Source organism: Melozone crissalis, unplaced genomic scaffold, assembly GCF_028551555.1.
Source record: "Melozone crissalis strain CALT ecotype California unplaced genomic scaffold, PUWL_Pcris_2 ptg000068l_1, whole genome shotgun sequence".
Taxonomy (NCBI): domain Eukaryota; kingdom Metazoa; phylum Chordata; class Aves; order Passeriformes; family Passerellidae; genus Melozone; species Melozone crissalis.
The window spans coordinates 8,926,614-8,998,702 of record NW_026535846.1 but is presented as its reverse complement, the minus strand read 5'-3'; positions in this window follow the sequence as shown (position 1 = coordinate 8,998,702).

The following is a 72,089-nucleotide window of genomic DNA, read 5'->3' as shown; positions in this document are numbered from 1 at the left end:
TAAAACAGGGAACTGAGTTTGTGGAAGTCCTCTTGGGGCCTGTTTTTATAGTACAAATGCTGCTTACAAGGAGACACTGTTGACTGAACAAAAAGTTGCAGCAAGTATATGATTATCTTGGGTGCATAATTAATATGACTGGAAACTACTGCACTGTAATGAACAGTTATAGTTCCCACACTGCAAATATTTTTGAAGTGAATTTTTGTACTTTATCCACAAGCAGGATACTATGGTAAAAAATAAGCAACTAACTCTAAATTTGTGTAAATTTAAATGTGAATGAACCAAAGATTGGCACATCATAACCAAAATATATTTAAATTTTTCCCCCTAGGAAGGTTGAAAATACATTTTTGTAAAGGGTGTTTTATTAGGGTTTTGGAGGGTTTTTATTATTATTTATATTTCTGGCTAAAGATTTCAGTGGAGATCTGTTACAGTTTGGGCTACTCTGGAGACAAGTAGTGTTCTAAGAAACCAACCAACTATTTAGAAATTAGCAGCTCTCTGCATCTTCATCTCAAAACTATGACTGTCTACAAAGCAGTGGTTTATTATTAATTAAAATTTGATGATGTTAAAAAATACCACTAAGTGCCACAGAAACTTAATTCCTCCTCAGAAAGACTGATTCTGTTAGAGGAGATAAGATGAAGAACTCGGGGGCAGGCATTCTCCCAAGCAAACATGCTCTTGACAATTCAGTAACAAGATTTCTTCTCTGTTAAAAGAAGGAAAAAAGAACAAGGCAGACAGGAGGGAAAGGGGCATAGGAGCTGTGTAAATAAACTAAGATTGGGTGTTTATTTGCATACTGCAAAGGTTTGTAAGAAGCATTGATCAGCTCTCCTGGAAAAATAAAAGGCATAAAATGTAAAGTAGTCTTTCTAGGGGAATATGCTTTCACAAAACACCTGGAATTAAGCTCAAGATGAAAAATAATCTTCAAAATGCTGCAGTTAACAGTTATGGAAATGGCACAGGGAGAAGATTTTTGTGCTGTAAAAGAGGAAAGTCTTGAATGGCTCTTACTTTAGCCTAAATTAATTTATTAAAAGTTTTCCTTTGGTTATATTTTTATTTTAATTATACTTTTCATTTTTTAAAATATGTTTTATCACTGAATCTCAGGGCATTTGCCTGCATTAATGGAGTCTCAAGACAGCCTTAAAGCTGATATTTTCTCTTTCAGCAGGAATCCCTGTTGCTGTGTTTGTGCATGTTACAGCATAACTGAGCTCTCATTTTTGGACCCCACACCAACAGTACTGTACTGCAAATCATTGTCATCAGTAGCATCCAGAACAATGCTTTGTAAATCACTCTGAAATAAATATTTTAGATTACCATTTTGGCACAGATAAAATGAATTACCTTCCTCTCAGACAAAGAAAGATATAAAACTTAGACCAGGTTTTATCATGTAGAAATTGATGCTGACAGAGAGATAAGTAGGAGATGTGTTGATGTGGCAGAAATTTGGGAAATTCCAGAAAATAGATGCTTAAATACCCTTAATCCATAGATCTGGGAAATTTCATCAGCCAAATTTCCAAATTTCATCCAATTTCTTCATTGATGAAGCTTCTACCAATCTGAAATGCAGATGAAGTAAATCATGGCTCTGACACTGAATGTCACCAAAAATTGGGAGCTTAGGAGCTGTTCATTGTTCTCATGAAGGTCAGACTTCCCTCTTCCTTTATCTTCTATTTCATTCTGTTGTCTTGTATCATCTTTGTTTTGAGACTTTATTCTTCTTCTAAAAAACAGAGCATTTTATAGCATGTTGATCAAATATTTGTATCAAAATCTAACTTTTAGTCATACTAAGGTCTTCATTCTTTATGTTCCTAGGGGAAAAAATAGTAAGAAATCAGGTGGGGAAAAAAATTTCAGTTGTTAGTTCTGAAATGTCTCTCCTCTTCCTGCATGAGTCTTCTTTTTATGACCATTCATAACTTCATCTGCTGTCACCATGTTCTATTTTCTATCTTCCTGGAACAGTTCAATTCATCTAAACAGCTCATTTTATCTCTGCCTCCCTTCCCTTAGCCAGTGCAGTACATTTACAATGCATTTTTGACATATACTGATACATGTTGGTGTCCCATTTTTTACCATAATTGTCAGTCAAAGGGATGTCAAAGGGATATTAAAATCACTGAAGAAATACTCCCAAACTTAACTGAGAGGCTTTTAGGAATGCCCTGAGAGTGGCCAGAATAAGTGACCAGTTCTGGTTTTTCAGCTGTGTGAGCATGGAGTTGTCCTCCAGGGATTTCAGATTAAATATTTACATGGGAAAAATTAAATTGTCACAAACTACCTTGATGTGTCAGAGCAGAAGGCAATTAAGGGGTAAGCAAGGTATGGGATGCTCGTGTGAAGGAGAAAGGAAATGTCTCTGCTGAGCTGCTCCTTTGAGAGCCTTAGCAATTGCTGTGATTCCCATAAATACCTATTTTCTACCTGAAATCTCATTCTATGTTCCTATCTGATCTTACATCAGCTACTGTGTTAAAAGTTTCAATCAAATATGAAATCTTTAAGTATAAAAGTAATTTATTGAATGATCTTCTCACTTTGTTGCTTGAGGCAAAAACATACTTAAACTTAGAGCGTGTTTTGGCTATTCTGATAAAATTAAAAATGTTTGATTCTTTTCAAAAGAGACTTTTCCTTTAATCTTAGTTGTGTGCAGTAGAATTAGGTGAATATCTTTAATACATATTTTGGAAATATTAGAAATTATGGAGTCTGGCACTCTGAGTTTCATTCTGTATGAAAAACACAATGAGTTATTTTTAATCTCTGTGAAAAAAAACTGTTATTTATTAGCCAAATGTTAAATAAATATCAAAGTTGTTAAAGCTCTTTTTCTAAAATTGCTGTTCCTTAAAAAAACAACACTTGAGAAATATCAAACTGTGAGGCTCTGCATTTCAGCTCACCTGTAGACATGATTTCCTGCATAATTTTAGAGTGGATACCACAGAATGCCTAGAATAAAGAAAATTTTAGTTTGTGGTGTTTTCTAAAGCTCTCAGGGTGGTTGGTGGTGGTACCTGGGATGAAGGTTCTGCTGTGCTGCTTTGCCTGTTCAGGGAAGGGAAAGGTGGTCAGGATCAGTCCCTGACCCTCATCCATGGCATTGAAAATTAGGCAGTTGAACATATTATAGGTGGAAAGAAAATTGAATATGTCAGCAAGGAGGGCATAATTATCTTGTGGGGGGGTCATTATGAGAAGGAAAGCAATGATTTTTGGGAAATGACAGCCCAGAAGAAATGCCAGGTTCATCTTCCCCCCAGTTCTATGAGCATTCTTGATCAATGGTTGTGCTTTCCTAATACTGCACATGGGCACACTGTGCATGCTCACAGCTTGTTCTCTTGTAAAATTAACATTAAATGAACCTTTCTTTTTCCTTACTCTACTTTTGCTTAGAAAACAACCCAGCAATTACATGTAGTAGTTGTGGTGATTTTTTTAAAGGCTGCATCCAATGCAAGATATCTATTGTTACAAGGAAAAAAATATCTACTATAAGAAAAGCTGACATGGAAACAAAGGTTGAAATAATGTCACTTGGAATTACAAGTGTGAGTTACTTGTAAGGCCTTACAGTCTGACATTGTCCATTTTTGTCATCCAGCTTCTTTAGAGCCTATTGTGCAGAGCACACCACCATGGATTTTTACCCCTTGTGCTTGAAACAAACAAACCTTTAAAATGATCATATTACCAGTTCTATTAAGCTAGCTTGAGTGGCTTAACATAACATTGAACTGTTTTACTTTGTGCTTTTTGTAAAATTAATGTATTTTTTATGCTAAAAAAATAGAGATGATCATTATGAAACAAATACTTAAAAGGTAAGGTAAAATGAGAAATACTGAAAAAGTAAAATTGGAAAACTTTCATTCATGAAAGTAACAAGCTCATCTAATTTCAAACAGCTGAAATGCTTGCAGAAGAGTAACCTTCCAATTTGGGCACCTGTGCTAGAAATAATGCAATAAATGAACCTTAAGATTATTGATAATCAATGTGACTTTGAGCAGCATGGCTCAGAAATGATCAGGCCACTTATTTTCAATTAGATGTAATATGGAAAATAAGATGAAAGAAGAGGGAAGATTTAATTAGGCAGCCTGGGATGCTTTGTTCATCTGTCATATTTTCAAACAGAATTATTGTAGAATTACTTGCTTTTGTCTAGCATGTGCTTTGAAGTCTATTATTTTGAGTGAGAAAATAATTTTTCTGGGTGGAGATAAGCTTCAGAGAGCTGTCCATGCCAGTGTGGGTTGGGCAGGGGAGATGCACTGATAGACAGCACCCTTTTGGGAGCTGTCTTTGGTTCACAGAATTGGGTTTGGCTGGGTGATGGATCCCACCTCAGCCAGCAGGGTTAGGCTGGTACCAGAAACGCAGGAATATTCACTCTGTGCCTGCATAACTTACCCTAGGAGCCCTAAAGGGTAATCTAATCTCGGGTCGGCTGTTGATATTTGCTGCCCCAAGATGTGCAGGGTGTTTCTGTTTCAGCCCGTGCAACTGAAGAACGAGTCTGGACTCTTCACTTTTCGGTCTTGAGGTTGTTTATTAATTCTTATCTATAAAATTTTCTTTCTACCCAGACGAGATCTGCTCAGCAGGGCAGCCACAGGCACTCTGACCGCCCCTGAGGCGGTGTCATCTTTTTATACTACAAACTACCTATAACATATTTACTTTAAATTCCCAATACCTATCACCTATGTTAGACAGTGCACTTCTACTCTAAACCAACCCCAAAGTGCTAACATCCCTGCAGCAAATGGAGAACAAGAAGGAGAAAGAAGAAGGGCTAGACACGCTCAGATTCCTCCATCTTGTCCCCATAACACCCATACGAAAAATAGCTACGTGCTTCCTCTGGAGCAAACGCATGTGCCTTGAGTTGAATGGAAAAGATTTAAAGATATAGAGGTAAACATGAAGAGCATGGTGGAGCTTTGGAGGGCTGAAATCCTCCCAGGGGATGAAGCTGAGAGTTATTCTCTCCTCTGTCTTAAAAATCAGAAGTAAACTATAAATGAGCTCTTTGGCTATTTGGGCACTCATGGAGTTACATGATGGAGTTACAGTGTTGTAACACTGGGACCTGGGATGATTTGAGGATGTTTGGGTTTCTCCAGGTCAGGAATAATTGTCAAGTTCCAGCGGATTCCAAAGCAAAGCTCAGAGTCCTGCAGTTGTAGAGAGACAAACATTGAGGACAAGCAATACACGATTTTATTAAGTAGTGCTGCTCTTGAGAGCTGACTTAATTCCAGGTGCATTTGATCTTGCCACCAACATCTTCATAGACAGTTGACCTTTCTTGACTTCTTACAGAGGAGAAAAGCCTCTGGATTCAGTTGGGCAGGTTAGCTGATGACATTTTAAAAGGACTCTATTTCAAAACCTAGAGTGTTTAAAAAAAAAATCCAAAGATCTAGTAGCAGCAACATTTTTGGGTTTTTTTGCTAAAAATACAAACTCACTGCAAAAGAAGTTTTCAAAGAAAACTTCCTCTTGGTGCTTTCAGAGCAAGGTTGGACTAATGAGGTGTGGATAGTAGGGGGCCAATGTTTTTGAATGGATAAACACTATAAAGTTTGGATATTTATTGGTAAGTTCTCACATATCACCCAAACAAATGTGGCCCATTTCTGCAGTCTCTAATCCACTGGAACCAACAGCAGTTTCTCAAAAGTAAGGTTGGAATATAAAATCTTTCCAATACAAACCCAAGCCTTTCCTGGCTCAAAAGGGTTCGATTCCAGCATTCCAAGCTAAAAAATCTGAATTTGTCCAGTGGAGTGGTTGTGCAATGAAATTCAAGGTATTCAAGGAATGAAAGAGGTTGGCAGACTCTGGCTGGTACTCAATGGTACATGGTTATTGAAACCATGGAATCTCCTAGGAAATATTGAGATCATCTGTTAGTACCATTCTGCCATTAACCTAAAAAAAACCCCAAAAACCCAACAGAATAAAAGTAATGCCTTATTGACATTTCATTTTCAAGATAAAAAATAGAGACAGACAGTGTGTGGGTGTTTGCATGTGTGAGGGATTGATCTTTCAGATGCTCTGAAGTTCATATAATTTCCACCAAAATGTTACTCAGTGGCCTGTAGCCACTGCTGGAGCTTCAGACAGCAGAAGGCCATTGACACAGTAATCACAGTCTGTTTTCTGCCTCATGCCCAAGTCATTGGTAAGTTGTAAGCCCAGTGATTGTGTGACTGAAACATGGGTCAGCATGCAGGAATTAAAAACCCATGTTTTTCCCATTTATATCCAGGGCCAACAGAGTGTTATGTTCTAAAGTCAGAAATAAACCACATTTGTAATGCACGGAAATATCACACTGTGACAGTTCTGCTGTTGTTTGGTATATTTGTGTGAGTCCTACAGACAGCAATTTTTTAGTATTCAGGAAATCCTCTTCTATTAATACACTAAACAGAGAAATGGGGAACACATTATTTATACAATGGTTTTAGACTAATTTGTAAGGAAACTTTCAAAATGAAGCTTATAAACTGTCACCACCTCCTCCAAAGAAGAGTTGCTCTATATTTATATCCTCATAAATGAGAACAGACTTTGACACAGGGAATCTGTGTCATTGAAGTGCTGAGAAATTGTCAGAATATTTTTGCTGATTCAGGTCCTTTTTAAAATGGTTTGCTGTCCCTATGCAAAGCATAATGCATAAAATATTAGAGCTCAAGATTTTAATGTTTTCTAAACTCTCTTTTAAGCTGAAAAAATTTGCTTTAAATTCTCTTTACTTCCCTGTGTGTGGGTAGAATACACAGATCTCCCAGAGGATACTGTTCTTTTGTGTGTGTGTATATTTTATGCCACTTTCAGTGATGCACAGGATCCCAACCACCCCTTTCAGCTGCCTTACTCTGGCAATCAGAAGCAGCACAGCTTTACAATCTGCACCTCTTTTACAGAAATTATCTTTTTCCTGTGTTCTCATTTTTCTCCTTGCATAGTTTGCTCTTGTAGCATTCCCTACCCTCAGTGGAATTTTCATGAGACTAAGCTGAATTTTTATCTTTGCTGTGCAAGTGATTTCACTGGGTATCCTCCTGATTTCTATTTCTGGACTAACAGAGCTGTAAGCTACTTAGATAACTGTTGGAGAGCTAAGGATTCAGGTCTTGTGGCAGTGCTGGATAGGGCTGAAAGTGATGTTTCCTCTTTCATAGCATCCAGTCTGTCAGCTCACTGTGAAAGTTTCAAGTATTTTCCTACAGCAAGGCTGAAAGAAAAATAAATGTGGTGGGACAGGGAGTAGTGGTGGAGAAAAGGAAATGGGAAATCAGATAACTTCTTATATGTCACTTAATTAAAACAAAAGAAAAATCCTTCTAATGTTTTTATTGCACCCGAAAAAAAATCACTGTATTCAACAGAACATTTTGCAGATTGAGAAAAGAGACTTTTGGTTTTGGTTGTGCAACACTGACTTTTGTAAAGAAAAATAATTTTATTCAGTGTTATACTCCAAAAGCTAAGAAATCAATATCCAGTGATTCAGTTACTTCCTGTCCATCTGGAACCAAGCAGATATACAACAGCTGAATTTTTATGACTAAAGAAAAAGAGATTTGACAGTCCTCAGGAATATAAACTTGTATATAGAAATATCTAGGGAGTATAAAATGGCCTCTGATATTATTTATAGTGCACTTTGCTGTGTGAAGTGAGTATTGAAGAGTTGTTTTTCATAATCTAATCTAAGGAATTATGAAAATAAAAACCCAGAACGTGAACCAACATAAATAAGGTAACTGGCTGTGAATTCATGATTTAAACTCACTAGTCTCATCTAAGACATTTACCCCTGCTGAGTGTTGCTTTGAATTTAAATGTCACTGATAACTAAGCAGCTTTCTTATTTCAAATAAATGGACAAGGGATCTTGAGATCTATACTACAAAAATGCAGTCACAATTACATTTATTCATGTACATTTTTCTGTCTGGCTTCTCTGCATGTTCATGAGTAGTAAATCATATGCCAGCTCTTGGCAGAAACAGCTTTACCTACTCTCTTCTCAGCTAATCTCTTGATGCTTTTTTTCGTTTCTCCTCCCACCAAATCTTTGCTTTAAATATTATCCTACATGCAGATGAAGGATGTAGATAACTGTGTTATAAGGGGCGTGTACAAGGTAGGATGCATCAGGAGGAGGGTGTAAGTGGGCTCTTGTTCAAGGCTAAAAAATGGCAGTGTGCTTTTCTCTTTAGACCTGCTGTTAAGATTTCAAGATATTGTTGACATATTGTCAGCCTGATTTCTGAATTTGGTTGAAAATACATCAGAAGAACTTACTTGCTTCATATGGTAGATCCTGAATTGCAGTTAGTCTGGAATGATTCAATTTCCTTACAGACTTAGAGCTGAGATGAACGTAAACCCTGTAAACTACCGAGTTTTATAAAATGAAACAGAGTTTAGTTTACAGAGTTTATAAAAATATAAATATCAAAAAATATAAATAAAGATCTTTATCTGTTGATCATCCTGTATTTCTGCTGCTCCATTTGGTATCTTGTAACTAGCACCCAACAGCTGGTTAAAAGGTGATGGTCAACATCAGGCCAAAGAGTTACATCACAAGAAGCTGATAATCGAAATATTAGGTAGCTGTACATGTGTGCATGATGCACCTATTCCTAGCAAACTATGGAAGAATTTTCTTTTTCCAGACCCTGGAGCTATGTGAAAGATGTTAAATTAAATGCTGTAGGCTGTACCACTCCCTTTTGCATGTGAGTGGTTTTGTTCTCAAAGCTGTGCAATCTGGTATTTCAGCTCTGTTTATCTCCAAAATTAATAGCAGGTAAATTTGTTCCCTTGGGGGCAGATGGTTACATAGCATAATTGCCTTTTTTATTATAATTAGTTGCTTCTCACAAAATTTGCTTTTTCCTAGTCTCAATCTATTTGGTCTTTAAATATTAGTATGGAGATCTTATAATATTGTTCTGTCCAGCAAAGTGTTTTGCTTTCCTTTGCCACATACCAGGATGCTTCCATTTATAGAAAGAGAAAATTGCTTTCATGTTTCCTGTTTTATTTTGTAGGTTTCTCAATTACTTAAATATATCCTAAAATGAAATGTCACTGTATATCTGTGCTGTGTCTTATCTGCATTCAGGAAGGCTGAAATTATTTATGGTGAAAGGCGTCTGTGCTAAGCTATGTTGAGAGCAAGCAGTGAGTGGAAGCAAAATATTGTAAAATATGAGTGGCAGCACACTTAAGTGGCATGGGTTGGTCTGGCTGTAGTGAAAATCACCTGTTGAATACTGGGATGAGCCGATTTCCTTTTTTTTTTTTTTGTTATAAACTTGGACTTTCAGACGGGAATTGCTATTAAACCTCAACGTGATCTTCAGCATTTCAAGCAAATTGACTTCTGGGGGAAATGCATATGAGCAAGTACTTATGTATGCAAAAATATTAAAATTAATCTATGCAGGAAAGGGGCTTTGCAGTGAAACTTTGTTCTGGCTGAAGTCATTCTCTTATTCCTTGTGCAGAGCCCAGCCCTTCCCTTCCCTTTGATGAAACTCTCTTTAGCTACAGGGCCCAGAACGTCCTGGATCTGAGTGGGGAGATGGGCAGGCAGCCAGCTCCTGCCTCTCTGAGCCCACTGAGACCACAGCAGAGCACTGCTTCTGATGTAATGTAAACACATAAAGTTAACAGAAATTTATGTCTGATGTTTGGATTTTAATCATTCATGATTTATTATAATCAGATATACGCTATGTTAATTAAATCAGATTCCAGATGTTTGCATCCCTAAAGAGAAACAAGGACATGAGAAAGTATTAGGAATGTTTACCAAACAGTTTTTTGCATTTCAGAGTGAAATCTATGTGATTTTGGAGGCAAAAAATCCACTAACAAAACTGACAACAAGTTAATGTCAAGCAACATCTGCATTATACAAAATACAAACCCAACAAAGAGCCTTGAGTATTGATTATGCAGTGTACTCAAAACAAGGTGAGAAACACACTGGTTTATTTCTAGATACCAATGTTTTAATGAGACACCACAAATCTGTTAAAATTATTTTGAATTTTATTTATTTTATAGTTAAGTTTAGTGTAGAGTACCAAGAAATTCTGATTCCTCTAAGGCTAGAACAAACAGGATGTAAAAATCTGCAGACAGGCTACTGTCACCAAGACAATGTTGGTTGTCTCTAGAACTCTTTCCCTCTTTTTCACCTGTGTTTAAAAGAAGCAATTCTCTAATAAGCAAGAAGGAACAAATTAAAAACATAATTAGCACCTCTGCAAGTTGCTTTCTGTGTCCCAAAGCAGGCAGGCAGTGGTCCAGCTCTGGAGTGTTGTCATTTGTAGCTCACTGTGTGATACAGTATGTAAAACATCACATGATGGTTTAAATTGCATCATTTAAATGGATCATACCTATGAAATGAGAAAGTGTTGTTCTTCCCTTGAAGTATCTCCACAGTGACAACTGAAGAATGTTGTCCTTAAGGGCATCAAAGTAAAATTTAATTACTTTTTAAATGAATAGGTTTATTGCTTGTGCACCTGGATAGTAAACCAGCCCTCTGTATCCATGTCACTATAATCCATTTTTCTCTCCACATCTCAGAATTCTGCTTTTTCTTGGATTTTATTAAGTGCTCTTAAAATACCTAGCTTGCTTCCAGCTAAACCAAATACTGACTGATCCCAATCCTCCACTTAATCTTCATTTAAATTTAACATGTCTCTTTGGTCCTGCTTGGGTTAAAGTTTCTATTCTTTAGCTCAACCTTGGCTATTAAAATGTGTCTAAATAGCAGAGTCCTGCTGCTTTGCTATAGAATATGCCAGATCTAAGATCTAATGGACTTGTCTTATAAAAACATAATCTAATGCATTCAGATACTGGGGATAAGTTTGTAGACAATTTTCTTTCTTTTGCCATCTTCATATGAAAAGAAAAAAACCATTAATGCAGCAGCTCTGAGTGGGCTAGTCACTACAGAGGTGAGATTTTTGCATTCTTCTGCAAAGTCAGTCTGTTACTGGGAAAAAGGCATCAATGACAGCACTTAGCATTGAGATTCATGATGTTGCTTGAGACCACAATCTTGGCTATGATGAAGTCAACAGCAAAACTACTGTTGATGGGATCTGAACTTGGATTTGGTGACTGAGATGCTAAGGAAAATCTTGACGCTGACTGTGGGTGAGGGAATTAGCTAATAGAACAAATAAATGTAGTATAAATTGAGTTTTGAAGAATAAGAGCTTTGCTTCTCATAGTTAATAGTGTCCCAGAGTAGGAGAATAAGAGGAAGGTCTTAGTATAAACATTCTGAGAAAATTCTGAAATTAATTTTGTTTGTGTATTCAGTAGATGAAGGTTTGAAAAATTAAGCTATTTTAATTAGCTAGATGTTAAGGCTGAGTTCTGATGTGTTTCCTGTCCCCATGAATTTCCAAAATAAACATCCCGTTGATTTTTAAAATAAATCTGATTTACAAATTATAAGCTGCTATTAGATGACCAGGAGTTCCATTGACTTCATCAGTATGAATGTATTGCTTACTTCTAACATAACATACCCAAATGTACCTATACTGGTTGGATTTTATTACCATTTTTTTTAATTAACAGGCCTGGTTTTGCTGGGATGCAATTAATTTTTTTTGTGTATTGTACAGTGCTGAGATTTGGATTGAGCATGATGACAATGTTGATAACACACGGATGTTTAGTCATTGCTTGCTCTCAGTCAGGGACTGTTGATTTCCCAAGTTGTGGCAGGGGAGCCAGGGGAGAGCATGGCCAGGACAGCTGACCCAGACCCCAAAGGGACATCCCAGACCATGGAACATCATTCCCAGTCTGTAAACTGGGGATCTGGCTGGGGCCAGTGACAGCTGCTGGGCACAGACTGGGCTTCATTCAGTGCTGAGCAGTTGTGTCACACCTAAATTATTCCTCCTGGGATTTGTTCCTCTCCCTCCTTTTCATTATTAACAGTAATATTAGCATATATTATTTTGTTTCAGTTATTAAATTGTTCATTCCTCAGCCCATGAGACCTTTACCTTTTCTCTCTGGTTCCCTCCCCACGGAGCAGCAGAGGTGCAGTGAGTTCAGCACTTTGCTGCTGCCACCTGGGATTAACCCCTGACAATGGCACGTTAATTAGCTGGAAAGTCACTTTATTTTCTCTAATCTAGATATCAAATTCCTCTCCCCCACAACTACTCTTGAAATGCCAACTTTCTGCCAAGCTGTTTCTTGTGCTTGTTGTATTTCTGGCATTCTGTCTTCCACGTAGGAGGAAAAATATTGTCCTAATCAGCACACTTCATAGATCCTGTAAATAATATTAGAGCAAAGCCTGCAGTCTGATCAGACTTAGATATTTTTGGGTTTTTTTTTTTTTTTTCTCATTGAATTTCTGCTATTTTGTTACTTTCAATTTTAGGAAGGAGGCAAGGGGGATCAATTTCACCCTAAAATTTTACTATGCATGTTTCTAAAACATATCACCCATATGACAGCACTCTTTCAAATACCTCTATGAATCAGAACTGGTCTAGCATTCTTCCAGTTCCAGTAATGTAGTGGTCAGAGCAGGAATTTCATGGAATTTTTAAAGGATTTGTACCTTTTAAAAGATTCAAAGAAGAAATGATTTTGCCTTTATTGAAGTTCTAATATTGAATGCTTTACCATGGTTTCTTTGGCTTCAAATTTAGCAGAGAATACACAATGTAAGAATTAAGAACATATTTATAAATATATTATGAGCTCATGTTCTGGACACTGGCAGGACAGAAAATCAGAGATATTCAGTGTAAACCTAATTTAATTGAATTTAACTAGAAGTGCTATCAGTGCATATTTTTATAATGCAAAAGATGAATTAAAATAAAATAAAAAGTTGTAGTAACCTATGAAAATGAAAAAAATATCTGTAGGTCCCAGTTTGATAAAAGTAATGGGAAACATAGCAAAATTATAGCTTTTTACAATTAATTAAGATCTATAGGTTATAATGGAGAAACTAAAGGAAATACTTCCATTCCTTAAATTGCAGTGCATAGTCTCTGTTTTCTGCAAGAGGAATTAAATCTAAATCATAAATTCAAAGTGGGAGTACTAGTCTATATGTCTTTCTTCTGGGAGTGAGCAGAAATTAGAGGCAGTATTTTAATTTTTTTTTTCCCTTTCTCCAGGGGAAAGAATTCTGCAATAATAAAGATTTTGAAGCCTTCCAAGTGGGCTGCATGGCTATATTCTTGTGACTAAAATGCAATTAGTTAGAGCTAAAGTTAGTTCTCTTCCCTCTAGTAGCAGAAAAGGAGTTCAGCTCTATCTGCAGAGGGAGAGGCAGCAGCTGCTGTGCTCACACCATTGCCAAGGCAGGCAGACGTGTGCCATTATTTTTTAATGTCTGCTATCAAGAGCTTTGCTTTCCTGGCCAGAAATACAAGTGCTTTACTATTAAAGCCAGTCTGATAAATGTGATAATTCTTTAGAAAATTTCAACTTTGGGAGGATACCATTGAGAAAAAGAAAGCTGTCTCCTGAAATCCATGAGTAAACTGCAGAGCACTGGGTCAGTGTGCCCAAGTTTTGTCAGACTGGTTCCTTCTGTGCAGTCAGGGTCTCCCAGAATTGTTCTGGCTTCTCTTGCTGACCTGTGCTGTGGTTTTGCCCTGGCTCTGATGCCCAGGGAAGCTGCAGAGCAGATGAGGAATGTAGGAAAGGGGAGGGAGCAGCAGGCATTTTAACTCTATTCCCATACAGCACATCTAGAGATGCTTAAATTGATTGTTTGGCATAACAGGGGAATTCAAAGGGGAGGAAAATGAAGGGTTAGGAGCTTAAAATAGTTTGTCTGCAGTAAAAATTACCTTTTTTGTAATGCACACTTATTTGATGAAAAGCATTCACCAGTTATGGAAAAAAATTAGTGGAAACCCATATTTTCCATTAAAATCAGTTTCAATGAAAAATTTCTCATCACATTTTTTACCCTGTACTCTTTGATTTGGCTTACAATGGCACATGAAGCTGTTACTGACTAGACTTTTGAAATGGTGAATTTTTGGTGGTTTTGTTTTTGTTTTTGGGGTTTTTTTGTTTGTTTGTTTTTTTTAAAGCATTCATTTACTTAGCTACTGGCACTCTCTTCAAAGAAAATCTTTCTGGGGATTTTGCCATCATTTTCCAAGTAAAATTAATAATAAATAAATAAAGCATGTAAAATAAAATAACCAAACTGAACCCAAAAGACATCCAAATTGAAGATGTCAGAACCTGTTTGCTTTTAACCAGATCCCTGAAGTCTGCAGAAGATAAATTTTGCAATTCTGTTAAAATCATGTAGCCAAATCTTCTGCTTGAAACTTGCATTGGCTGTCTCGCTTCTGCACAATTACGAAGTACAAGAAGAAATTTAAGAAAACAAAATACAAATGCAAATCAATATCTATTTTCCACTGCAGATTACACTGTCAAAAAACCCTGCACTGCTGCAAAACACTGCCATCATAAAAAATTAAAAAAAAAAAAAAAGGCAAACACATTCCAAAAACAATTTTCATGTTTGGAAAGTAATGATTTATCTCCTATGATCACTGAGCCACCTTTTTGAAATTAATTAAACAGTACGCTTATATAAAAACCAGGTATTAAGAGTGGTGCAAACGTTCCTTGAGAAATGGTGGTTTTGCTTTGTACCCACTAAACATCAGTCAGGTGGGTGATTAAGTATGTGTCAATGAAAAAAAAAAAAGAAACTATGGTTGGAGTTTAAAATTATGGCAATCTCTGGAATGTGAATGCTATTCCCTCCTCTCTGAATATTGTAACTGAAGTGCACAATACCTTTGAACTCTTGGGGAGTCAGGGGAAGAGCAGCATTTGTCCAATATGCTTCCAAATTACAGTTAATTAATACACTGATTCCTGAAAATCCACATGATAGAGGAGCTTTAACTTTATCTCTTGGAATTTTGCTATTTGTTAATTTATGCAGAAATTTCATACTTTGAGGTAATATCCACTAGAAACTGGACTTTTTCTTTGCTCATAAATGCTCTGGGTAATTAGTGCAGGTGCTTAATGGAGGACTACACAAGCAAAGTGAGAAAGGACGTCTGAGACTGATAAAAAAGCCTGGAAACCTCATATATTTAGAGAAAAATAATATTCTGGCTGCTTCCTGAGAGGCCTGGAGCCTTCAGGACTTTGGAGTGAAGCTGGGGCTGTGAGTGGGCACAATGGGGAAACATCTGTAGAGAAAGGGATTTCTGGGAACAACCAACACATTTATGTCCTCAACATGTTGGTAGCACATTTATGTCCTCAATGTGCTGTGAGATCTGTGCTCCCAAATACTTTTTGCAAATGAGCACGTTCATAGTTTAACCTCACAAGAGTTTCCTCCTCCCCTCTCTCCTCTCTGCCCCCAAAATCCATAAAATGCTACAACTTTAGGCTTTCGTGCAAAGAGTTTTGGTACAAATTTTGTGTTTAGTGTTTCACTCTCTACCTTTCAAATCCAGCTGCAGACAGCTCATCCAGCAGCTCTGTAAAATATATCCACTCTGTTTGTGTGATTCTGCCAATCTCTGGGTCCCTTAGACAATGGCACAGAAATTAAACACCTTCCTTCAATTATCCACTCATGGGGAGGACCAACAGTGACAACAGTAAATGCCCATTTTACAAAGGTTTGGAGTGACAAACACCTCTAGAAGGACATTTCCTAACGTGTTTCTCAGGGGACATTATTGCCTGCATGAAAACATGTTTCTGGTTCATTACTGATATTTATGCTCAATACCAAATTAAACAACCTTTTATTTTAATTCACTGCATTTCTGGTTTCTTCAAGTTAGCTCTGTGATTCACTGAAGCCATAAAACATTAATAGGCATCTAATTAAACATATAATTCATTGAGATTAATTGTGGGAATTAATCTCAGTAAAACTCTAAGTCCCGAAGTAGGATCTTTTCCTGCTGAAGATATACACCATGAAAAATGGTGTACAATATATCTTCTTTTATCATAAAATCAGATAAAGGTAAAACATGGTAATTGTTGTTTGTTATAACAAGACATAGTAGAGAAATGGGAGAATTAAGGACAAAAAAGAACATATATTATCTTAACAACTGTTTGAACTCATGGCTGGTTAACATTAGACTCTGGGATTAAAAAAATAAATCTAACCATGTCCCATCTACACACTCCAGAAAAAACTTTTGCACTATATAAAATCCTTAACCTGGAGAAAGGGAAGGTTTGTTGAAGAGCAAGTGAGTGTAAATGGAATGGAGCAGAGCTGTCTTCTGAGAGGTTTTGAGTGTCCTGGCCAAATATGTCATTGACCACACTCCTGCTGAAGCTGGCAGGGCTTTGATTAGCCAGCAAAAGCTGATCCATGCCACTGGATGTATTTATGTTTCTCAATTTTTGCTGCCTCTATTTTTGTCAGTACTTTTGTTCCTTTTTGATACAGGAGTTCTTTGTAGATGAAAAATGTTTCTGCGGTAACAGCCCATGGTGTGACCTGAAGGGGCTTTTAAAGTATTTTACTGCGTTCCTAAAAGGATATTCCTGGTTAGAAACTGTTTAGACTGGCCATAGGTCAGCTTGTACTTGGAACCCATTTACACAAGTCCAGGGCAGTGGTTTTCATGCAAGGTGTAGAGATAATTTCATCCCACACCTTGTGCACTGGGGCTGAGGTGGTAATTCTGTCGAAATGCACAATAGCACTCCAGAAAAGGTGACTGAAAGGTGCAATAATTACTTGAAGTAGCAGTGGGACATTTAAAAACTCAGAGTGCAACTGCTGGCACTGGAATTTGTCAGGAAGTTTAACCATGCCTTTATCCTGTGTGTCTGATAACCTTGGCTGCTGCAGATCTTTTGTGCTTCACCCCAAGCCTTAAGAGCAGCTCATCAAATGCAGCATTTCCCTGCTCTTTATGCTGATGGCTGTACAGCTCTGAGGTCAAGCATTTTCCAGTTGAATTTGGTCACAGCTTTTCAAATGTCAGCACTTTGAAAGTATTTTTTCCTCTCTTCCTTCTCTATATAATAAGAGGAAAATGGCAGATTTACTCATAAGGTCATGTGAGAAGCTGGACGAGGTTGTATTTAGTTTTTGACTTACTCATCCCTTGGTAACAATGGTTCTAAAGCTTAGATATGAGTTCTCAGGAAAAAAAAATTGTTGTCTAATTTTTACCTAGTAAAATTATCTTGAGTTCTACTTAAAGAATTTGCTTGGAAAATGCTGCAGAGATTTTAGATCATAGATCAAATGTATATAGACATAAAAATTCCTAAAGTGATTTCAATTTTTTTTTATTTATAAATGACATATTACACTGAGTTCTGCATCATTGCAAAGCAAAGGAATTGTGATAGGTTTGCCTGGAAAAAAGAAGGTGGATTTGGAGATGGCATCCTGAGAAGGAATTTTAGAAAGTGTTTTGAAACTAAATAATGTGATCTTGTAAGGAGGATCAAGGCAAAAGTTAGGAGCAGTAATCAATTAATTACAAGATTGGCAGAGGCTTTTTCTGACTAAAAATGCTATGAGTAAGTCTTTGGCTTTCTAAGAAAATAGAAGGCTGAATACAGTAGAGACAAGAAAGTCTGTATGGAACTCACTTATGAACTGTGCAGGAAAAGGTGGCGTCACCATAGAATAAGTTTTTTTGATTATGAAAAAAGAGTATAAATTAGACAGTTAATATTGAGGGGAGATTGAGCCTGAGCTATCTTGGGTATTTGACTAAAGAGTGAGCGTTGGGTGAACAATGGAGTCACAAAGGGGTGGAACTGTTTGTTTCAAGCTGATTTGCAAGCTGATATAAAAATGTAGAAACTGCTGTGCTGTGCCCAGAGGAGCAGTTGATGTGTCTGGCACAGCCCCTGGCATTTACAGGGGTGGGCACCCAGTTTTGCAGTTCCCTGGTCACTTCAGCATGTCCCCTCATCCTGGTTATTCATGTGCTCAGGATTGTGAGGCTCCAACACCCTGTTTGATGCCTTACCCAAAAGAGCAGCCTTACTGGGGTATTTTCTGAGGTTTTATAACATATCTATGTTAATGATATTCTTAACTGTCACACATTAAAACAGTGAGGCACTTGTGCAAATGAATTATTCCTTCCTGAAAGCAGCATACAGCCTTCCTCAAACAAGGTAATAAAGTTCTGTTGAGATGTAATTCTCCTCTATAAGACATTGCTTGCACATTCTGGAATCATTAAAAATCAACCACCAAATCAATGAGTCTCATTAGAAATCTGTCTTTTTGCTTAATGCTATTGATTTAATCTGTTTTAGAAATCCCTATTAACCATTAGTTAATTAAACACATGACAGTTATATAGATCAGGTAAACCTTACTGCTGTCTCAGGAAGCTGAGAATAGATTAAGTGATTATCTGTAAGTTTATTTTAATTAAAAGACACAGTTTAGATATCTTGCACCCTCTAAAGCTTATAAAATAAAGTCTTCAACCAACAGTAATTATCTGCTGGTAATACATATATTGATAAAACCTAACTAAAAACAAAAAAACTAAAGAAGTGCCTGATAAGCTAGAAATCAGTTTGTGCAGTTGTTATGCTGTCTGAAGTGCATAAAAGTGAAAGGCAATGAAATGTATTTCTGTGGAACAAATACTCAATTCCTAAGGCTTGAAATCAGGTTCCAAGAGGTCGATAGTGTGCAGGAGTAAGTGATGGAGCCAATGCAGCCTTGGACTCCTCTGAACCCTACAACATCTGCCCAAATTGTCTGTAGAGATCCTGGTACCCAGAGCCTCTTGTCTTGACTCAGTCTCCAATGTTTAAATGCTGAGTTATGAGATTGTCTCTCAGAAAGTTAGGCATGAACTGAGGAAAACCTGCTGCTTCTTCTTCTTCTTCTTGCCTCTCCCTTTCTGACACTTTTGTCATTTAATAGTTGCAAATGGCTCCTTGTATAAAAAGAAAAACAAGGATTAGGACCAGGCTTTCTATAAATCTCATTCTTTGCCTATTCTGAGATGAGGGAAAATTTCTATTAAAAAATAGCTGTATTTCATTGAGTTCTCAGGAATTCACTGCAAATTCCTGAGAATTTGCATTAAGAGAATTTGCAGAGAGTTGTACCAAACCTGGAACAGAATAGATTTTCTCTGGGATATCACCTGAGTCTTCTAAACGAAGTTTTGAAAATTTAGTAATGCTTCTTAAAAACTTGCTTATTCCCAGATTTTTATGTCTTTTTAAGAGGGGATCTGAATTTTGTCTTTTATCATTCAAAGATTAAAAAGAAGCCCTTTCTAAACCATTGTCCCATTGTTTAATTTGTATTTGAAGAGATTGCAAAACAGAGGAACAAAGATGACAGTTCTGGCTTATTTGTGTTTTGCCACATAGTTTTGTTGATGGTTCCCTGTGAAATCCAGCTGAATGAAATGCCCTGAAATAGTAGTGTTTGTTCTAAATACGTTTAATTTTTGTTTCTTGTTCACGAATAATTTGAAAAGAAGACACTTTCCTTGTGTGGTAGGCTTCCTTAGCTCTAAACAATCTTTCTCTTCTTTTTTGAGTTCTTTTCAAATGGAACAGCCTGTGCTTCCATTGCAGAACACAGTGTACTGCGAATCACTGCTGGAAATTAATTAATTGAATAATTTTTAAATCCACAGTTTAGGCTCAGGCTATGAAAAGACTTGGATGCTGTAATGCTCAGCACCTAAACTGATATTTAAATGTTTTTTTTTAAATCCAGTTCCCCTTCAGCCAAATTAGGCTGAAAAGCTTTCACTCTTCCCTCATGAACTGCTTCTAGTGACACTCTTTTCAAGGTTTTCTTCCTTCACATCACAATTGTTCTAAGTGTAATTATACTATACTACTATTATACTGAAATTAAAAATGTTCTTTTATTGTTGTTCCATATGCTTTGCTGAAACATCTCATTTCTTTCACTGTTAGAAGGACCATCTGACATGTATATATTGCTGTGAGAATGGCAGATGCAGGGGTTTATGACTTGTGTAACTTGCAAAAAATGCTGCCAAGAGAGCTTCAAACATGTTCACTCCCTCCCCGTCTCTGCCTATATAAACACAGGCATACCTGTATGGATATATATACATAAAAAAAATATATATATATATATATGTGTGTGTGTGTGTTCTATTGCTAGTTTGCAGGTTTGTGAGTTCTTTAAAATGGAATAATGGAAAAGGCCAGGGTCTCTGCAATCATTGCTGTAATTGTATAAACACTGCCAGGATCTGTTCTAGCTGCTGCTGTTATTTCAGTGAATAATTACTGTTGTGCTATAGCCAAAATTTTGTACTGGCCTTTCCTGGATAAAAGGGTTTATGCTGAATTTTAAATATCCATGTTCACATGCCTACATCTAAGGCAGACATCACAGCTCCTGTCAGAGGGGTAAAGCAGAATTGGGCACTTCCAGGGATGTTTTATCTCATCTAAAGATGGATTACTAAAGTAGTTCAGAAAAAATACATTTTAAAAGTGCTTTTTCTTTCCATTATCTCAAAAGGGAGGCTATAATTAGATCAGACATAGATGGTTACATCACAGAAGTCTAAAGTTAGGTGATTTGAATCCCATGCTAAAATTTGGAGTCTGCAAATTTTTAGGTCTCATTTTAAGAAGTTCTTTTTATAATGAACACTTTGAAGTGGACTGGAGCACAGATACCTATATAGCTTTTACTTTTTTGCTGGGAATTACCAACAGATTTGATTCCCCAGCCTGACTCTTGCCCACACAAGGAACTTACCAGCAGCCATGAAAAAATGAAAAGTACTTTTTTGTGCCTATTAATATAAGAGTTAACTAGAAAACAAGGTTTTAGAAATAAAAACAAGATATATAGTCTGCAGTAAGGAATGATATCTGAAAATTGGCATAATTTCAGTGCCTGTATGATATGAAAATCTATTTCTAATCATAACCTTACAAGGTGGTTAATCCTTTGAGGCTACATAAGGTGTAGAGAACCTCTTCATATAATAAAAAACGTCAAAGAAAAAAATATTTCTGATTGGCAGGAATATCACATCATTAAGATATTTATTAGAGGCTTTCAAAATTCACTCTCTTGCATGGCTCTATTCCAAACTATATATTTTTCCTTCCCCTAAAACTAACCAAGATAATGTCCTGGCTCTACTGAAATATCTGAGCCTCAGTGAGGTTTTTATCTGCCTGAAGTGGCACAAAAGCACGAAGGGCTGGTGCCCTAATTTGAGTTATGCTTACCAGGAGGCTCAAAAGCAGACTGGTGTTGTAGTCTTTCTAGATCCGTCAGTGCCAATTTGTGAAATATTTCAAGAAATTCTGTCCCTCCCATTCAGACCCTATGGCTTGTTGCAGAAACTGAGCATTTGGAGATACAGAAGTTATTCCAGATAGTTTAGTTTCTCATGATTTGTTAACTGGCATCTAGGAAATGTAAAAAAAAAAAAAAAACCAGCTGGGAGTCTTTGCCCTGTCTTGCTCACTAGGAAATCGAAGCACAGATTGAAGTTATATTCAATGTTTGCTCAAAGATCTCGAGATGAGCGTCCTTTTGATTCTGAGAATAAAACTAATGCCTTAGAAAACCAGACCATGACCTTTAGGTGTCTCCTCCATTATTGAGCCTGTCAAGTGAGGCTTAGCAGAGAGTAAACTTGATTATGGAGAAAATTTCTTTTTCAATATACAAACAGTAACGTGCTAACTGCTGTTGGATAAAGCTTTGCCTCAGATGGGAGGGCTTGGTGTCCCTATGACAGACCTGATGCTGAATGATCTTTGTTTTATTTTCTTTTATATATATTCTCTGTATTCTTTAAATAGATATTTGTAGATAAGTGTGGAATTTAGTGCATTGGACTTTGGTCTGACACAAGTGGGATACAAGCACTCAGTTTCTGGAGAGTTACTGAGAGGCACTGGGCACCAGTCTTGGGCTTCAGCATTATGAGAGAGACTCTGAAAAATTTTAGATATTACTGAATTAAATTTAAGGCCACAGGTTATGTATTTTACATTCACGGAGTCTTTGGGCTCACATAAATCAGGTGCCCGCTTCTCTTTCTTCCAGATGGGACCGTAAGTGCAGGGCTAATAAATCCTGTATTTCAGGAGAGGTGTAGATGTGGTACTAGTAAAAGATCCCTCATTGAAAGGATGGCCAAGCATTGGAACAGGCTGCCCAGGGAAGTAGTGATGTCACCATGTTTGGAAGCATTCAAAAATCTGTAAATGTCATGCTTAGGAACATGGTTTAGTGCTGGACCTCACAGCGTTGGGTTAATGGTTGGATTTGATCATCTTAGAGGACTTTTCCAACCTTGACGTTTCAATAATTCTATATTCTCTCATTCTGAGTTACTTAAAATTGAATTCCTCTCACCCCTACCTGACAGTAGGAAAATTGGTACAGGAAGATGAAAGGTGCACCCACTTGAACTTTGTTGTCTTTTTTTTTTTTTTAACTGGTGGGAAATATGAGCACCCCTGAGTATATAAAATACTCCAGAGTATTACTTTTGTAGATTTCAAGCACATGATCCCTTATCTCATATGACTGCTTCAGCTTCAAGACTTGTATCAACTTCCCTGTGGTGGGGAGAGGAATATCTCAGACTGTAAGAAATGTAACTGTGAGAATGGAAGGCATTTAAATTTAATTTAAATGCTGGCCCATTTTTATTACAGTGATAAATGTCATTGACATTGTTCCAAGCTAAAAAAAGTGGTTTTGTGAGAGTTCTGTATTTTAAATATTTCTATTAAGATTATATATTTTGTTTGCACTCAGACATACAGTAAAGTTACAGATCTTGTTCATACATGACTATGAAATAGAGCATGGCAATTGTTCAATTTAAAATAGTGGGTTTAATAGAAACAGATTATTCATAGGTGTGTCTCAAACTGCACTAGATCAATTTAATAAATTTTCCAGTGTATTTATTCATAAAGTCTGAAGTTCTTAGCAAGAAATGAAGCAAAAATATAGAAATACAGCACATTCTTCATTTTGACATATCCATGGATTATGCTTGTCAAAGCATTTATCTTTTATCGATGTTTGAAAGAGACCAGTTCATTAAACACAAGATTTGGAGAAGCAGCTGTGGTTAATTAGGAAAATGTGACTTGTTTATGGATTATAAAAAGCATTTGAGTGTCCTACTTATTAAAGATGTTGAGAAATTAATTGTTAACGTGAAATACTTTGTTATTTCTTGTGATTCAGAAGTTAAAACTGTAGTTCAAAATTCTTAAATGCATTTCAACATGCAATTTCCACTGATCTCAGTAGGATCTTTTTTCCAACTAATTAATTTCTTGGAATTTGCCTTTCTCTCCACTGATATTGCACAGACTTAGGGACAGTGCACAGAGTCCTAGCTCCTTCAGAGTAGCTGTCTTATTAGGATCAATTACTTATCAGTGATAGATTATAAAGTTAATTTAGGCTGTTCTTGGTGCTTTTTCTTTTCATGTGCTTTGTTTATCCCTAATCTGACATCATTTGCTGAGGGAGACACCCTGCTTTGGAAGTGATGGGATCTGATAAGCACCAGAGGCAGAGTGACTCAGTGAATATTTCCTGATCAATCCACAGCCCAGATAAACAGCCTGTGGATGATAAAACCCGTGCTCTGGGCTGCACACCAGGGTTACACACTGAAAATATCCTTCTTATTTAAAGACTTGAATCCTAATGGGTCTGGTGCTCAGCCTGAGATCTCTGGCCAGCGTCCAAATTTCACACTGCTCTGGTACAAACAACTCTTTTGCTGGATAGCAGAGAATTACTTAGGATGTAATTGAACATTTAGATCTTTCAACTCAGTCATGATTAGGCTTTGTATATCTTAAGAACCAACATTAGGCTGAAGTGTTGATGTCTTTCATTGCAGTCGATAAGAGTTCTTCTACAGAGAAAGATCAGAAGGGAATGGGATCCTTGGAGAACCTACAAGGAGATGGATGAAAATGTATATATTACAAAAAAAATGTAATACATAGTGTCAAACTGAGATTAGTGCTCTGAAATCAAAGGAAAATTATCATGAGGCTGGAGAAACCAGGAAAGCCATGAAGTATATTCACTGCAAACAACACAGTTCATGTCATTTTGAGAGAAAATAAAGTAAATCAGAGTTCCACTGAATAAGAAGAATGTTGGTTGACACAGAAAAATATCCTCCAGTGATTAAGTTGTACGATATTCATAAAGGAAATTAGCCTTGTGGTAGTCTGGTTATTTAAAATTTGAGTTATAGTATGGGGAAAAAAGTCAAGCTTCGAGATTGTTAGCAAAATACAATACCAGAATGTTTTAATTTCCTTCTTGCCTTTGGCAGAAATGGAGATGTCTGAAGTTGCAAAAAACAAAAAAGAAAAATAATTTTACATTGCACTGCAGACCACAATTAGAAAAAAGACCCAAACTGAGCTGATTTAATACCTGTGCTGGTTTTGGCTCGGATGGAGCTGATTTTCACCACAGTGGCTTGTACAGGGCTGTTTTGGATTTTTGCTGAACACAGTAATGCAATTACTGCTATTAATGTTTATGTCATTGCCCAGGTTTATGTCTTTGCCCACTGTCCCAGCCTGCTGGAAAGGTTTGGTGGCTCATTGGCCTCCTGTTGTCTTCTCCCTGTAAGTCTGCTTAGAATTTGGGTTTTTTTCAGTGAGAGCCAGACAGATGCCAGCCTTGGCTCTGAGGAGAATAGAGAACATAGCAAAGACAGGATCTTGGTTCATCTCAGTTACCCAAAGAGTTGTTTCTTGCAGAAATTAGCACTATTCTCTTCTTTTATGTCTGTTTATGAAACTGAATTTATATACTGTTGTATTTATACTATTTACTGTTTTTACTGTTTACCTTAACAGTTCCATGATTATATGAAACTGTTGTGATAATTTTCCATATAAGGTTATCTCCTTTTTGCACTTGTGGAAACTGAGTCACAGAGGACAATGTATGTTTTGCATAGCCATTGCAAATAGCCAATGGAATAAACATTTATAGCAAATAAGAGTTAGTGACTGTTTTTCTACCCCCCCCCCCCCCCTTCCCCCCGAAATGCATTTATTTCAGTGCTGTGAACTATTTAAGCATTCAGGTGATTAAATAAATTAAAGGATTTACACTGGAATAGTTTTCAACAATTCATGAACCTCAACTTTCTAAATAAAAGCAGCCTAAACAGCATTATGACCAATGGACAGAGTTTCTAATATTCTTTACCTCTGTGTCCCCTGAGTGGTTCTGGTTTGCTTTTAGAATGAAGGGCTGGGAGAAATACAGTTTTTCCCTTAACCCCATACCCTGTGTTATCCACAACCACAGTAGCAGGACAGGAGAATGCACACAAGGGTCTTTCTGAGCTTGCTGAGGCACGGACAGCACTCCTGCTTTTCCCTTGCAAGGATTGGTGCCTCTAGAAGAGCAATACGTTTAAAAAAAAATTGTAATAAAAACAGTCTGTGCAAAGCTCATCTTAAAGGTCAGAAAATGGAACACTTAGCAGGAGGCACCTTTATTGCAGTGCTTTGGGAACAGCTGTTGGCATGTAGCTTAACATGCCAGTGCTGAGTTTCTAAATGCTTATGCCCATGTTTTTACACACTAATTCCGGGATGGTGACAAATTAAATTCCGAAGGTAGTTCTATCTCTTCCTCTTACTACTAGCTGTCTTCACATCACTTTCTGAATCAGCTGTAGCAGAACTGTGTTATATCTTTTTTTACCTCATTTTCTTTGCATTCCAAAAATTTTATTTAAGAGCCATTTTGGAAGCCTGCATTAGAGTTTTCTTTGCAAGTTTGGAAGAATATTGGCTATATATTCTATATAATTCTGCTTCTCCTGCTGATATTTCATTCTTCCAAAGATTTTCTATTCAGCATTGAATATTAAAGATTCAAGCTTAGAAAAGAGTTATGGTGCATTGTTTAAAGTGACACATCAAACTTTCTTAGTTAACTTTGGATTCTGAGTTCATAATGCGGACTGTGGAATCTCATTCATTTGGAAAAGCCAGAGTAAATGGAACAGTGAACAAGCATGACATGGGGACAGGTCCCTTTGCTCCCTGTGCTTCTCCAAGGCCAGTGGGGTCTGTTCTCAGCTGCTGACACTCACTGGGCTCAGTGCTGTGTAAACACTCCAGAGACTTCCACTGAAAAGTTTGGATTTGAACTTTATGGCAGCAGGAAATGAAGGAACATAAATAAACCGGCAAAATTTGGAACAGCTGGAAAGGGGAAAAGGGTGAGGGGATTAAACATGTGGCTGCTAGGTAGGTGTCCCAAATGGGAAAGAAACTATGTAAATGTTAGAAATAATAAAACAAAACAAAAACAACCAAACCCCCACCCAATCCACAGCCTGTCATCAATACCTGTTCAGTTCTGCAGTAACTCCTTTTATCATTTTTCTTTCCTCAGAACACCTGTAGCGTTTGGATTCTAGGACAAAATGGTAAATTGCTTTGTTTTGCAGAGTGCTTGCAGGGCTTATTTATCTTCCCTCTGAACAGAAGCTCTGCCACGTATTCCTCATTCCATTTTTCCCGAGCTGATGCTTTGGCTGATGCTCTTCCAGAGCCCTGTGTAGGTGCTTCTCCAGATAAAATTTAGGTCTGGGAGGTGGAAATAGTGGGAAGTATGCTCTGAAAAATATTTTCCTCACTTGTTTTTAATATTTAGACCCTTGCATTTAAGGATTAGGCAAAATATTTCAATTTATTTTGTGGTAGTTTTTTATGGCCTTCATCTTCTTCTTCATCGTCCAAAGTCTGGACAAATGGTTCAATAATTTTGGGTTTGGTTTTGTGTGTCTGTGAATGTTGTTTTCTTGTTGTTGTTTTTTGGGTGGTTTGGTTTGTTTATTTTGGACTTTTTTTGTTGTTGTTGTTAAATGTGTAAGTAAAGATTACAGAAATACTTATCACAATTTTTTTTGCAAAGCTTTTAGGAAAAAAATTAGTGATGGCATACCTAAATTTGTGAATAGTAATTTTCCCCTAGTAAACAGCTCTGGGAAGCCTGAGGAGCTTGAACGACTTGTTGTGGGTTCCTGGGTTTATCTAAGAAAGGGTGAGAAATGATGGAGGAAACCTTACTGCTGTTCTTATCTGCCCAGCCACAGAGCTTCCATTCTTTGACATTAATTAAACCTCAGCTCATCTCCACCTCTGCACGCATTTGCTACAACAGAGACCCACTGCACAGGTTCAGGAAGGCAGTTTCACTATTTCTCCTGTTTTCATACAGAAATACCTGCCAATTTTTGAAACTTCAGTGCTCTGGCTGTGTTGTTTTACAAATTTCAATGTCCATGTTGGAACACACCACCAGTTACATTCCCCTACACAGATGTAATTTCCTCTGAACATGTTCCAGCCATTGCCTCTGCTAAGAGAGAGGGAGAAAATATGTATTTCTATGAAAAGTAGAATTACATTGCATATGTAATGATGCTGCTGCACAGGTAACTTTAATCTGGTGCTCTCTAGCATCTGACAGCTTGCCTTTGCAACAGGTTAATAATATTCAGAATTGCATATAAATCTTGCTATAGAGGACTAAAATTCACATGGCATGATTACCAGTCAAAAATATATTCCCTTTTCCAGATAGCAAAAAAACTTTATTAGCAAGCATGGATTTTTTTTTAATAGATTACTGTATACTGACACACACATGCATTTTCGTTACCTGGCTTTTTTAAAGACAAGATTTTAAATTACTGCCTTCTAGAGTAGAAAATGAAAACAAGTTTTTTGGCAATTGTACATTTTAGCCATCAGCTGGATGGCTGTAAATCACAGTGAGCTGAGCTCTGCAGCTTTCTCCATTAATGGGTCCATGAATTGTTTGATACAATTTCAGCCATCACATTCCAGTTGGAATAATGTGAAAACTAGAAGAATGGAACACATAAAACTGGTCAAAAACTTTCTGATCAAACCTTTTGTGCAAGCAGACAAATTAGACTTTGCTAACTTAGTGCTTGAGAAACGCACTTTGACAACAGCAACAACAAAGAAAGAAGCCAGTGTTCTGGTTCAACATTGCAGAACAAAGTATTTTTTTCTGTTTTAATTAGAAAACCAAATAGTTTTAAATTTATAAATATCAAATTAAATATGTTAATTTAAAGAAAACTCAAAATATTGTTATTTATCTGGAAACACTCCAGATCTTTTTCTCTATGGGGGATTTTTAAGATCAGTTTTTAAAAGGTTTTCTGAAATCCAAGAGTTCATTTCCCTCCAGCTGATGCTGCTCATTCACAGAGGTGCACTGTCTTTTGGCAAATCCTGTTTGAGGTGAGCCTCTTACACCCCTGACTGCCATAACTTGTTTATTTTTCTAGCAGGAACACTTAAATCTGCTTACTGAAATTTTATTCTGGCTGGCTTTTAGCATCTTGAACCTCCTGGAGCAGAGCAGAGCTGCAGGGAGAGCTGGTCCTGTCCCAGTGTGGCAGCAATGCCTGGGGCTGTGTCACCACTGCTTTCAGCCAGGGGAACAAAAATGTTCAAATGTTCCCGTTCTGCACACCTGGAGACAAAGCTGAGGCTCAGTTCTGCAGCCAAAGGTGCTGCAGGAAGTGGCAGGAGGTTCAAACCCTTCCCAGGGAAATGTTCCTGGACCTGTGTCTGTGCAGGGCTTCTCTTTTTTTACAGAGCAGTTCAGAGATTTGGAGCTAATTAAGAAAACATCTTGTTTTGATCCCACAAGGTGTCAGAATAAAGGACTTTGTGGCTCAGCATCTTGTCTCTGGCAAAAGCTTTGAGGAGATGCCTCAGGAAGAGTGACAGAACAGAGCTGGCATATGTCACCTCCCAATGCTTCTCATTTCCAGCAATTTGGTGTTAACAGAATTCCTGAGCCTGATGTGGTTTCTGTTTATTCATTATCCATCAGTGAACCACCTACAAAGAAGGGGAACAGCTGCTATTTGTTGTGTGCTTCAATGTTCGCTGGCTTTTCTCCTACCCTGTGGCTCTGGGGGAGGCAGGGAACGATCAGTCCCACGTCCCCTTCTGTCACATCCCCTCCAGACACCCCTTTGCAGACCAAAGATTGTCATTGTGTGGGTGCAGTTACATCAGAGGCTGTGGTGGGTATGTGCTGGATAAACACAGCGCCTTTACAGTCATGGAATAAAATCAAATTGCATTTGTTCTAAAAAAATGACAATGTGCATTGAGATGGCAGTTACTTGTCTTCAAGAATGAAACAGGCAAGTTCTAGATGTAAAATTGTTCAGATATGGATTAAAATTACAGATGTGGCAGCTTAATGGTGCTCTTAGCGTTCTGCTCAATGTGGGTATTTCATCCAAATATAGCCATGTTAAGCTGTGCCAGTGAGGAAAGCTGTTTGCCTTGCTCATATTCATGGGGGGAAAATACAAAGTAATCTGTGTTTTTTAAATTGTCTCCAGGATCTTCTGTGTGCCTTCCTTGCTTCACAGTGCAGGAAAATTGTGTCTGCTCAGTTGCAGCTATATTGAAATAACTTTTTCATCTCTCAGGTCTGTTCATCATCTTTGATGGCTTTTCTCAAATCTCTTCTCTCAGGCTCTTTTTGTTATGAGACAATCTCAATTTTCATTAAAACAAAAACAAAACTCTACAGCTTTCTTGATGGCAGAGGGAAGCTGTAAATGTGCACACAGCACTTTAAAACATTTAAAATAAAAGACTGATGAAAAGTCCAGTTAAAGCAAACATCATGACTCCTTGAGTTCTGGCCAAACAAATTTTGGAACAGTAGCAATTTTTCAGAAGTCCTAGGTAAACTTAAGATACTGCTGTGAATACTGGCATAAAAGGATCTTGCAATTTCACAGCTGGAAATTTGAGTAGACTCTAAATGAAACACTTTACAATTAAATCATCCTTCAAGCATCCTTCTTCAGCTTGCAGCTTCTTCCATCTTCACTGAGAAGCAAAATCCTGCATTACTCTTGAAAGAGAAATAAAGATGGGGGAGGAGGAAAAATTAAGATTCAGCTGTGCAAAGGACTTTAGATAAGTAAATGTGTGGCCTCTTTCCTAATCTTAGTACAAATGCTATTTAATAGGATACCAACAACATTTAATTAACATTGATTTATGCAAGATGCTACAGAGCTATTTATGTGAGGTCACACTAATTTAAAATATTAGAGGTGTAACTACAGATGGGTGTTACTAAACTAAGTGGAACAATACATTTAACTCAGATACATTTAGAAAAACATCAAGAAAATGTTCCCATCTTCTGTATGAACAGACTAATTTTACTTTACATCAGCTCTCTTATTAGAACAATCAGTTTGGGTAAGAGAGAGACACCTTCATAAACGCTGCTGGCTTTGGTTTGCAGCACACACACCCTGGGCTGAGAAACAGAAATGAGTTCCAAGCAAACACTGCCCTGCTCTTTGGGGGATTCGCACTTGAACTATTTAGTTGTTTCATGGACTTTTAGTGAGGGTGATTGATCCAGCAGCAGAAACTGAATAAGAAAATCACTACCAAGCAGGTTGGAAATTTGTGACATTTAATGTGTGGGTGACTTGATGAGAAAAGTGGATAGGACTTCTGGTCTTGAGGAATAATGTAATTTAGTGAAGTGTAGAAATAAGTACTGGGTTCTAAGACTCTTTGAATCTATTTACTCCATATTGATGTAACCTTACTAAATTAAATGCAGCGGTATTTACATTTTATACAAAAATAAGATGAAAAACAGTATCTCTTCCAGCACTGAAAAAAACCTCTGTTCTGAGACTTTTCCATGAGACCAGTTGTGGCATAACTTCAAATTCTAGAAATATTTGAAGCTCTGCAGAGCTTTAGTGGAGACAAATTAAAGATGTTTTTAATTCATGTCCATAATGAATCTATAAAGGAATTTTATTCCAACCTCTGTTATTAATACACCAGCTTATTGTCTCTGAGAAAAATTGATATTGAGAGACTTTTACTATATCTGAGACCTTTGATATTGTGATATTGACCAGTTTAATCCATTAGTTCCTCTGTAATTAATCATTATGGCATGTTTTCCTCTAATTACCTATTTTATATATATATATATATATATATATATATATATATATATATAAAATGGGACAGCTGCTACATGCAGCTGTTTGCTGGCCCAAGATGGGGAGAGGGGATTCCCTTCTACATCACATATTTGATTATGGAATGAGCAGGATCAAGTTTTCTGGATTATGATCTGCCATTTGGTTTTGCCTATGGCCAGCCTGATCTCCATACTGCCAACAGTAGCTTATTCTTTTAATGCTTTTAGAAATTGAGGAGCTTTCCATACTCCCAAATTCTGCTGTGCAATGAGCACATCTGCTTGCCACAGGATGCAGCAACTTCTGAATGCATGGACATCCAGAGTTCATAAAATTCACAAAATAACCCTGTGTTCATATCTGCCCCTCCCAATTTATGCACTAGAGAAGGAAATTTAATAGTGGCCTCTTCTATCTGCTGCATAATAAACCTTCTTCTTCTTTCTCTCCACTAAACTTCTTGTACATTACTTGATCATCAGCTCAATTAATTATTTATAAGAAGGAGCCTATAACCTTTTTCTCTTGGCCTCTATATCTCCAGGGTATTTGATCTAGTCACAGAAAGTCACTTCACTTCCTGAATTCCTCTTTTTGGAAATCAAAGTTCAAGAAGAACCTGTGCACTTCTCTGTCTTAAAGCATATCTCATTCCTTCTCCTTTTTTGTGTATTTTTTTCCTCTTCTAATTTTACTCTTTTTTGTCTTGTATTCACTGGACTTTGAATTCCTACAAGAGATCCACATTTTGTTAAGTATGGATAATGTCCACATGTGAGATTATTGGTTACCAGGCTATCAGTTGCATTGCAGGAGTAGCTAAATGGGTATTATTCTATCTGGGGACATGTATTATATTGACTAGGAATTTAAGCCAAATGGCTTCAATCCCACTTGACAGTACTTTAACAATGTGGAATTTAAAAACTCCTTTAACAAAAAATATGATGCTTGGGGGATGATGGGAAAAAAAAGGATTAAAAAAAAAAATAGACAATGTTAAAGTTTTATAGAATTTTCTCTACAGACTCCAACTTCCCAAAATCTGCTTGTGGGAATTTCCACTGGGAATGTTTCCTCCCACAAGCATGGAATTCTAACAGCAAGACCCCACCACATTTGGGCTCTGACTGTAAGAACAGTTTGGCTCCAACACTGGACAAATCTGGAAACCTAAAAAGTCAGAACAAGCTTCATAAGTAACAGGTTTTGAACTGACATGGGTGGGGAGTATCAAAAAGACATTTAGGGAGATGATACATCTGTGAACAACACCATAAAGACCAATTATCCTTGATGGAGTGTGTTGTTTTCACAGTGCATGTTGTGTTGAATGGGGAGCCCTTTCATTAAACCTGAGGTGAGAACCATATAAAAATATAAAAAGGAGACATTATTCATGTAACACAGTTCTTTAGCTGAGATACATGTTACATAAAATCATTTCAATTACACATTTCCACCAGGACACAGTGAATAGTGATGTTTTTTTCTCCCTAATTTCATAGGTGGAAATAGAGAAATTTCAGCTTCCTACTAGAGACAGTTGTCAGTAAAATAAAACAGAAAGGAAATTGCTCAGCAGCACTGGGCTAATGGGCTGTGCTGTTCACAGGACCCTGTGTTCTAAGGGGAGGGTGGAAGAGGGGCTGTTCTTCCTGTACCTGCTTCATCTGTGCAAAACAAGTTTCTGACTGAATTTCATGGTTGGTAGATTGGTAAATTAAACCTCAGTAAATTAATTTCCTGCTCTTTGTCTTAAATATCCTTTTCTGCAGTGATCAGTAGTGGCACTGAAGTGGCATCAATTTGGTGCTCCCTTCTTGAAAAGTTCTATTAGAAAGTTACAAATAATAGCCCCCAGACTTAGAAACCTATAGGCTTGGGGACAATGTTTGGAGTCTTGTTAGTGCTGATAGAACAAGAAATAAAAAAGGGAAAATTACAAGCCATCTGCTTCTTTATCAAATTTCTCTGCATATTCTGCACAGATATCTGCAGTTAAGCTTTTTTATTCCAGTTGGGCAAATCACTGATACCCCATTTATATTAATTTCTGTAAATAGCAGGCACAGATGCCTGAGGCAGAAAGTAAAATATGAATTTGTAATTATTTTAGGTCTCAAGTAGTCATAACTGTGAAGTGCTCTGTCCAGCAGAACAGATAGAATAGGAAAGAAATATTCTGAATGCTTGTTGTCTTCTTTTTATTCCTCTTCCTCCAGCTGTGATATTTGATATCCAGCTGCTATGCACACAGCTTCTTCCTTTGTCAGTGATCTGCAGCTTATGTCTACAATTTCAAAGGAAAAGTGTGAAAAAATGTGTGATTGTTATTCGAAGCAGCATAGTTAGAAATAAATATTATACTTTTCACAGCTCTTCAGGAAGGTTTTGTACACAGAGTCCCCAAATATCCATTTGTAAGTAATCCCAATTTGATTTTTTCTGTCTAGAGTGCAAAATGGAAGAGGAGGTTAATCACCCCATAGGTAAAACTCTGCTTTGGTAGTTCAGCAGCACCAATTGCAAAAACCCCAGTATTTTAGGTACTTCAAAAACATATAGTGAAATGGGCAAAGGTCAAAATAGGTAGTTTTTATTCTCATATTTCTATTAAATAGAAACCTGGCTTGTTTTCAGCTGTATGTAGAACAGTTCTTTACTTGAGTGGATCTTTCTTGTCAAGCATTGCTGTGTTTCTATACAAGTACACCCATCAAAGACAAGCATTGCAGACCTAAAAGATAATAGATAAGGGTAAGGAGGACGAGGGGGAAACCTATATTGGATGTGCATTTAGTATCCATATCTGCAAATAGAAGTTCATCTCATATTTCTTGTCAGTTATGGCTTCTTATTTGAAGCCATCTCCTATTTTCTATTGAAAGAGGGCATCCGAAGTGGGAAAGGATGATACAAAAAGTGGAGGGTATAAGAAGGTCTCCACAATCAAAATGGCAAAGTAGCATGGGTGAAATAAACCAGCCAGGGCTGCAATTAATACACAAATAGCTGTTCCTCTAATCTTTTGAAGGCTCTCACTGATTATGAGTCCCTATTATACCCTAAAATTAAATATCTCCCTATTTGACTTGCCTCCCTTTGTCTACTGCCATCTCAGAGGTTTCAGTCATTGGACAACTTCTTTTCATTTTTATATGAAATTAAGCTGAGAGTTATGACCTTTTCATTTAAACTTCCTATTTAATTTGGTGCCTTTTTGTGAGCTGACAGAAAGCACTATAATAATTTCCTAGCATCTTGATCACACTTGGGGACCTTCTTTCATTGCAAAATAACTTCGAAACTCCCTGAAGCATAAAGGAAAAGAATATTTCTTCAAAATATTTAATACAGCTCTTAGATGTTTACTCCTTTCTCAACTGAACAACACTTCCATTTGTATTCCAAAAATAACTTTCAGGGCCCATAACTGCATCACAGTATTTTTGAACTTGACAATCCATCATTCTTTGTGCTTTATCTGACTTGCATTGTTTTACCTGCATGTTCTTTGACATGGCCAGCATGTGAGGACCAGCTATGACAATTCATGCTGACATTTACCTTATCAGTTGTGATGTTTTTAGTAGATGTCTTTAAAGTGTTTCAGATAAGATCTTGAGCTCAAATAAAATGAAATAGTTTCTTCAACCTATATTTTCTTATCAGTTTACAGATTAATGTACAGAAAATGAAACATTCACATTAAAGCATGTCAACCAACAGCCTATATCAAAATATTAAAATTAACAAAGAATTTGCCGTTTCCCAATCTCACTAAATGTGTTAATTTGTTTTGCTCACCTGGTTTTGTTTGCTTCAGCAACATATGCTCACTGTCTGAAAACTATTGGGGGGAAAAAAAACCCAACAAACAAACAAAAAGCCTCCAATCCTTCCACAGTTATCATGAAGTCTTCCCCAGCATGACCCTAATGATGCCAATTTACAGCAAAGGCTGCAATGAAAGTGCCGCAGCAAGGTAAAAGTGCCCTACATGATGCTGCCAAGCACTTTACATAGAATATTTTTGGAAGATGCCATAATGCTCAGCTCCCTGCAAAGTGGTGAGACCCCAGCAGAGGCTGCTGACAGGAGCTCACAGGCCACAACCTCCTCAGCTTTAGTTATTGGGTTACAGACCATGCAGAAATGCTCATTTATTGCAGCCATTTCCTTGGGGAAAAACCCTGTCTATAACAAGTAGAAATAGAGAAAAGAATACTGCAGACAAATAAATGGACTGTAGGCAGTTGGGGTCACACAAATTGAGTGTCACTCGTTTTCTGTGTGTCCCTTGGGCTCCTGCAGTCGTGTGGCACTATGGGGACAGGCAATAAGGGGATTTAGTGCTCCTCCAGCTTGATCAATGAAGTAGAATGGAAAACAATCTTCTTTGAGCTATTCAATTGTTTCTAGGTTCTGTATCTTCAGCAGAGTTAGGTCTGGTCTCTTGATGGGGAATAGAGCAGATCCCACAGGTAAAATAATCATTCAGTGTGTGGGGGAATCCCCATGATGCCAATGCTGGCAGAAATGTTTCCACTTCTGGTGACCTATTTTTCACTTCAGCACTGTGACTAATGTAGCTTTGGGCCTGGAAATGCTTACATACTTTATGGGTAGAAATATGTGCAGTGATTTCACTGATTTCCTTGGGACTATACTTAGGAGTGAAGTTATTCATGCCATTTATTGCAAGCTTACAATTTGGGGGTCTGATTTCACACTATAATGAAATCTAACCTTATTATTTCACCTTCTTCTTCCCTAAAATGTTTCTGGAGTTGTGATGTTGTGTCAGGTATGAGCTGTTTAAATCATGCCTGTGTGCTAATGAAGACTTGATGTTTGCTATTTATACACAATAATTCCATTTAGCATATTTATTATGGCAGACTATTCCTGTTCAATGTGCTTCAATTGGGATTCCCACGCATCAGCAGCTTTATAGGTCACTGAAAATAAGGACCAAGAGGAAACTTACAGTCTACCACACCTACACTCATCTCCCTACGTGGCAATAAGCATTTTTAAGCTGTACAGAACATCATTGCCCACCCTGAATCTATTCCATGATGTTAAAGCCCAGAATATCACTCTGAGAGCCGTGTCAGAACATTGAAACTTCAGTCTGAAAAAAGAAACTTCCAACCATTAACTACATAAGCTTACAGAATGTTGTCAGAATACAGGATAATTTTTGAATCCAGAAAGCAACAAAGAAAATTCCCATTTTTATTTGATCTGTTTTTGGGGTCTCCCCAGGACCCCAAGCCCCTCTCAGAGGACCCCAAGTCCTCTTTCCACGAGGTTTTTTGAGTGGAGATCAGTCTATAAACAGAGGATTTCACATTTAGAAATAGAGACCTTTCCTTCCAATGCTTTGTTTGAATGTTGAAGGGGTTATGTACAGATTTGAAAATAGCATTAGGGAATATAGTTGATCAAGAAATGAAAAAGCTTATTATGTTTTGGAGACATGTTAGAAATTGGTAGAGCATATTGTTTGTCACCTTTTTATACTACCTTCTCTTTTAGAGTCTTCTGCTCTAAAAAGCATCTTCTCTAAATTTAAGCAGTTTATAATCGTGGAAGTTTGGCTTGCTGCACTGCTTTGAACTGGGACACAATTTGATTTTTTGTTTGCAAAATGGAACCTGTGAAGTTCTGTCTTGGCCATTCAAATGCATGTTTAAAGTGTCAGTGCTGGTTAGAAGCTGCACATAAATTGTTTTAGTCCTTTCCCGGACTGCAGACACAGTTCAGTTGTCATCACAAACTTTTTCATTATTTAGTAATAAAAAGGGGTCCCTTCAACTTGCAAATTAGGTTGCAAGGAGTTTTATCACACAGTATCACAAGGTATGAAGCTCTTGCTATAAACTTTAGATTATTTTCTTACTCAAAACATATGTTTGTGTTTCCCAGAGACCCCTCTCATCTGGGGACAGAAGTAATTTTTGACAGCTACTTTTCTTTTAATAAATATCTATTTTCCTATCAGGCCTTAGGTAAAATCATTCTTGGGTGTGGCAAAGGCTTTCCACAAAATCTGATCTTGACAGGTGATTTGTGGTGAGTTTATTTGAGCTGCTTTTTCAGTTGGACTTCTCTCCATGGCCTTTCTCTTAAATATAGTGGCCTCCAAAGTCTTTGTGAATACCCAACACAACTTGCAAAAGATTTTGACATGTTCTCTGAGTGGCCAGCAGCCTGGAAAAGCCACCTAGGATGGGGAAATATGCCGTTTGGGTCATTCCTCTGTTTCAGACATTACTGCTTCAGCCTGTGGAATGTCTTCTCCATCTCTTGACTTTTCACAGGAATCTTGATGCAGTTTTGCTTTTATCCTGGGTGAGAGTGATGTGGAAATATCACCACTCTGCACTTCACAGTCTGGAATGAATAAGGGACTTAATTGGTAAACAAATTCCTAACAGAATACAGGGCTGCACATAAACCTTCATTTCAATAGGTTTGGACTCAGGCTCTTGCAGATGGGTTAGTGTGCATTATTCCCCAGTCATTCATTCCTAAAAATGCCCAGTTTTACAGAACAAAGACCTCATTCTTTCAAAAAGGGCACTTCACCTGCATTTTACCAACATTTGAGAGAAAAGCAGATTGGGAATCTGAAAACTAGACAACTCAACATCTATTAATAATGCTACAGGACTATTTATATCTAACCTGAATGCTGCACTTGTGTAGCAATTTATTTGGATTTGAATTCAGCTTGCTGCACTTAGCAAGTTTCTGTGAGTTTTCAACACACACACACAAATATGGATACAAATATCTATGTTGGAGCAGGAAATGATACTGGCCACATGAGATGAAAATTTTTCTTTAAGCCAGGTAAGAATTAGTGCAAATTGTAGCCCTGGAAAAGACTACACAGGAGCTGGATTTTATGGTGATTTTTTTCCCAGAAGAAGAGATTGTTATTAAATTTTGCTAATCAGAGCTAGCAGTGTGCTACAGATCAGGTTATGAGCATTTATGTTTTTATGGCCCAATACAGCTCAGAAGTTAAACACTCCATTAAGTTACAGGGCAAGGAGCTCACATGGTGAAATAAGGTGAGTGCATTAGTTTGCATCCATTTAGGGAAATTAGGTGTCTGAATCCCTGATCTAACTTCAGATCAGGGACTTAAAATAAGCTATTCCAACACCTTCAGATTCTAAGCTAATTTCCAGCACTCCAGCAAACCTAGCTGCCTTTAAAATTAATTCTGAGGTAAAAATCATAAAAAGAAATTTCACTATTTTGAATTTTTTCAGCTAAAATCTGACTCACAATTTCTTTTTTCTGAAACTCAGTTTCCTACCTGACACTCACATCCTGCTGGACTCTGGATTTGCTTTTAGAAGGCTCTGGCTAAGTCATGACTTTCAACTCTTGTTTCCCTTGCCTGGATTCTGTGAAGGGTATTTCAGCAGTGAAATGGAGATTTATTTTTTTCTTCCCCAGAGCATAGAAACCATATCTTGGGACTGCTGATATTGAGAATCTGTGCTGTCTAAAGCCTCTCTATGACATGAACTGCTGAAAGGGGAAGTCAAACATCCATTTGGGCTTCTTGAGGGGACTGTGAAATCATGAAGGGATAACAACTCCAGGAGTATTGAGAAATTCTGTGCACCATGGAAACAATGAGAATTTTGCTTTTCCAGGGCAGAAAAATGACTGAAATATTTCCATTTGGTTTAACAGATCTTGCCATGTGTCTCCCAGGATACTGTAGCCAAAACTACCATAAAAATACCTACAACTCTAGACAGTGAGGGCTAGAAAATGTGTTTTGTACAAAATATATTAGGTAACATGCTGCAATTCAGCATTAGCAAACACAACAAGATCCTGAGGGGTTGCAGGAAACACTGATGTTCTTTACTCTGGCCCTCCACAATTATTTGGATAATTACCTTAAGCCTTAAAGATCCCATGTTTTCGTCTTTCCAGGGACTAAGGCAATCCTGCAGGATTCTTAGCAGCCCGAAACTCAGCAGTTTTGTCTGCTGTAATCTCTAACCATACAATAACATTATATAGGGAAGTATAATTTTTTTCAGTATAGAATAAAATTTGGCTGTTTTCTTTTGAATTACCTCTTTCCTTACACCCAAAGCATCTTCTAAAATGTCCTCTTGGAAATAACTATGAGCATTGTAAATTCTGATGCTTTTTTTACATATATAGTCTATTTTCTTATTTTTAATGGGAAAGGACAGTATGAAGATTCTATCTTGTCTGATCATTCAAAGACCAAAACTACTGCATTTTACCATGAAAATAAATTTTTCCTCCTTTGGGATGGACTGACAGCAACTGCCATGATCTGCAGCAAGCTACCATGATGAAATGTTGCATTGACAGGTTGATAATTGAGCAATGAAAAATCTGATAATCAAATTACTCTGGAAATTGCCACAAAGATATCATGTGTTTTTCCTCAAAATCTAATGAAAAGGAAAAATAAAAAGAAAAAAAGGGAAAAAAAAGACATTTGATTCTTGATACGCTTATTTCAGACAGTAAAAATTTCTAATATGATGTTTTTTAAAAAGTTTCCACCCATGCTTGAAAGCACAGCGCAAAATTTGATATTCAAATGTTTGCTTCCTATGGGTAAATGAAGCTAGTAATTGAAATGTAAGCCTTTTGTCATGTAGGCCTTTCCAGGTTTTTAGGCAAGAGGCTTTTCCATTATTCCAGCATAATAACCCTGAGGAGAAAACCACAACAGTGTGTCTGAAAATTTGCAACTTCCTTAATGCTCTAAAATGTACCAGGTACTTGAGACTGCCACTACATTTCTCAGGGCTAATTTTTCCTAATAAAAATAAGTCTCTCTTAATGTTAGTAGGGTTTAAAATACAATAACATGTGGAGGGAATGTTTAGGATTTTAGACCTGTGGTACTGCTACCTCTGTAAGTGAATAATGACATTCTCACATATGAAGGCTTTAGGGTAAGAAGGCTCTTTACAATGTTTTTTTCCTGCAATTTCTTTGGGGGTTTGGGCTATTCACTCCTTGCTGATGATTATTTCTGCAATTTTCTTTGTACTCGGCAATTGGATCCATAAACTGTTATTGAATCAAACTCCTAAATAGATAATTCTGATGGTGCCAGGTGGTCTGAGCTTATGGGGGCAGTGGAACTGCAGCATCCATGACAGCAGCACTCAGTCCTGCAGGGAAGGTTCCCTCTGTGTCACCCCTTGCCAGCAGCTTGATAGGTGTTGAGGCACCAGGACATGTCATTGTGACTTTGGTACATTTATTCTTCATCCGACTTGTCTGTGATTCGTGGGTGGACATTTTCATCATTAGCAGAAATGTTCTTTAGTGGGACTTTACTGATGTAATCCTAAAAGAAAAAAAAAAAAAGTTATTTTTGTAATATTCACCCAAAAATATTATCCTTAACATTTTGGGGGAGGAAAGCTCATACACACTTATTAGAATCTCTCAATGATAAAACTTGCCTTTGTATAATGAGGAATACTGTTTTAAAGTAGTTCAAAGAGATTAAACATGTTTAGCAAAAGGGTCCTTCTCTGGCTATTCCTATTACATGTGCAAGGAATTGGTTTAATCATAGGTAAGACTCAGAAAAGATGTTTTTTTCTATAAAAGGATCCCTTTATAAAACACCTGACAGCATCACATTTCTTTGATTATTATTGACAAGTTAGATTTTAAATATTACTATATAATAAATATTCATGTCACATACCCTCTCTTATATCCTTAGGTACTTTTTTAAATCCCTAAGGATCACTGCAAATATATTGCCCCTTTATTATTCCCTCTTTCCTTTTCCTAATTTCATTCAACACCTGACATTTATTCTATCCTTACCCTAAGAATTTTTATTTCATTACTGGCTGAATTATACTATAGTCATATTCATATGCCTGACATGTGTTCTAATACAAAATAACTAATAAAATAATAAAAGAATTCTAATAATAATAAATAAATTCTGCTAAAAGAAGTGCCCAGTTCTCATGGTCTGTGTATCATCTTGCACACCCCATGTGAAGCCCTGCACAGATGCTGTGTTCAGGCCTTGTAAAACAAATCATTTCATGAATAATCAAAAGAAAATGGATGCCAGGAAGAAATAGGTATCTGGACTTGAAATGGGGAGTGTAAGCATTACCAATATGAGAAAAACTTCTGGACAGGATTTTAGTGCCTGTACATGGTGATGAACAGACTGCATCTCCTCTTGGAGCAGATTGTGAATTCCCTCCCATGCGTGCAGCCCCCAGGGTGTGAGATGCTCATACCTATAGGAAGAGAAAATGGAAATAAAGCTCAAACTGCAGCCAGAGTGGGGATCTTGTGATAATTCCTGAACTTACTTTGCTATAGCTTTTCAAAGACTTTGCCTTTTTTTGTTCAGTTTTGGAGAGGTTTAATTTTGGTTTGTGGGATTTAATTTTTTTTTGCAGTGAAGATTTCAGGCTAAAGAAAGACTGATGAGCAGAGATTAGGCTCAGGGCCATGTTGGCCAGGATCATCAGGCTTCTGGATACTGGCTTATGTTTCCAACTGTAGAACTGGTCTGGGAATTGTGCATGAGAAATTCTGCCAAAAATTTTCTGAATCTTTACTCATTTTTGTAAGCTGTGCACTGAAAATGAAAAGAAGCACAAAACTCACCCACTTAAAAAAAAATGTATTTTGATGAAATTTCTCCTGGAACAAAAGAAAAAAATGTTTTTTCTTAGTTATATTTAAAAAAAAAAACTGCATGTGTGATGATATAGATGTCCGTAAATTATAAAAATATTGTGATCCATGTAATTCACATCTAAGTACAATAGAATGGATTTTTCAATGCTGTTCCTAGACATAGGCACAACTTATTCCTTTCCATTTCTGTCATGCACAGGCTCTTCATGACCCTCCTCAGCCACAACTCTACAATATCTCTTTTAGCCAGAAACTTTTTCTTATACCAAATTGTCATTACAAAAAAAAAAAAAAAAACCACATATTAACCATTCTATTAATAAGAAAATATTTATTAAAACCAGCCAGTTTAAAATTACTAGCTTATTTTCACAAAGATTAAGTTTCAAAGAGAAGCTGCCCTCACTTTACCATTTCCAGTGCCATTTTTCCCACCCTTTTCTTCCTCCATATTTTCCATACACCAGAACATTTTGTGGTTGAAATTCTAGTCCAGTTGGGGGCAGAAAGGACATCGAACAACAATGTCAGCTCAAACACCTCCAAGCCCTCAGTAATTCATATATATTGACAACATATGTGATGTTCCACAGAACCAAAAGTAATGGAAAAACCTCATGGGAGTTGGTAAAGAGACCTTGGAGTTATTGAGGTTATAAAGAAACCTGTGTGAATTGTTTTTCTCAGTCTCTCATTGGTTTGTTTTTTGGGGTTTTTTTTCAGTAAAAAAGACAGTTCTAATGGACTGGAAGAGACCAAATAAGAGGACCAAGGGAAATATTTGTTGCAGACATCTGTAGAACAGAGTGAAAGTATTGACAGGAAATAGGCAGGTAAGACTGAAAAAGATGTAGCAATAAAATCTCCTGATTTATGACCCTCTGATTTACAGAAATTTATAACAAACTAACAGGCAAAAAAAAAAAAAAGTGGAGTAGGTATTTAGGGACACTCTACAGAATTATTTTCTTTTCCCTGTTCCATATTATGTCTTCCAAATTGCAGCCAATATTTTTCTGTGTTCTCTTAAAGGTAAAGATAGGTAAAGGTATCCCTTTTTAACAAGACCATATTTTCTCCCTTTCTCTTTTTCTGCTGTCCTGCAAATGGGAGGTATGGGCCAGCTGTGAGAAACATAATATTCTGAAATTAGGAAAAAAAGCCCTTACAACAATTCCCCCAGCTTTTGTGAAAGGTATATAGAAATCCTTCAATTTACTTTCTGCAACATTAAAAACAATTAATATTAACTTTTAGATGTTGAATATTAGCTGCTCTTCTGGCAGACTGGACTGCAACTGTATTTTCTAGGAATGCAATTTTCCTTCCAATAGACAGATCTAATTTCTTTGAAAACCACCACAGCGTTTTCAAGACACTAAGTGCAGACAGTACTCTAATATATTCCTGTACAAAGCAAACAGCCACCAGGGCAGGCAGTGAAGCCGGGATGGGGTGGATCACAGATCTCAGCCACTCAATGACCTGGCAGCGGCACAGAATTCCAGGGCTCCGTTGATGCCTTGTGAAGGCTGACCGAGAACAGAGACTGGACGGAGCTGAAGAATAAAGCAGGGATTTATTCAAAGGCCTCAATGGATGCACCTTGGGCGGCACAAGAGCCCAGCCAGGGCTGCACTCATGCTGAACCAAAATGGTCACAAAATGCACCACTGGTCACAGGGTCTCTCATTTTCATAAGTTCTTCTCCATTTGCATATTGGAGTTAATTGTCCAATTACAGCTTTAGGTTATGAAGTCCCATCCTTCTTGTTTTTCTCTCTTCAGTCCACATTGTTTATGCTCTTGGGCCTGAGATTTGGATCAGAGCACAGGTACACAGGTCCTTGCTGCTTTCTTGGCAGCTCACAGGACTTTGTGGCACATCCAGTGTTTAAGAGATCCGAGTGAGGCATTCTGGGGGGAGGCTGCAGCCCCCAGGTTATGTGAAGGAAAGAATTTGCATGATGGTGCATTAAAATGTAAGCAGTATCACAGTATTTTTAACAATAATAATAATCTGTTTAATGTGCAGTCAGTATTTCCTCCTGCTGCTGCAGAACCACTGACCCTGAAACCATGCCAAAGCAGCAAGGCTGTCCTTTGGATATAAAGACTTCTTTTCAAAATAGAGAGGGAAATCTCTCTGAGACATGCAGTGCTTTAGCAAACTAAACTCTGCTCCCTGCAGTTACAGCTCAGCCTTTCTTGTTGCTGTGTCGGTTCTGTCAACCCCTTGACCTCAATAACTGCTCCTGTGCACCTCAAAGCATGAGGAGACCATGCTAACACTTTATTTGTTTTCCAATATTAAAAATTTCCCAAAGTCTGTAAGTGAACAAAAGAATTGTTTACACACAGATTCTGAAGAGTTTAGTCTTTGTAAACAGCATCCAAAGAACCTTAGAACATATTATTTGCTCAACTAGTATATTTGGGGTTTGCCCAGGAAAATGCAGTGATAGATGGAGTGAAACTGCCAGTAGAATGTATGTGGGTATGCACAAACAAGATTCAAAATTGATATAAGGTATTTATATGTGAGGTAATTAATTTTATTATCTTTATTTTATTTTGATTATCTTTAATTATGGCAGTTCTAGATTGCTTATCCAAAGAGCAAGAACTCAGTGATATTTGACCTGTTATTTTGTATGCCTTGAACAATTGTGGTCTTTATTTACCTAATTGCATGAGCAATGAAGGGTGCAACCTAGTTGTCATACAGTGATGTTGATAATTTTCAACATCTGTGTTTCTCTTGTAAAATTTTGGTGTAAAATATGTCAAAATGTATTTATAGGAGCTCTAATCAAAATTTATAATTTATGCTACTTTTCTATGAGGTACATTTATTTTGAAGTCTTTAAATAATATTTGTGCCATTAGGAATTATTAAGGTAATGGACATCAGTTTTATTTAAACTGTTGTATTTTCCTCTGCTGTGTCTCAGTGGGAATGTTGAGTGCCACACAAGAGCTATAATTGAGAAATCCCTTGCTCTCTGTGACTCTGATTGCTATTATGGTTGGAATAATTTGCATTTTTATGAAGATGCTATTCTGTCTTCAGGCACCCATGACTGTGCTTGATGTTTTGAAGATCATTTGAAAAAGCACATAGAAATTATTTGCTTTTAGTAAAATGGCTATTTACTTGCAAGCAAAAACAAATTATTTGGTTCAAAGGAAATAAAAAAAGGCTCATAAGTATCTGTAGAAGGAGCTGTTGGTAAACAATATCTCTAGAAAATTATTCTTCCTCAAAGGCCTGCAAAGAGGAGTGTGCCTTCCCTTGCAGACACACTAAGACCTTTGCAGCCTTACCAAGCAATAAAATTACTGGTAGGGTTAGAACCTTCCATGGCAGTAGGTCACTTCATCTCTCTGCTCTCCCTGGAAGTGCCTAATAAAGAACTTGTGCATTTTTTCACTCTGGAAGCCTGAGGCTCTGACCATGCGGCCTCCCCCTGGTTCAAACACAGGTTTAGTCTCTGGCTTAATGAAAGCAATGAATTAGTGGCACCATCCTGTAACTGTCGTTCTCTGTTGTCAAGAAAACCACTTTTTAAGAAGGCAAACAGAAATTATGCAGCTGAGGCTGTGGTACCCCTTTCACCCCACTAAATTCACAGTGAGCAATGTTTTGGTCTGCACTTAGGCTGTGTTGAAAAGAGAGTGATTAAACTTGAGAGGAGTTTTATCATTAGTCTGTGAGTTTTATCGTTGTCTGTGACTAAGTTGCTAAAATGAGGGTATTTATGTACTGCAATCACAGGTGCCCATGCAGAGGAAATGCACCTGTCAGTGGAAATTACACAGGTCTGACTAATGGTAAACGTTATTAACAGAATTTTTCAATTTCGTAATGGAGGGAATTGAACACCTTGGAGCCTGCAGAGTAACAGGGTCAAAACAGCCAATGTAGAGCAGCTGGAAATTTAAAGTGTTGTCTTTAAAGATAATATTAGAGACCTAAACATTCCCAGGTATTCAATGTGATCTGTGAATTTCATGTACAACCCTAAACATTTCTGTTGGGTCTTTCTTTTCACAGAGTTAAAAATTATGACCTCATCTACGTAGAAAGAACTCCTCTAATACTACCTCAGAACATTCTTAACGTAATATGTGTCCCAAGTGAATGTCTTAATATTGCTCTGACCAAGTTAATTCAAGTTAACAGGTTATTAGTTAATTACAGATAATTAGTTAATTACAGATTGCAGATAACTACAGATTACAGAGAATTAATTCTGCAGTGTCCAAATACAGTGGCCATTCTAGGCCCTGATTTCATCAGGCTCACAAAAACAAACTGCATAGTTGTGAATTGGCAATGTCCACTACCTTTACCCCTCTCACAGAGGCACACCAAATCAGGATTAATCAAAATTCATGGTTGAATTTAAGGCACAAAGCACTCTTGGCATTAAAGGCTCTAAGACAACTAATTTCTGAGCAGCTATAACCAAGCACATTGGTTCATCCATAGTGAAATCTTCAGACACATAATAGACTAAATGACATTTTTTTCCCCCTACTAATTTTATTACAGCATTGTTCTTCCTGCCCTGTATAATTAAAATTCTTCCATCATCTCCATTATGAACCTCCATTTTTGCTGGTTTATAACCTTGTCCATAATTTGCTCTGAAAGGGAGGCTCTGGGATGGGATTTTGTCACAATCAGGGGTTCTTCTTACGCTGACTAAAAATAAACGCTGAGAATTTCAGAAGCGATTAATCAATTGCACCCATCTGGTTTAAACTGGTAGAAGGGTTATGAATCTCCAAGGGTGAGCAGAAGAATCTGTATTTTCTGCAAAACAAACCTCGCTGGGCACCCATTTGAAAATTGTTGCTCTTGTTTAATGAACAGAGTAAGCTTGTTCCTTTTTTTGGAAGTCAAGCGTCAGCAGAAATACATTATTTGGTGTCAGATACACACTGCAATATTCTTATAGAAAGGACCCTTCTCTTTCCAAGTAAAATTTTCCATCATTGGCTTCTTGTCTTCTTGTATTTAAAAGCAAGCATAATGCCTGAGTGAAAATATATCACAGGCAGTGAATTGCAGCTAATTTAAATGTGAAATGCTAGTATTTCATATTTCTTCTGCACATGTAGGTATACTGATTAAAGATTTCCTAAATGAATACTGACACAAACAGATAGAAATGTTACAAAGATGCAGTCTGGCTATTTTATGATTGTTTCTTGCACAACTACTGATTTTTTAATGGTGTATTGCAAAGTCTTATAATGGCTTGATGGAACTGCAGTTGGTCCTTGTAGGACTGATTTTACAATTTTCTTAGGCAATGAAGTCTGAAACTACTAAGCTAAGGACACAATCCACTGTCTCTCATGACAAAGCTATAAAATGTCCATTCTTTAGCAGACCATGACATTTTAAAATGCTTCTGGTTTTCTGTTACTCTGTTTACCCGCCCATATCTCAATAACACTAAATGGTGCCATTATTTTAAATCACAGCTCCAAGTCATCCCTTTTCTAGAGGGAATGCAGTGAAGATAACAGTATTCCTATTCCTCAGAGAGATTGATGGGGTCAGTTCAACTTTATACCCTTTTTAAGGTATAAAAAGTTGTTTTACTTGCTTTACTACCCTTCAGCCTCAAATCAGAAGTTTTCCTGAACTCTGGGCCACAGTGGACCACAAATAATCATTATGGCCAGAACTATTTTCTGTGAAGCTAACAGAGAGGAAACAGTGAGAACTGGGAGGAAAAGATGGAAGAGGAAGGGAAATTGTCCTGCTCTGTAGTCTCACCTGCCTTTGGGTGGAGGAAATCCATACCCTTTTGGATGTCCCCACTGCACTGCCTGCTGCTGCTTTAATCTGCTTTGCTGCATCTCATGGAGAGCTGCAAGAAGGGCAGGTACACCAGGCAAAGCAGTACCAGTTAAGGAGAGTCGTATTTAGAATAGAACTTTATGCTTTTAATTCAGCTGAGGACTGGAGGATGTGTCTGGGTCACCCAGTTTTGAGAAGTAGGTGTGCATCTGTTCAACATTTGGAACATATTTCCTTTTACAAGTATTTTGAGCATTTTTGGCTTAAGAGTTGCCTAAATGCTTTTTTTTTTTTTTTCTTTTGAGTTGGCACTGGAATGAAAAGCAGTCATAGAGAAAGTGTGAATTAAAATAAAATACTTGCCTTGTTGAAAGGGAGTCCTTGAGTTGTCAGGGCTGTGCTCACCTGGGATGTGCACTGTCCACTCTGACAGCAGCAGGGGAAAGGCTCCCAGGGATGTCGCCACAATAGGGGAGCAGTAGGACACTGTTCTGTGTGCCTGGCAATAGAGGAGTGGCTGCTTTGGAGAGATGGAGCAGCACCTACAGAGGGTTTAAGGGTAGGTACATTTGGTCACCTGCCTCTGGCTGCCACTCCAAAGGGATCCTAAACATGGCAGGCATTGATTTCAGTCTGTGGCTGCTGCAGATGAGAAAGTCTCAGGCACATTTTTAGCAGAAACACAAAAATGCTGACATCTTTTTTTCTTTCTTGACTGCTCCATATATTATGTCGCTAATAGATGCCTCTCTTGAATTCCAGACAGTAAAAATAATTACCACAATTTCTCTTTTGCCTCTCCCCCTTCCCTTCTGATGGTTTCTCAGTCTCTTTGAATGAAGGCTTGGCTGCATAAGCAGACCTGCATAAATCACATCAGGCCCTGTGTCTGTGTGTGGAACAGCAGCACATGCAGGACTCCCACGCACAAGAGAGGATTAAGAACAGATTAAGCACATTGATTCTGCCATTCCCCCAGTGTGTGCTTCATCTAACTATTCCACTCTACACTTGGCACATTTGTGATTAAAGCCTGTGGAACAGATGAATGTATTGTAAGCAGATACAAAGAAAGCAGCTATTAAAATTGGTTTGAATTGCTTCTCTTGCTTGCAAAAAAAACCCAACAAATTCCTCTCCAAACCAGATCTTTTATCTTGAATTCTAGAAGCAATCAGAAGTATTTCTAAATATCATGTCTTCCCAAACAAGGAATTTGAAGGAAAGTGCCCTGTTAGAAGCTCAAAGAAGACAAAATGAGAAAGGGAAATTGTTCCTTCTGGGACTAAAAACTCAAATTTGATGATCAAAGGCAGGTCTTCCAATGTTTTTATTCTGTAGTTCTTCAGTCTGTGGGAGTAGAGGGAGCTCAGTATCCCACAGGGTGTTTCAAATTGGTCAGGATTAGCCCTCTGGGTCTAGAAGAGTGATTGTAGTTACTATTATTGTACGAAGATGGTCTAGAATTACAAAATTTGAATTTTCATTGTTGCCATTCCTACATTGAACAGACAATACTAATATTTTCCTTCCATGTACATCACCAGCTTGAAAATTTGTCCTTGGGTAGTGAGCTGGCCTAAATTCCAGATCCTAACACTACTGTGGATAATGGTAAAATTAAATTTTCATTTTACTGCGTATCCTCCAATATAATCCTGACATTATGAGCAGCATGCTTCTGTGGCATGAAGGTTAACTGCATTTTGGCTCCATTTATAAAAGTGCAGTGAGGGAAGTGCAGCAAGGGCTGATTCTCCTCTATTCGGCACTTGGGAGCCTGCAGCTGATGCAGTGCCTGGGTTGGGCTTCCCAAGGAATTGGTGGCCAAATGGGACAAGTCCAACAGGGGCCAGGATAGTCTGGAATGGCTGGGCTTGTTCAGTTTGAAATCATCTGAGTCCATCTGCCCGAGGAGTGGTGGCAGAGGGGCTGGAGCCAGGGATGCCCAGGGAGGACAGAGAGAGCAGGCACGGGCTGCAGCATGGGAAGCTCCAATGCAGCAGGGACATGCAGCTCCTAGAGGGGCTGTGCCATGCCATCCCATGCCATCCCATGCCATGCCATCCCATCCAATCCCACACCATGCCATCCCATGCCATCCCATGCCATCCCATGCCATGCCATCCCATGCCATCCCATGCCATGCCATCCCATGCCATCCCATGCCATGCCAGCCCATGCCATCCCATGCCATGCCATGCCATGTCATGCCATGCCATCAAATGTCCCTCATTCAGGTCATTACAACCTCACTGCATTCCAACAGCAATCATCTGCAGGTTCCTCAGGTTTGAGTGGTCAGGCCAGACAAACAGCAGAGATCATTTCCTACCCAAATTATGTGTGAAACTTTTGTTCTCATTTACACTGCCAGATACCCACAAACTCTGGCCATTTAATCTTTTGAAAAATTAAAGGAAAAAAGTCTTCATACTTTGATCTAGGATTTTTTTCTCGTCATTTTTTTCCCATGCCAACCCTGATTTTGTGGTCTCTCTACAAAGTGTTGAATACACAAGGACAATTAATCAGCTATTAATGGCAGAATGTTTTCATTGGGTTTTCTTCAGGAAGAGAGGAGTTACAGATTGTTTTCATATTTCTAATTGTGTTACTAGAGTTCAAATAGAAGGTCATAGGATCTTTATTTGATGGTTTAGAGGTTGTTTGGTTTGGGGCTTTTTCCTTTTGATTTTTTTTCCTGCCAAATGCTATCTTCTGACATTAAAGAAAAGTACTAGGAAAATCACATTTCTGTCATTTCAATTGTTTGTTACTTCTTCAACATCACTGCCACTTTTTTGCTTCAAGTGCCAGCTAATAAGTATACTTGCAAAGGGACTGTAAATTCTGTCTGTGGAAACCCCTTCCCAGACAAATATGCTATACAGGTGCAACACAAATTTATTATTCAGTGCAAATTATGAAAAACAGAAAGTTGCTTTATTACTTTGACAGTCTTGCATTTGAGGCTGTTAACACCCAGAAAAAAAATGCAATAGAGATTTAAAATGGAGTTATGTGGTAGAAACTAAATTCTGAACCTGACCAGATGGGATATTTGGGAGGTAACCATTTTAAATCCCCTTTTCCCTGTTGTTTTAAGAGCTTAATGGGCTGCAGAAGATAGCTGAAGTGATTGACAGATGCATCAACATCAGAGAATATATCCACATCCTCCTCTGTTACATCAATCCTACAGAATTAGCAATGGTAATTCAGTTTTTAATAGTGATACCTAGAAGACTGTAGCAAAAGACTTTAGTGAGTGTTGTGCATATGAGAAACAGAAGAAAATAAAATTATTTAGATTGCTTTAAGCACTATGTGTATTGTGTAAGCATTAGTTGCCTCCCAAAACCCAGGAAAACTGCAGTCAATTTGAACAGCTACATTTAAATCTGATTTTTGGCCCGTTTTTAACAGATAAGAGAGTTCTAGTATTAAATAAAAATGAACCTTGTCTCTCCATCTGAACTGAGACTCAGAATAACAATAAAAAGCCCACATGAATTCATTAGGAAGGAGGCTGAGTAAAATTTCTTGACAAAATAGACACTCTTCACCTTGTATCTTTCAAATATATACCATGAACAGTTGCAACTAAAAGAGAAGCTTAAGCTTATCCCAAATTGTGTTTTTAATTGTGATTCTCCTCTTTTCTCATACCTTAGTGCTCCCTTTTTTATTGCCTCCTTACTGTGTTGATCACATAAACAGGAACCAAGAAATGAAGACACCCACCTTCTTCAGCTGTATTGTGCCAAACCATGCTCTTTCTTCCTGGAAAAAAGCATTTATTCAGAAAAACATCTTGTTTTTCTTCACCTTAGCTCATAAAACCTGTGTGCACTTGGTTAAGATGACCTTTGGTGAAGTGACTAAAGAGAGGGGAGTGGTGGGGATGAGGACTAGGAGGAAATAGCAAGAAATGTAGCTAAGGACTGCAGCTATGTGTGAAGCCTCCAGGTCCTTTATATTTTATTCTATTTAAGAAATGCTCACTCCTTCTATTAAAGTTCTTATGTGCACCACAGCACTGAAATGGTTGTGGTACTTTGAAGTTTGACTTAATTAATATGACTATAATTTGCTTCCAAGCAAATACCAGCATTGACAGCTGAGGCTACCACAGAGAGCAATATCTAGGAGATGCTTGGAGACATCTTTTTTGTTACTCTTTTAATCCTTCTGAAAAGAATCTTCTGTTCTACCTCCAAATTACAGCCTTCAGAAAGTGAAATTGCTTAATTTCTTGATGGCTAATCTCTTTCCTGGGCTTTCAAACTATCATAAGGCTTTATTTATAAATTACTATATCTTGTATGTATGGTAAGAGCAGAAAAAGTGCCCTTTGTGCATTCTGCAGCACACCCAACCAAGGCATCATTGCTTGCACACTCTTTCCTATAAAAGCTTATCTTACAGCTCCAATTTATAGGACCAGCACTTAAAAAAAAAAAATGAAACATTCAAATTACACTGATTAAGCTGAAAAGCTGGATTTTTCAATTGTTTTGACAAGATTTCTTTTTATTTAAAGAGTCCTGTGAGGCAGCACCTGCTGGGGAGCAGGCAGGATGAGCCAGGATGCTGCTATGAGAGCACAGGGCTGGGCTAAATGCTCAGCACAGCAAAGGAGCTGTGAGTCAGCCCCAGCTCCTGCCCTGCTATTTCAGCTCAGGGGAAGGGTGTAAATTAGTTCCTCTTACTGTCCTTCCTGAGCTGATTTCTGTCCCACTTGGTAAGCAGGCTGGGGTGGCAGTTTATTGCTGCCATAAACAAGTGATTCTCAGCTGACAAAAAAAAAAAAAATACTCCTTCACTGTGCACAAAGTCAGCCCACTTCTGATGTAAGTTTCCATTAAAAAGTAATTTTTTAAAAGGATTCGTATTTAATTTCCCTTGGCTGTTTTACTAATAATGCCATTTGATTGAGTAAATAGACTCCTTCAGGTTTTTCATTGAAACAGAGGAAACTTTCCTTCTCCAGCATGTATTTAATAACTGTTCTGCCCCCTTAAGATGTCATTTAGTGTCATTTACAGTCTGCTGCTCAAATCCCCTGGAAACAGTAAAGCAGGGGTTGGATATTTACTTTTCACTGGTTTTAAATAAAGCCTTGTTTAATCCCTAAGTGAAAGACTCAGCCTTCTCCTTGAGGAGAAGGAGCTGATAATAACTGTGAATGTGTAACTTCTGTGTCACTGGAAAAGATCCTCAGCACTCGCCTTGGCACCTCCACTGCTCCTCTTGCTGTAGGTGTGTAACGGGTGTGGAAAAACATTTGCCAGTCAGCCAGACTGCTGCATGACTTGGCTGCAAGTAATCTAAACCAAAGATATTTAATTTTTGTGGCAGCAGATAGCAACCACCGTAAACTAGCAGCTCTGTGATGTGTGTGTGTTTTGAGTTAAGTCTCGCACCCAGGGAAGATCAGAACACAGGCAGTGGCCCAGGCTGATTGAGCGCGTTTTATTTGGAAAAGGTGTCACAGGGCCCCTCCTTTCCCAGCCCAGCAGAACATTTAGAGCCTCTCAGTGACATAAAGAGCTCTTCTGAAACCCACACACCCACATGAGCTCCCAACATCTTTGATTTAAAGGAATCATGTTATAAAAGAGAATAGGATGCACATGGTTTAATAATATTTCCCCTTTGATTCCTCTTGCTCCAAATCAATTCCATCTGCAAATACATTTTGATAACTAACACATTTTCATATTACCTCAAGCAGAGGGGAACCAGCATTCTTTTTGACCTTGGATTTGCTTTTTGGCACTTAGATTACTGAGGAAATGCTCATTAGAACTCCAGTCAACTCATCCCACTCTTCCCCAGCCTAAAGTCATTAAACTTTAACACAGGGGCACATTTTCCAGAAACAGTATTATGACCAAATATCTAATTTAAAATGAAAATAGAAAAGCTGCATTCAAGAATTCATGTTAAAGAAACCTCAGCATGATAGCTAATAAGAAAAGAATTTTACTAAAATTAGCCAAGACCCTGTATGCATTCATGTTCATGGCTGATTTTACATGTACCAAAATGCTCACAGAAAGGGAGCCATAGCTACAATGCAAAATAACCTGTCCCATGGAGACTGAGTCAAAGCAGGAGGATTTGTTTGTGTGTGTGGGCCCAAAATCATCATTTAGGGACAGCTCCAGCTGGCTTCAAAGTGTTTCACATCCAAGCAGTGGAAGGCATGCCTATATTTATTACATTATTTATTTTTATGTAGCTGTGTCCTGGAGTGCTCCACAGAGAGGCTATAAAGAGTAAATTGGTAGAGTTAAAAAAATTAATATTAGTGGAACAAAGAGAAATAAGAACTGTAGACAGGGGAGAAGGCAAGGACATGTTTAGGAATGGGTTAGAGAGTCAATGAGGTGGAAAGATAAAGGGAGGCTGCTTTCACTAGTACATGTCAAGAAGGAATGAATTAACAGCCCTAAGAGATCTTATGTGGCAAAGCAGATAAAATGATGCATAAAATACAGAATAAAAGGGAGGATATAGATAGAGGCAGACAGGACAATCAGATGGAGAAACAGAACAATTACCTCAGAGGATTTTGGAAACAAAATCTTAGAACAGAGTTCTAAGGGGGTTAGAGGGGTTAGTTAGTTCTAAGGGGTTTGGTATTTCTCTTAAAAGAACTGCTTTTAAGAAGCCCCTTCTTTAAATAGGCCAAGGACACATCCTGATCTAATTTTCACTTCTTCTCATGTGTAATTTCCACTGAAACTCACAGAATCCTATGTTTAAAAATATCAAAAATTGATCTGAAGCCTCTATGAAACCACTAGAAATATGTTGGATTTATAATACCGAGACTGCAATTATCTGTTCACTGGTTTCTCAAGGAAAAGGAAAGAAAACATCTAAAAACTTCATTGATATTCTAAAAGAAAGTAGAAAAAAAGACAAAAGTAAAGAAATCTCTTTAATTTCTTTCAATGAATTATGTTCGTGTCTGAAGCCCCCATTCTCTGTCACTCTCTGATGATTTTTGGAAGCATTTCTGTATGAAAATAACATTGAGTAGAAACCCCAGTGCCTGTATTACTAAGCAAATGATTCAGGGCCCAGCTAAAAGCAAACTTTTCCCAAGTTTTTCTTTCAAGTCTCTTCAGGTTTGCAGCCTTAGGAGGGAGCTGAGGCCAGGGTGGCTGGAGGAACCCAGGTGCTGAGAACTGTGGTGCCACTGTCACTGTCACAAACTTGCCAGCAAACTGCCAGGTCAGTTCAGGGCTTGCATCAACCTTCTTGCTCAAAATAAAATATGGGTCTTGATATCCTAGCCAGTTCCTCCCATCAGTGCAAATATAACCTTTAAACCCATCTATTAACTGTGTGGCAATACGCTTTACAATTTTCTTCTAAGCATTATAATTAAAACGGTTCAGCACTTGTTTAATCTGGCATAACACATTCAGCAAAGTACAACAGTATAGGCGCATCTGTATATTTGCATACCAAAAAAAATCCAAAAATACTTGTGTAAAAGACAAAAGGTAGCTTTTGAATACATGACCCAGCCCTAGCTTCAATTATAGGTTTCAGCATGGGGTATTATGGTCTTGTTTTTAGCTACATGCGTGTGACTACCTAATTACAAAGCAATGCTTTTAAACAAACGGCCTGATTCTAGCACTCACAAAAGGCCACATGAGGATTACCACTGTTAAACAGAATGGAACTGAGCTGGTGCAAAAGCTTCTTGGAATGAGAGCCTTGCTCAAACTTTATTTTGTCTCTTTCTCTCTGTCTGGAAGAGAGATGTGGTAAAATCCAGGCTGGCAATCTCAAAATTGGCTTTTGAAATATATACTATTAATTTAATGATCAAAATATAACTCTTGATGGCAAGGAGCAAATGATGATAGTGTAGTTAGGCCTCAGTCTGGTACTCGGAATGTCTAAGAAATGGATTTTTTGCAGTATAAACAGGGTGATACCGTAAATTTGCACAATCTGATGTTTGCAGAACTGATTAATGTGTATTAAATGATTTATTATTTTAAAATATGGAAAACAATCATATCATTCTGTCAGTGTCTGCTAACCTAGACATCTGTATGCCAGGTTTTCTCTGAGCCTCTGAACTAAGGAATATCTGTGCCTATTGCAATGTATTCTTGAGATGGACATCTACTTATCTAACCCAGGAGAGGACCTCAGCATAGCTACAAATGCAAATCACCCTCTTTCCTGAGAGCCTGCCCAAATCAAGCACATTGCAAATATTTAAATAGTTTGGGGTTTTTTTTCCCCCCTGTGTTTTATCTTTTCACTTTCATCTGTAAGGTATCCACTTTTGACTGCAGCATATCTGAAGTTCCTTTATTATTTATGAATATCAGTGAGTTGAGAGCATCTCTGGGGAGGGAGGGGGAGAATCAATAGCCCAACATTTGAAGTACATCTTTCACATTTGAGATTACAGCGCTGACTCACAGCGGGTGAGGCTCATGGATAACGTCTGGCAGCCGAGAGCATCTTTTATTACCTGAGCTCTCAGGAGAGAGTGGGAGGCAGCATTATGCACCAGGGCCACCGGCAACATGCATCCAGCCTTCAGACCATGATTTTTCCTTTATGAGGACTAAACCTGGGTGCCTCATGGAATCCCAGGGCTGTCCCAGTTCTGCTGCGAGAGGTTTATGGCAAGCAGAAATCTGAAGACTCTCCCAGGGACACCTGGATCCTTTCAGTTTACCTGTCTGTCATTTCTGAAGCATCACTGGGCTTATTCTTATGATTATCACCCTAAATTGGCTGTGTTAAAGATCTACTTAGATGTTACTTGGAGATTTCAAGATAAAAAGCATGGGCTTACTGTAAGGCCTGCTAAAGTCAGCATGAATCCTATGTTGACTTTAGCATCAACAGACTTCAGATCAGTACATAAAAATATTATATCTGTTTACTTTTTCTGTTTATTAAAGGGTTTTTTCAAGAAAAACGCTTTGACTTGTGCTTAACTTCAAGTACGCGTGTGTGTATATATGTATATATGTATATATGTATATATGTATATATGTATATATGTATATGTGTGTATATATATATAAAATAGATAGATTCTATGTTATATATAACATATATTATATATATTCTGTATATTATATATATAATATATATTCTATATATACTATATATTATATATTATATATATAATATAAAATATAATACATCAATATAATATAATATAATATATATTTACATATGTATAAATAGATATAAATATATATGAAAATATATGAATATATAGAGATATATCTATATAACAAGATAGATATATAGATATATAAAAATATTCAGTTTAAAGACATATATATATATATATATATATACATATATATGTCTTTAAACTCCTGCAGCTGGAGCTCATTGTGCTTTTATGGCATTCACTCCTTTGTGTTTCATGATTTGGTGAATCACAGGGCCCATGCTGGAAAGAAATGGTTTGAAGCAGCTCCCTGTACACAAGCACGCATTTGTGCATACACTAATGGACTTACAGATCAGGCACTGCTTTTTGAGCTTCTTAGGAATTTCCTCGGCACCAGGATTATCAAAGGGTTGACTCTTGAGATTATTGGCAGAAAAGGGAGATAAAGTTCAAAAATCATTTTAAGAGATTTAAATATAAATGTCCATAGAGGAGTATTTTATTTGTCATTGAAAAGAAGTAAAAATAGGTTTTATTTTAAGTAAAAAATAAAGCTATAATGGGTATTCTTTGCAGTAGATTTTATTCTTAATAACTGCAAATTACATTTTGATGATTTAGCTTTTTTTTCCTTATGATGGCTGTGATCAATGAAGCTGATTTTTAAATAAGATATGCTTAGTGAAAGCTTCTTGTCATGAATGAGCTGATGCTAATGGCATTGGTGTCATTGTTTTTCTACATGATCAAAACTTTCTGACAGATGAAAAATGTTTACAAGGTTTCAGTAGGAACTCAAGTTTAGAGTTTTTCACAGTGTAGACAGATTTAAATGCTGAATATATAATGAAGCAAGTTGTGATTATAGGCTCTTCTTTAATGGCTGTTCAACTTTAAAAATTAACACTTAGATTTATTCAGTTAATCCAGTGCTTTAATAGAGTATATATTAGTGAAGACAAGTGAATATGAAGTTTCCACATTGAAAGTGGTACACAGGATTATTACATTGCCAGTATTTCTAATTAAAATAGTGGATTATTAAGCAGTCACTGGAAAATAAGTATATTCTTATCTCTGCATGGCAAATCTCATGATACCTCTCCAACAGACAGGAAAATTAATGCAAGTATTTGTAATGTTTCCAGAGAAAATCAGAGGCAGAGCTCTCAACAGCCACCAGAAATATTTCCAGAATGTATTTTTATATATTCTAACAGGAATAGAACAATACCTTCCCAGTTTATACCCATAGTTAAAACATGTAAGAGAGACGTATAGAACCAATTTTCCAAAAAACGTCAGTCATAATTGAGCCAAAAATTGTTTTCTGATTTAAATAGATGTGCTCATGTACTACCAGAGGGCATTCTTTACACTGAGTGCCCATGAAATTGTCAAATGTTTTGAGTAACTTCTTTGAACATAAATCCTCTGTCACTGCTCTAACTGGCTTCCCTTGTACCTCAAGCTAATAGCACTCTTGCCCACAAATGGACTGGATGAAAAATATATTAAAGAACATTATAAAGTCCAACTTTTAATTTAGTTTCTTTGGATGACTCATGATGATTTGAAGTCTTTAAATCAAAAGTAGATAGCGTTCTAAAAGACATTATAGCTTGACAATTATGAGCACAAAGTAAGAACTCCTGGGTGATGTTCTTTGGCCTGTGGGAGGCATGAAGTTGGAGTAGATGATGGTAATTGCTCCTTTAGCTGCCACATCTATGAATCTAAAGTACCTTTTCCACAATCCTGAGGGGAAGGAAGAATAGATGGTCATCAAGGAGCAGTGGTTTCTGTTAATGCAGCCTTCCAGCTACCATTTCTGACAGCAGCTCTCTGTACACAGCTCACCATTCTGCTCTTTCCCATCAAGCATGGAAGTGATTAAAAACTTTTAGAAATACTTGTATAAGGTGATATTCCAGATATTGACTTTAGCTAAATGATAGTTAAGGTAGGTTACACCCCAATATCACTCAATCTTTTCATTTTATAGCTCATCCTAAAAGTCATTTTGCTATAGGAAGCAGGCTTTATAGTGCTGATGATTTATTCAAAGGAGCTCATTCTCAGTCCCTTGGGGCTGTCCTCAAGCATATTTCCCTAACCAATTTCATGTTTCATGTTTTCCATTCCATTTCAAATCTTTCTCCCTCTTCACATCTCCTATCAGGAAAGGATCAAATTTGCTCACCTTGAAACAAGCTTGTTCTCCTCTTTGGAGCGATCATGGGAGATAGAGATGCATCATTTAGGTATTCTTACAGGTAATCAGGAAGGTAATTGCCAGATCAGCTGCTGCTGCAGATTTCTCTGCAAATTCAATCTTAATTCAAAAAGAGACTCCCTGACCTCTGCAAAATTAATAATGTCCAAAATCCACTTAGAAACCCCTCGGTCTTCATGTAGGGGTTTCTCAGATTTCAGCCTTTCTAGAAAAACAGGTAAAATTCAATTTCCTTCCTCCCACTCATTCTTAAATCTTTGGAGATGAATGTGAAGGCATCTTGCAATAATTCTATTTCAGTCCTATCTGAATTTCTGCCTCTGGTTTCTACATTGCAGTGCACTTCTTAAAGTCCACTTCTTTAATTTCTCACTTTACTGTGAATCAAAAAAAAATAATTGCCATTTAAAAGCATCGTTCATTCAGTTGACAGAGCTGTGGCTTTTGCAATCACATGAAGCTCTAGACAGTATCCCTGCTGTAGAGCTTCACTGCCATGGAATTCATCTTTTATGAAACTTGAATATACTGATGGGGTGTATAGACGCATTTCTAACTCTTCCTTGTGAGTTTAAGTTTTATTTAAGGGTATTTAACTTTTTATTATAAATGTATCCATTCTGGCTTAATTTCTTCCTTTCTTCTTCTGTGTCCCTTAGTCAAAACATTCTGAAGGAAATTTTGTACAAACCCCTGCTTCTCTCTGCTCCATTGAAAACTTTTCCCCACCATCCCACAGTAAATTCTACATCCCTTTAGGCAGTAATCCCTTTCCATTTTCCTGATGTTCTGGAGAGAGTTTCATCCTTTGTGGTGGGTTCCACCCTGGGATAATCATTCTGCTCAGCGTTTGATTTGTGGCCCATGCAGGTGTTCATTCCCCAGCTCCCTTGGTTTCCCCTCCTGTGCTCAGTTCCAGCACCTGTGCAGTGCCTTTTTGTTTAATATGATTAAAGCCTGTAGCTGGATAACCCAACATCAAGCAAATTTAATTGAGTATTCCAGGCAAAGCTGGGGGGAGGATGGAGATGTGGCATTAGCAATGATAATGAAGGAGGAAGGGAGGAAGCAGTGGGAGAGGTTTATTGTGTAGGTGGGAAGGAGTAGTGATGTTTTTTCTCATCCTGTAACAACAGGAACTGAGGCAAGTGCCAAGAGGCACCTAATGCCCTGTTCTGGCAGCCCAAGCAGAAAGACAAGAGGTTCACAGCTTGATTCCTTGCTTTTGGCAGCTCAAAAATGATAAATGAAACAGAAGTGCTCTGGAAAACAGCAAAGGCATAATTAGGCATCATTTACCCATGGCAGAGAGGAGAGGTATGTACTTGTAGGCTTACAGTACTTTCCACACTGCATTTCTTTATTAACCCCTTGTTCCTGCTGAAAAGTTTAAATTGCTTTTATTCTGCTTGGGTACCACAGTGAGGAGACAGTTTTATTTTGTGAGTGACTCAAGTGGGTTTGAATAACTGCTCAGTTAATAGTTTGGAAATATGCTGGCAGCTTTTGAACAGTTTATTGTTTTCTCTCTTTTGGTGATGCACAAATAGCTTGAATTCTTTGGGGAAGTATGATGAACCCATCAGCTGTGGAAGCAAAATACTGGAGACTCAGTCCTTGCCTTGCTCCTTCATCTGGGGAGATAAGAAAAATCTCTTTTGCCAGGAGATAAGTGCAGGGATGCAGATGGGTGAGTGCCCAGCTGACAGGTGAAATTCAGTGGAGGATCTGCTCTGCCACAGCTGAGGAAATGGCTGTGGCACTTTTGCCTTCTCAGTGATTTGTGGCTGCCCTCCACTGCACCCTGGCCAGCACAGCAGCACCAGCACTCCCTGCTGCAGTCAGAGGCAAGGCAAACCTTGCCTTCAGCTGTCAAGGAAAGCTGCTTAAAATAGCCCTGCTGGTTGTACACTGAGGAGCATCAGGCTGAGCCTTCCCCTGACTCAGCTGAATGCAGCTGGGGACAAGGTTGGAGCTTTTCACATCATCTGACACCCCACAGGCCAGGGGAAAACAAACACCCTTCCCTCAGATTTGTCTCACCTGCAGATAACAGCCTTTCTGAGCTTTTTTCCTCTGGAAGAATAATAGGATTTACACTCTTGTCTTATGTAATATGACTTGTAGCATTTAATAATCATAGTTGAGATTTATTTATTGAAAATATAGTTTATTAATCTGAAAAATTAGAAACAAATCGAACTACAGAAAAAAATATTTAGAACTTTTTTTTTGTTTGTAATCTTAATATAGATTTGAGAATTAGTTTTTGCTCCTTAGCCACTTCATTATCCTAGATATGCTGGAAGGAAAAAAAGAAAACAACAACAGCATAGCTGCACCTTTTTCTGACCTCCCAGTAGTAAAATGGCAGTCTCCCAATAACTGTCAATTTGCAAACAAAGGTGAACAAGTAGTCCTTTAGCTGCCAGGCGGCTGATTTCAGGATGCTAAATAAGCTTGGAGAGATCCTGGAGTGTCACCCTGCCTGTGACAGCCTCATTTGGGAATGGAGGCAGGCAGCAGCACTAGAGACAGCAAAAAGCCTCTCTGAGGGTTACACCTTGTTTTTAGGGGCTCTATTTCCTGCAACACTCCCTGTAAGAATTGTGTTCAGCAGTAAAGTCCTAAGGACCATCTAGGGCAGGGAAATCAGCATCTCTCCAAGGACACTCTAGGATGGGAAGCTGGTTTGTGTCCTATTTCTGACCTTTTTCTGGGATTTTAGTTTCAATGTCACCCAGTTTCAGACTAGTGTGATTTTCCTCAGTATCACCCAAGTTCCAGGTGTTGGGGTTTGAGGAGCCAACAGACACAGGCATTAACTCTGTATAGTTTCTGTACAAGAAATATTCATATTTCTTGATTGACATCTTGCTGGTTTGTGCTTAGCTTGACTCTGCAGTAGCTGACTCAATGTCCTGGTGAGCCAAATAAGGCACTGAAATTCAGCTGCTCTGGAGGTTTGGCTGCAGGAGGTTCCCACTGTGCTGCACATTCACGTATCAGTACCCAGAGCATGCAGCTGGAGCCCTGCCCAGCCCCACAGCCAGAGCTGAGCAGTGCCAGGGCCAAATGGCTCCAGCCACACCGGAGGAATGCACAGGAGGATCAGTGGGGGCTCATGCTCTGCCCCTTCTCACAGGAAACATGCTGGAGAGCTTTTCTGGACAGGACATCAGTGTCACAGACATCTTTTAAGGAAAATCCTTTCCTTAAAGGCTTTTTCCTCCTGAGAAGCTGAGAAGCCTCAGGAACAAAATGTAAACAATGGTTATCTGCTGCTGTGGAATGCAACAGGTGCATCTGTGATTGGTCTCATGTGGTTGTTTCTAATTAATGGCCAATCACAGTCAGCTGGCTCGGACAGAGAGCTAAGCCACAAACCTTTATTATTCCTTCTTATTCTATTCTTAGCCAGCCTTCTGATGAAATCCTTTCTTCTATTCTCTTAGTATAGTTTTAATGTATATCATAAAATGATAAATCAGCCTTCTGAAACATGGAGTCAGATCCTCGTCTCTTCCCTCATCCTCAGACCCCTGTGAACACGGTCACACATCAGTAGTGATAAACTCATGAACATTGCAATAAAAATCCCAGGATCTCTTGTAAAATCTCCTCAGGTTACCAAATACTGATTTTATCTCCTTTGTATCTCCTTAGGATGTGTCCTCACTTTTCTCACTTATGCAAAAAGAGCAATGGCCACAGCACTGACACCCAGTTGCAGTAAATTACTATTGATTTTATCAAATCACTCAGCTGCATTTCAGTGCCCAGGCAGCATTTATTGCTTCCAATCATGCATTGTGCATTGATGAGCATTGTGTGCTCCAAATGGTGCATTGTGGAAGAAAATGACTCTGAGTCCTGAAAATATAGTCAGTTTGTTAATTGGTAAAATGCATTCCTTATTGGCAATTGGTTCATTCCTCTCTCCATATGCCAATGCCAGCATTTACTGAAAGGCTCTTCAGACAAAGAAAGAGGGGGAAAATAGCTATGAAAATAATAGATATGTTGCACTATAAAAAAGCAAATCAATATTTTAAGATATTATGCAATAACTTAGTTCATTTACTCATCTCTAGAATATGTCTCTGAACTATCAGCATATTCTACTTCCAAATTTATAGCCTGATCTAAAGTTACTCTTCAGTTTTTCTCTTTATGCATTAAAAGGGATGCTGTGTGTGTGAGTTCAATATAGTACTTGGGTTGCACTTATGCACTCAGAAGTGATTTAATTCCAATAATCTGAAATGACAAGTACTGTATGGGTTTTCTCTTGGCATTAATAGGATTATATCATAAGTGAGATATATACTGGCAGAGAGGCAGGAATTAAGGATCATAAAAATAACATTTGAAATGGTTCTTAAATTGATAGAAAGCTGAAAAAAATGTGCAAGGAAATTCAAGCAATGGGAACAAAGGAAATGTATTGCTCATTACAAGAAGTAAGGGTATGAGCAGGTGAAATAAAAATGGCAATGGACAGGTTTATGACATCTGTTAATAGAGGAGAGAAATGCCCCAGAGATTAGAACGAGGCCACAGCAGTTCTAACATGCAAGAGAGAAAAGCAACAAACACAAGAGAAAGTTGGTGATCTATTAGTTTAACTTCAGTTTTGGGGTAAGCTTGGTAATTCTTCTTAAAGACCAGGCATAGCACCAAGAAAAGCACAGAAGTACTTCAGGTTTCCTTCTCTTTCTCCTCTTTTTTGAGTTTTTCAGCTAAAATCTTCTATAAAAACATTGCAAATCAGATTTTTTCCAATCCCTTACTAGCAGGGAAATTTGTATAGAGTTAAGGAGGTGAATCTATATTTGAGACCAATACTTAGTGAAATATTTGCATTGCAAATAATCAATAATATTTCACTAAGGAAAGAAAACTGAAGGCCAAAAAGAACCCATAACTCCTAAATATGAAGGGACTCCATGCTACTGAATATTAAAGTTATGTAAGGAACTGTCCTTTCATTTACAAGCATGAACTGAAATCATGACATCCAGGTGAACAGAGTCCACAGCAGCAAATTAAGGATGGGTAAATAAGAAAATATCCCCTTATGTGCAGGAAAAAATGAATAAATTCCTCATCTAACATTGCTGCAAAATACGTCTTGATAAACACAGAATTTTTATTGTAGGGAGGGATAATAATAGGGTAGAGATACATGAGGTTCAGCAGAGAGTGCGAGCAGTTCACCTTGGTGGGAAAGGATGTTGTTTGAACCAGGAAATTCAAGTCTCTAATGTTGGAAGATTGCTTTTCAAGGTCTGGTGTTTGCACAAATTTGGCATCTTTCAAGATAAGGCAGTAAATGCTGCTGCATCCTGTGGCTGCTTTACAGGTTTTGAGCACCCAGTCTGTGCTTCCTCTGTACCATTTCTGCACTGGCAGCTGAACAAAATCTTATTCACCAGTGCAAAAAGGAGAAGTTTGAAAACAAGTTGTGAGATTGTGCAGGTTTTTACTCTGTTTTAAAAAAGCTTTATTGGTTTAGCAATATTATGGAAGAACGTGGTTTCAGTGATTTAGGTTTTACATATTTTTTTTATTCCATAGACCATAACTAAGACTTCAATTTATATGTGGTCAGACAAGGGGGTTGATTGCCATTTATAATTTTTCAACAAGCTGTAATCCTTATTAAATGTTCATTTTCATAGAAATTCTACATAAAAAATGTATTTACTCCTAAGCATTCTTTAGGAAAATAAAAAGATTTCCTTTAAGATTTTGCTCCACCCCATGGAATTTTATTTTTCTGCTATAGGCTTTTACTATCTATATCAAGAAAATAGCTACTAAAATTAATTTATTTAATTAGCAGTTGTATAAAACCATGTTGCACAGGTAGTGCTTTTGCCTCCTCCTGTTGGAGTAAATTACACAATGTGAAAATTCTACACTAAAACTTTACCATGATGTTTGTGAAACACAGATACTTTTTTGTCTTCACAAGAAAAATCTGTCTAAATCAGTGGAGATGGAATGAGCTTACATAGCAGCAGCATTATACCTTCATTCATACAGAGACATTACAGAGGGCTGTAGGATGAAAGAGATGTAAAAGACATATAGACAGATGCAGATTAAATTTGGAGCACGATAGATTGATCTTTTATGTTAGAACATTTAATATCCTGTCCTGTAGTTCGGATGTAGCACCTGACAGCAGACATAATGCAAATCCCTCGTAATGAAAGGAAAATGCTCCAGTTGTGTTGTTTGCTGTGAATTATTGCATCCTGTTTGCTGCACCTTGCCTCTTCCTAGTTCAGCAAAGTCATTTCCAATTGCTAAATACTTATAGCTAAACTTTACTGAGGCTCAGAAGTACTTCTGGATAATTTTGAAAGTGGCATTGTTTCATCTCTTGGTCATTCTAGACCTGTTCCAACAGCAAAGGAGAAAAAACTCTTATGGGCATTGAAAGGTGGCTACCTGAGAATTCCCTCAGTCCCTGCAGCTCTCTCAGCCAGGTTAATTTTCTGTCATTATAGAAAGATCAATTAGTATATTAATGTAGAAAATATCAGCTTTAAAACCCCAATTGCTGCATTTCAGTGCCTGCAGAATAACAGGCATGGAGCTGCTCCCTCTCCAGTGCCTGCATTCCCTCTGGATTTTGTCAGCACTTCTTGTGCTGTCTTCATGGAAAAAGATTTTCTTCAGGCCTGGGAAGAACAAAGACATATTAGGAAGAACCTGTGTCTCTACTTCTCTAATAATGCAAAAATCCTTTCCCAACTATTCTTTGCTGATTTTTGGATCTTTTCTTTTTCTAGATCACTTTTAATAAGTGCATACAGCACTCTGCATTTCAATCCACTGACTTTTTGGAGAAACCTTAAGCCCCATTACTGGATAATATGCAGCCCAGAACTAAAATTAATTAAAAATATTAACATGCTCTTTCAATCTAGATCATAAAATTAATCTTGTTCCGTTCTTTCATTAATTGAGACCTGCAGCAATGTGGTACAATGGATTCATATAAAAAGCCCCAAACAACACAAAACAGGTCATTATTAAAAAACAGAAAAAAATTCATATTAACTAGCAGTGTAAAATGGAACTACTCTGAACAATTTCCCTTTGAGGTGGCAGTGAAAATGTATTTTTCTTGCAAATGTAAATGTAACTATTGCAAGCACTCAAACCCTCCTGGTTATAGTCCCACCAAGTCACACCTGACTCCCAGAACTGGAACAGGAGTTACAGGAGTTCCCCCTGTACCAGTCACTGTGCATATGCAGAACTCAAACAGCGTTAAAGCAGAACAGCTTTATCCAGAGTTAGTGAGGTTTTTGTTAATCTTGGCTTAAAAAAAAAAAAAAGTATTTTCTTCAATCCTTCTAGTTAAAAAATCCACTTTAAATTTGACAAAATGGGATTTACATGACATTGTTGGATGTGAGAACCCTTGAGAGAGCATTACAGTATTATTTGAATCGTGTGGACTTTTATGTTCTATATTTGGTTACTTCATCTGACACCCAATGTCACAAAGTTGTTGACTGCTCTTACACACAGGACACCAATACTCCAGAGGGGGATCTCTTCCTGGCCCTGACACCTCTGAGTTAAGTCACAGTGCCAATTATTCAAGTTTCCTGATACTGAAATGAGAGATACAAATTATCAAACTAGTATTTCTCTCATTTTAATTTTCCATTTTGTTCCATTCCATATTTTTTAAAAATCCAGAAAAATACAACCTGTGAAAAGAAAGGCCAAAGTGTGGATTTACTTCTGTTTAAAAGCTGTACTATTGATTTTAGTGTGAATCTAGATGCCTCTGTTCTTTACCTGCACAAGATTGTTATTGGGTTGAGCTTCTTAGGTAACTGTGTCTAGTTAAAAGAAAAAAAAATGCTTCTTTCTGGAAAATGTCAGTGCTAACAAAATGTTCTGCAATGATTCAACCTAAATGGAAATGATTCATTATATCAAAATGGCACAGGACACTTTCTAAGTGAATCAAAACAAATGTATGCTGCGTTTTCTTAGCTTATGCATTATGATGGTTGTAGCCTGGGATGCCACCGGGGTTTGGGATAGAAAAGAGGGATTGTTTTAAATGTGTCATAAAAGATATGGTCTCACTAAAAAGCCTAGCCTATGGAGCACAATGGGATGTCATGCTCACTATCTGGAAATGCATCAAAGTCTACAAAAGGTATTTTTTTTCCACAGACACTTCTAATGTCAAATTTTCTCTAATTGTAGAGTGAAACCACTTTTTATAGTGTAAGCAGTAGGGCAAAGTTCAAAACTTATTAATTCCTATCCCAGTTCAAATAGAAAAGCTCATGAAAATGAGAGAACATGGGCAGCACAGTGGGCTGGCTCACCTTTGTGGCTTCACTCGCTCACTTCAGAACAGGAAATATTTCCCAGCTCCCATTTCCCCCTGGTGTGGATTCTGGGTGCAGCACCCCTTTCTTTACTGCCTTCAGCACTCCTCCCACTGAGGCCACACACTGGGGCACATCACTTCCTACACAGACAAGATGTGGTGGTAATAGATTAATTAAATATTTTAACAAATGTCCTTGGCAAAAAGTGCAGTTTCTTCCTCATACCAAAGAAATAACAAGAGGAAAGGGGATGGAATTTGAAACTAGATACCAATGCCTATTATTCCTGAATCCCTGAAACACAAAAAGTAGTCCACAATAAGCAGACAATGTATTAGCAGCAGATTTCTGATTTGACTGTAGACTTCAGACATGGAGCAAGTGATTATCTGTTACTGTCATTCTTAAGGATAAAAATTATACTCAATAATTTTGAAACCTAGATGAAAACTCATACACAGTGTGGCTCAGGATTGTATAAACACTGTGGAAATAGCAGAATGGAAGGAAAGGGACTCATCATTAAATACAGCCCACAAGGTCTCAGGAAAGATAAATCACACTTAAGCAGACTTTGGGGGCAATCTGAGGAGAAGGTGACCGTGCACATTGGATTTTTACATGTAGATTAAGAACCAGCAAAGCCACAAGGCTCTACCCCAACCATATGCTTTGGATTAGGCTCTGGATAATGAGAGTGAGATGAAGTATTGCCAAAACCTCAAACTGTATGAGGGGTAAAATAAATGGGTTAGGAGGTAAACACATACATTTGGCTGCCTATGCATCCCAGAGCTGTGGGGCAGAAAGTGAGCAGAGATATTGAGTAAGAGAAATGATGGTGTGATGTTTGCCATGTCTGCACATGCCTGGCCAGAAAGAAGCATTCAGAATTTGAGTGCAGCATGAGATACATTACCTGTCCCACAGCCACCCCACCCCAGGGCATTGAACAAGGCCTTCATTAGCAGTGTTCATGCCCATTAAGACCATCATGCAGCTGATAGCTCATCTTATCATTTGCTGCTGCTCTCTGAACTGGTGGGGTTGCACAGTTTAGCCCTGTTTCTGGGCTGGGTTTTACTCAGCACAGTTGGGGTGACCATCACTTCTTGGTATTGTGGCCTGTGACTTACAAACAGATGTAAATCTCTTTGTTATACATGCCAGTGTGTGACAGATCCAGGCAAGATCCCAGGGTGATTCCAGTGTATTTAAGGAGAGAACGTACTTGGATTTCCTGGATTTTGATTTTCAGGATGATAATGACTGTTGATTTTATCACATCACTTGGTGTTGAGTTGTACCTCTAGATATTTACAGAATTTGTGCAAGTGGCTGCAAATTCTTACTTGAGGACCCCCAGAGAATGTTGATGTGTTAAGGCCAGTCCAGAGTGCCAGGAAAGTGCATTAACAATGAGACTGCAGGCAGGCTGTTAGAGGGGCAGGAAAGTTGTTGGTCACTACAAGAGCTCTGATCCAGCAGCTCCATGAGGATGCTCTCTTACAGAGCTTGCAAGGGTTTTCAGGGTGAAGAGAGACGAGAATGTTGACTTTATGTTCAGAAGGCTTGATTTATTAGTTTATTATCTATATTACATTATGACTATACTAAAAAGAATAGAAAGAAAGTTTTCAGAAGCTAGCTAAGCTAAAAATAGAAAAAGAATGAAAATAACAAAAGTCTGTGTCCAAGCAGAAAGCAAGAACAGCTCTGCCGTGAGTAGTCAGTAAATCCAAACATCCACAGGAAACCAATCACGGATCTACCTGTTACATTCCACAGCAGCAGATAACCATTGTTTACAATTTTTGCTGAGACCACAGCTTCTCAAAAGAGAGAAAAATCCTAAAGAAAGGATTTTTCACAAAAGATGTCTGTGACAATGCTCCATTGGAGCTGCTCTCCAATCTGTGGAGAAGCCTATGAGGTCAAGCTGGGCTGCTTCAGCCTGCCCTGAGCGGCAGAGCTCTGCTTAAAGCTCTGACTGAGCAAAGGACCTGTGCCCACTGCCAGCCAGCATTCCCTGTGCAGCAAACACCAACCTGCCCTCTGCCACACAGTCCCCCTGTGGCCCATCCAACGTGTGCTGCAAGGGCAATGCTTTGTAAGGGAGGAGGAGGAGAGTGAAAACAGAGGGAAGCAAATGTCAACCTGCAAACAGAAGTGGAAACAGCTGTTTGGCACTGAGGAACAGCTGTACACATGCAGCTGCTGCTCCCTCCCTCCACGAGCAGCACATGCTTGCTGCTTTGCTCAAGGCTGACCAGGTTCTCAGTGGGGCTGCAGGATTTAGGTGATGCTATTTAGAAAAGGAAGCTTCTGTACCCTGTGGATTTACTCAGCTTTAATCAGAATTTCTATGGTAAATAGCAGACCTGTAAAAGTTGTATCTGTTTTTTAATTTTGTTTCTAGACAAGAGTTTTGAAAGGAACGTTTTCTTACTACTTATCCCTAAAATAAACTGCAGATGACTTTTAGAGAATAATATGAGGAGTAGATTCTTTTTTCCCTTCTACCTCCAATTACCTTTTAAAAGACCCTACAAGCAATCTCATTTATGGAGGATTTACTTAAAGTGATTGTGCTTGTTGGAATCTAAATATGATCTTCATTTCTGGAATTTTTTCTCTTTTTTTTAATAAGAATTTTTTTCTCTTAGTAGAAGCAGTTCCACTGCAACCTAAATGCATTCTAGGGCATTTCCATAACCACTTTGATTAAAATAGTTTATTTGAAATTAAGCATACATCTTCCTACATGCAGGAAAGGTCCCATTCCTCAATCATATGTAGGCAATTAATTCCTGCTGGAGAGCATCCAGCTTAGAGTATAATTATAAGCAATAGCTAAGAACCATCAAACTCTATTGCATTGAAGCATGAAGGATAGAAAGTATGAGAACACAGGTTTTGTAGAGATAGGAAAGCTGAAAATAATTGGCCTGCAAGCTGAGTGCAGATGCCTAAACATGTCATAAACTGTGCAGAGTAGCCCAGTCAAAAAGGAATTAACTGCTGAACTCCAGGCACAACTGCTGATTGTAATAACCAATTCAGAGTCAGCCTGACTGTCCCTGCATTTCTTCTTGTTTCTTTCTTCCTTGTAGTGCAAATTTATTGTATGCCAGCAGTAAGAAATTAACTTCAAGATAAGTAAGTTGGTAAAATTCAGAAAGTTGAAACCTATAGGAATGAATTAATTCTGCCATAATGTGCACAAAGTTAATTAAAAGTTGGGAACATATGGAATAGAGACATTAGGGCATTTAGTTCATATGAAAATAAGCACTGATACAATCTTCTCCAGAAAAGGTAAAAAATTAAATGCAGGAAGCATTTTAAAAAAATAAAAAATAAAGGTCAATCCTGTATTCCAATGATAAAGAACAGAGTGATCTTTGGTAAAATATATAAATATATTGTTGGCAGTGACTTCTTCCCTTTTTGTTTGCCAAGTCTTCTGACAGTGTACATAAAACCAACTGTAAAAAAAATCTTATAATTAGAGTACCCATTGTGTTGCATTAAAAGTTGGTACAAAAAATAAATGCCTTTAGTGGATAGCACTTAACTCCAGCTGCCAGTGGGCTCAAGCCCACATGTTTTACTCATGGCTTTAGTGCTGGTGACCTCAGGGACTTTTGTACAAGGCCAGCAGGGTTTGCCCTGAGTCGAGTTTGCTCAGAGGGAATAGATATAAAACCTCTACCTATGAGGATATTCACAGTACAATCCAAGTAAAATCTCTGAAATTCCTGTTGAAGAAAGGAATTGTCTTTCCTATGAAGGAATCATGTTCAAAGACCCTTTTATATCTGTGTGCTGCAATAGACCCAAGTGTAACCTCCTGTGTTCATTGTGCATACCCTGTGTAAAGCTCTGCTGTATTGGAGTTCCTTGGGCTGGCACATCCCCAGGGAAGGGCAGGCTCTGACAGCACCCCCAGCTCAGGAGGAAACACACTCTGCATTGCACTGCAGTGATTTGTCACAAGAAAATGCCTCTTTCTGAAATCCTGCAACCACTAACTGGGCACGGGGTGTGCTTTTCTGAGCGTGGTCACTGCCAAGAAAATCCTACACTGCCCCATGGTCCCTGCTGGGAAATAACCAGAGAAAGGCAAGAAAGGGAAAAAAAAAACCCCACATGATCTTGCTTTGTCTTACTGACTTAACTTGGGAATAGCTCTGTTCAGAGACCCCTTTTGTTGCCCATAGTATATCAAAAAGTAAAAGACCTGCTTGTAGAAACCTCTGCCTGTTAACAGGTTAGAATGGGCACCTCAGGGGGCTGCTGGAGTTTGTGAGCTGCAGTTTGCTCTGCTTCACCACACACCTGCAGCTCCCCAGTGCAGGCAGCTCCTGGAATGATGCTCAGCCACCTTCCAGCTGGCTCTGTGCCACCCAGCCCTGTGTGCAGAGCTGCCTGCCTTAAAATGCTTTGCAGACAGATTTCAGACCCTCTTTCCTTTTTTTACCTTGCTGTAAAAGTCAACAGA